Source organism: Xyrauchen texanus, chromosome 4 (genome assembly GCF_025860055.1).
Source record: "Xyrauchen texanus isolate HMW12.3.18 chromosome 4, RBS_HiC_50CHRs, whole genome shotgun sequence".
NCBI lineage: Eukaryota > Metazoa > Chordata > Actinopteri > Cypriniformes > Catostomidae > Xyrauchen > Xyrauchen texanus.
In genome coordinates, this window is record NC_068279.1 from 29,997,117 (window position 1) to 30,064,623 (window position 67,507).

The 67,507-nt window shown below is 36.7% G+C and overlaps 2 protein-coding genes across 6 annotated transcripts; one reads left to right on the forward strand and one right to left on the reverse strand.

Annotated features, from left to right (window-relative positions):
• The first annotated feature begins 7,340 nt into the window (after positions 1 to 7,340).
• On the forward strand, positions 7,341 to 9,934 carry si:dkey-3h3.3 (uncharacterized protein LOC100144568 homolog). Of its 4 annotated transcripts, none has more exons than XM_052121667.1 (5): positions 7,341 to 7,736; positions 8,014 to 8,067; positions 8,167 to 8,997; positions 9,102 to 9,319; positions 9,551 to 9,934. In XM_052121667.1, exons 1-5 carry the CDS (start codon positions 7,713 to 7,715, stop codon positions 9,618 to 9,620), a joined length of 1,197 nt encoding a protein of 398 aa, XP_051977627.1. In that variant the 5' UTR covers positions 7,341 to 7,712; the 3' UTR covers positions 9,621 to 9,934. The 4 variants fall into 4 exon arrangements, with proteins under 4 accessions (XP_051977627.1, XP_051977637.1, XP_051977611.1 ...); XM_052121677.1 differs by having other exon boundaries at positions 7,342 to 7,741; positions 9,551 to 9,931; XM_052121651.1 differs by having other exon boundaries at positions 7,343 to 7,736; positions 8,014 to 8,997; positions 9,551 to 9,931.
• Positions 9,935 to 9,971: 37 nt separating this feature from the next.
• On the reverse strand, positions 9,972 to 59,500 carry LOC127639559 (protein mono-ADP-ribosyltransferase PARP8-like). Of its 2 annotated transcripts, XM_052121641.1 has the most exons (27): positions 59,002 to 59,103; positions 58,474 to 58,529; positions 58,350 to 58,404; positions 44,078 to 44,115; positions 43,031 to 43,120; positions 37,913 to 37,983; positions 37,717 to 37,785; positions 35,692 to 35,786; positions 26,359 to 26,419; positions 26,099 to 26,189; positions 25,124 to 25,190; positions 24,906 to 25,031; positions 23,444 to 24,011; positions 21,622 to 21,675; positions 21,314 to 21,409; positions 20,821 to 20,913; positions 20,565 to 20,690; positions 20,052 to 20,117; positions 19,820 to 19,887; positions 19,490 to 19,538; positions 18,021 to 18,133; positions 17,353 to 17,425; positions 14,904 to 14,973; positions 14,667 to 14,740; positions 13,291 to 13,360; positions 13,118 to 13,202; positions 9,972 to 12,870 (listed from the first exon to the last, which is right to left on the reverse strand). In XM_052121641.1, the coding sequence occupies exons 2-27, from the start codon at positions 58,511 to 58,513 to the stop codon at positions 12,768 to 12,770; spliced, it is 2,511 nt and encodes an 836-aa protein (XP_051977601.1). In that variant the 5' UTR covers positions 58,514 to 58,529; positions 59,002 to 59,103; the 3' UTR covers positions 9,972 to 12,767. The 2 variants fall into 2 exon arrangements, with proteins under 2 accessions (XP_051977601.1, XP_051977593.1); XM_052121633.1 differs by lacking the exon at positions 58,474 to 58,529 and having other exon boundaries at positions 59,002 to 59,500.
• Positions 59,501 to 67,507: the final 8,007 nt, after the last annotated feature.

The window sequence follows — 67,507 nt, forward strand, 5'->3', positions numbered from 1 at the left end:
AATTTTTGATCGTTGGATTCCTCTCCCTGTTGTTTTATGCAGTGGTCTACCTACAAAATTGAAAATACACATAAGCAACATAAAATAAACAACAGCTCATCAGCTAATCATATACTGTATGTAATAGATCAGGTTTAATATACAGATCACTACCAAGTTTGGTTAACAATAAATAACATTTCCTGTTTTTAAAAGGATTATTTTCCTGTATTTAAAATACGTTTATGCCCACCAAGAAAATACAATAAGAAAGTATAATAAGAAAATCATTGCAGTGTAGAGAGCTCCATTGATTATGAGTTTTTGAAAGTGTACTACTTTGCATACCTCAAATTGACCTATAGTAATAAACAGCTTCAATGATTATAATGCCAGCAATCTTTGCTCACTTTTTTAAGGTTGTATTAAGGTTTTTCATGCTACTAACTACAAAATAAAAAGTTTTTGCTTTAATAAACTCATTTAAATGTGCAGCTAAATCCAAGTGACTATGATGACCATAGCAATGGATGAAACAAAACAATCTGATACTGTGTGTCAAATCAAATGATCTGTGCATTAAGTCTTAAGAGTGTAAAAGCTAAATTATAGAAAAAAAAAAGAGTTCTAAATACTTGTTTTTATGATCTGTCATGACAGTAATTTCTTTTTATGAATAAACAGGATAAGCTAATGTTTTGAGCAACCTCCGTTACAAAATGGTTTTGAAATTTATTTTGGAATTACAATTCAAATAACACTGTGTTACATCTGAAATCCTTATGTATCAAGTATTTATTTACCCAATCCCATGTACGCAACCCGCTCAAGCTCTGTTGTAGATGGTCAAATCTCAATATCTGGACCAGAGAGAAGGAAAAGGTGTATTTGCCAGACAGAATTTTCTTGCCTTCCCGGTGGTCCTGGCATACACAAAAATACACAGTTAAATAATATCTTAAACATTGGTAAATCACTGTTAATTATCCAAATGGCTACCATAGCAAAGCCCGACTTAATGTGAAGTCCTTGGACCTGACGCCGGAAAAGGCGTCTAGTTGAAGTAAGGAGGTTGTGTTAGCTGAGAGCTGCTGTCTGGCTCTTGAGATGCTGTTAAAAATTCTGTCAAAGATCGCTGGTGGCATCTCTTGATCTGATTATATGGTAGGCTGAGAGAAACATTGCATTTGGTAGAAAAAGTAAAAAAAATAATTTAACAGAAAATTAAAAAATACGTAATAAATTGCAAGACAGAAAACAATGTGATAATGAACCAAATTAAAATTAAACTTAAATATTACATAGATTTGTGTGGATGAGCATGTACAGAATTGTCAGAAGCTGAAGCCTTGTTAAATTTATTCAAATAATTGTTTTACTATATATACTGGTTTAAAGTGGATTAAATGACTGCAGGTTTGTCTCCTTGGAGTGAGATGTCATAAATACAGATTAAACAATCACTGATTCCACTTGTTTCTAAATCATATTATATTATTTACTACAAATGACATGTACTCGAGCCTTTCAGTAATGGTATTACTCCTGTTTGGTTAAAAGGATCTTGTCCTTTATACACATTGTTCTAAAAAAACATTTTTAATTCGAATCAAGAACTATTAGAATTTGTAACTGGCTTAAAACTTTTAGAAAAAAGAACATACGGTAAACATACGTTTTCTCAAACGCATCTTGGCCAGGAATTCAATATTGCCTAAAATATCAAGATTTAGTTTTTCTGTTTTCATACTTGCTTCTGTCTTGAATCATGTCTGCACAGACCGATCAGCTTATGACATTACAGTAAGCAACAGGAAAACAAAACCTGGATATTTTAGACGTAGAAATGGCCCGTAATGGTCACTCTACAGAACAGATAGCTGCTACTGTAACGTACATTGCAAAGTGGAATTCTTCACTGCCTACACCAGCACATACCTTTGCAGCAATGCCACATTTTTATATTTAAAGATAAGAGAAAATTATACATTACCAGCATCGAACATGACGATGCATGGAGCCAAACAAGATAGCTATTTTATTAGCATTGGTCAAAACGCTACAATAAATAACTTACTCGTTTACGTTCCTACACGAAATCCGAAGACATTTCCACTGACATAATGACTAACGTTACATGGAGCAAATCCGACCATATGTAAACATGGATAAACATTTAAAATCTAAAAAATAGCCTACACCAGATCACTTCTGTCTAATATATCACTTTGATATTACAATTTATCAAACATTACGACAAAATGAACAACATAAACGTATTTATTATGGGGCTAATGAGATGATTCCGACGATATCTCTGACAAATTACCTTAGAAAACGGTTAATTGACAACGCAAAACAATCCCGTGATTTGCAAATAAAGCAGTTACTATTCCAGTGTTAATAACTTACACAGATACTTTTACAGTAATTTTATTACCAGAAAACCAGGTCAGGCCATTGCCGTTCTGACATTTTTTGGCGCGCTCCTCGAAGACAAAATGGTTAGAAAAGGCGGGGCTTAGCAAAGGGGTGGTTTGAGTACACAATTAAGATATCTATAAAATAATTTCGACTAGTCAGAATGTTCATTCAAGATATCTACACTGAAATTCTTCCTACTCACAAAGCTGAATGCAGATATCTCCAAAGAAAGATCCTCCTAGTCAAAAAGCAGACTGAGATATCTATAATTAAATTGAATATATCTTTAAATGAGTTTTGACTAGGACGAGTTCCAATTCAGGATATCTCTAATTAAGTTTTGCCTAGTCAAAAATCCAGTTCAAGATATCTACAACTGTAATCTGACTAGTAATAAATTACTTAAAGATATCTACATATGTATTTTTGGATATCTTTAAAAACGATGAATTAATGATATCTCCAATTTGATTATGACTAGACAAAACCCAGTTAGAGATATCTCTAATTGAATTGCCACTAGTGCAAATTATAATTTGAGATATCTCTAATTAGAAATCCAGCGGAAATAAATTTTTTACAGATATGTTTATTTACAATTTCTACTAGTCAAAACTCATTTGTAGATATCTGAAAATATTTTCCAAATGAAGTCAATGGAAGAATATGACTAGTCATAAAAGCATTGTAGATATCTGTAATGTATATTATGACTAGTCATAAAAGCATTGTAGATATCTGTTATGTATATTATGACTAGTCATAAAAGCATTGTAGATATCTGTAATGTATATTATGACTAGTCACAATCACATTGTAGATATCTTAATTGCAATTACGAAGAGTCAAAATGGCAGAAGAGATATCTGGAACTGGAATTATGACTAGTCAAAACTGATTTATGACTAGTCCGGGAAGGAGTATTTAATGTTAAAACGGCTTGCCATAGAATCAAGCACTTTCAGATAAGCTCCAAGGCCGAAACTTTTAAATAAATGGACGCCATCAGAGGAATACTGTGACTTAAGGTGCGTATCATTTTCTCTTGTTAAAAGTCGACAGCTGAAAATTGCCCAATTGTAGAGTGTCCTGATCATTACCTTTATAGCTAACCTGGCTGACTGTATGAGTCTGCTATTTTAATTTTAACCAAGATTTTTGACTGAAATGTGTCATCAAAATCTTTACTCTTAAAGTTACATGGCAGATCCAAATAGAAACACTACTAGGCACTCAAAAGATCAGTAGTACAGATAGGGCCTTTATAAAACTTGAACTTCGATGATCTTTGGAGCACAAACCATAAATTAATACCCTGTATTACACAGTGTACAAGATCTGCTATGTCAGTAATTTTGTTTCATATTATGTTAATATATAAAAATATATATATTTCAAAGGATTTACATTCTTAGCACTTAGTGTTATGGCAGACCAGTCCAATGTTGCTCACAAGAAATAATTACGTTAACTCTGTAAAACAAAGCATGTTTCGTTTATTTACTCAGGAAGTATGTGGGCTGTGAGATACAGGAGGTCAACTGTAATAACAATAATAATAAAAGAGCTGTGAGGAGACTGGTGAACTCTGCTCCACATCACAAAAAGACGGAAAGAGTTGTGGGGCTTTTGAGCTACTGGTGTTGAGACATCACAAAGCTCCATGGCCCAATCTTGTTTGCATAACATGTTTTTCTCTATACAGTAATGGGATTGCTTTTACCCTGACTAGGAGTATCCCAGACAACTGATACAACTCCATGATGTGGCAATGAGGATGTTCATGTAACCAGGTTGAAATGTATTCATTAATATAAAATATACAACTTTGAATAAATAATTTCATAGTTTAATAAACTATGAACAGTGTACAGGTACTCTTATGTTTTGGCCTGTGTGGTGGAGCTCAGAGGCGTTTCCAGCATTGAAAGACATCCGGGGCTTAGCCCAGACAATTTTATTTTCACACTAGCAACCACTTCTCTGTAGTCCAAAGCTGGTGAGAGGGTATTTTTTGAGTTTTGCTCTGGCTGGGCCTGTTTCTACAGTTCCTAAATCTTCCACTCTAGCACTATCCTTGACTAACTCATCCTCTCTCCACCCCGAATCATCTGTGATGCAAAAGAACAGATACAGCACATAACTTATTGCAATCAGCTTCAAATAACTAATTCATCAAGTGCTACATATTTCAAAGTGTAGACCAATACCATTGAAGAAAATGTATTGGGAAGAGCAGATCAGTGGGATTGCCCTAAGATCTATCATGATTCTTGAATTTTCATGTACATTAACATAAAGTCATCACAAAAGAGTTATATTATAGTGAGTAAAGTGAGGTAAAAAAATATTTAATATAAATAATTTATATTTGTTGACATAAATAGTCAAAATGATGTATAAGATCCTAAGTTAAAGCAATACATGAATGACTTTAGTCTAAGTTCATTGACACACTATGGCTTCGAACTGTATATAATTCTCATCATCTGAGAATAATTCATCTGTCAAAATCCTTTCATTAGGATCATTGGGATAAACAATGTTTCACTTTTAACTTTCTCTAAAGTAAAGTGACTTATTAATTGTTACCAGTTTCCATGCCTGATTCTGGCACAGCTGCTGCTGCTGCTCCTCAGTCTGTAGCTCATCTTTGCTACACTCTACAAAACCATTGAATCAAATCAAAGTGTATATTTACTACAAACTAATATCACAAAACAAGTCACACATACATTTTATGTTAATGCTTATTGGTTATCCTTAGCGAAAACAACACCTGATAAACAAGAAAAGTACACTCCGAACAGGACTCAAACCGCAGTCTCCAGCGTGAGAGGCCAATGCGCTAACAAGGAGCTAACAAGTTGCGTCAATCTCTACAAGGAGGTTAGAGGCTACAACTCTTGAGGTTTAGCCTACTGTGGGTAAAAACCAGCTAGATGATGATCTTCAGATTTTAAGGACAAAAACAAATGTGAATTCTTACCCACTGACTTCTTTCGGAAAAATCCACAAAGCCTCATTTGCTTAATTTTTGCTGTCTTTCCTGCTAACTGCTGTTAACTCGCCACTAAGTAACGTTAGTTGATGTCAACGACTGTGCAAGCTCCTCCCTACCTGCTGCATATTCAACAGAGAGGAAGAAACGGAGTCGCCCATAGGCTACCGACAGCAAAGGCTAGATTATAGGCTAGATTATGCCTATGTCTGTTTTTACAGGCTGTATGCAGTATGTGCAAAGCCAAAACACAATGAAATAAGGCAACTTATGATTTCGGGGGTTTAGATAGGCTTTTGTCCGGTTTCATATTTGTCAGTCAACTTTTCAAAATATATTCGGGGCTACAGTCAAAACATTCAGAGCTGAAGCCCCGGCAAAATCGGCTGCCGCCGCCTCTGGTGGAGCTGCAGCCATTCTGCTGAACATTTGAAGGGTATTTCAGATTAGGGTAGTTTATTGCCTGCTATTTTATTTTCTTGGGCCCTTATGTTCTGAATGTGAATTTAAATGCATTTGTGATCTGAGAAGTGATTTTTGCAAGATACATTTAATTACTAACCTACTTTTTCTAAATAAAACTTTTATATTGTTTTTTATAAAACAGTTGTGGTTAGTGACTATTTTTATATTTTAAGTTAATTAAGAAAAATAGTTTTTTGGTTTAAAAGTGGAAGGGTTTTAAGGATAAAAGTAATTCCTAAATATTTAATTTCATGTTAGAGTGTGAATATTAATGCTTAAATGGTGATTTAAAGGAAAGGAGTATTTCATATAATTAGTAATTATGCACACAACAGTTAAACACTGATAAGTTTATTAGAGAAATCCCACTTATTTGATTAATTGGATAGAGGTTTTAAAGAACTCAGGATAGCCACCTCTCACCATAGTTAAACGCGATAGAGAGGCGCTACATTCATGTACAACAAACTCGAGAAAAATGCAAGCACTCCAGTTATAAGGTTAAATTCCAGTGTGTGTATAAATACATATACTCAAATTTACTCAAACCAAAAAAATCATACCTCTTAGCCAACAGACTTGCTTTAAAGTGTTAAAGAAACAGACATGCTTTAAAACCCATTTACCTCAAAATGCATTGATAGAACTTGAAAAGAAGATTTGTCAACTAAATGACAAAAAATATTTTGTCAAATGAGATGAGTCATCATTTATACTCATATTCATGTTGTTCCAAACCCACATACTTTCTTCTGTGGGAGGAACTCAAAAGGAGATTTCAGAAATTATGATAGGGACCGACAGACTCACTTTCATTTCAGCCTCATTAGCAGCATCTACATTTTACAGTGTATTCACATATCCCACAGAAGAAACTAAATAGCACAGGGTTGTTTTTTTTTTAAAAAACACGAGGATAAGTAAATGACAGAATTTGAATTTTGAAGTAAGTCAACCAAAGACAATGTTATGGTTTATTTACATTTTGTATTGCACTTTCATTTCAAGACATGACATTGAAACTTAAAAGAAATCTGACATGACATATTACACATTTTAAAAAGTGTCCTTAATTGGAGCTGGAACAACTGAATTTTTGAGTCAAGTGCTCAAAGTTGATGGGCAGTACACAGGGGAAACATCTGAAAAAGATGTCAATAACTAAAGAGTCAATTATCACTGCCAGAACATGATGCTGTATTTCAGAAAGGGACCCCATAATAGTACTTCCTAAAACATTCACAAAGTGCTAAAATGCAAAATTCTAATAAATATTACCTTACAACTGCTTTTAATAAAAACATGAACATAATGTGAAACCAAATTATTGGCATAGCAGATCTTGTACACTGTAATATAGGGTATTAATTCATGGTTTGTGCTCCTAAGATCTTGTCATGTTTAGATGTGTTTTTGTTCATGTTTTGATTTCATGTCTTTTGTTTTAATAAGTCTAGTTCCTGTTTCATGACATGTGGTTCCCTAGTCATGTGATGTCAAGTCTTCTAAACCATTCACCTTTCACATAGGCTAAATCAAACATTGTAATAAACACCAACACCTCACAAACACCTAATAAACGCTTTTTTGTTATCCCATCCAGTGAACAGGAATCAGAAAGCAAGTATATTAGTTCCTCCCTAAATTACCGTAAGTATTGCAGTATGTGCGCATATTTTAACATTTTACATTCACATTTTAATCGCGGCTGGCTTTACAGAGTTTATGGCTATTACATAAACAGGAGTGGCATGCCAATGTCAGTGATATTTGAAAGGTAATTGAGACGGCGCGTATATTTGCCTCACAACGAAACTGAAGCACCAACGTTGAAGATTAAGACATGGCGCGCCTACCGTTACCAGAGGTGAAGTAAGCTAACAAAACTGTATTCTTCTTATACTATAAAGAACTATGAAACGTAAACAGTTCGATCATGTACTTTAAAAGTTTCTTTGAACATGTTGCGCATCTAAATGAATTGCAAAGTTCTTATAGCCTACTGTTTTGTATGTTGACATTCTAGATGTGCGAAATAAGTTAGGCAAATATGAGGCCCACTGTATTGCTGAACAGTTATGTATTTTAATTGGTCAAAGCTTTGAATTTTTCTTTGTTTTTACATTCTCTCACATGAATTGAAGATATTTCCAAAAGTGAGCCTTAAGATTGATCAAGCCACCATGGAGCATTCAAATGTAAGCACACTAAAAGGAACGACAGTGAATGTTGAACATAAAGATGACTATTTTGTTGCCACCGGGACATACAAAGAAGTTGAAAACATTTTTATGCAGTGTGCCCCGCATGATAAATATGGAGTTCCTGGTCAAGAGAAGAAGGGTCCTAAAAACCACGCCTCAGGTCTGGGATCAGCTCAAAGTAGCTTCTTTGCACAAGTTGAGGTTGATGAAACTGTCATGCATTACATCAAAGAAAAAAAATCTGAGGAGTTTAACAAAATAAAAATAAATGCCGTCTCCATGGAACTAAAGAAAGGGCATATGACCTTTTCATCCCTGACTGACGAGACCATTCATGCTCAATTTGCTCGAGAACACTTTATAACATTATATCAAAAGACTGCAACAGGCCTGCAAACGAGGACATACAATTTAGATCCAAAAAATATGAAGCATTACAGCGCAGAGTTCCCAGAACTCCTAATCAGCATCTGTAAGGATAAACAAGGACTGACATTGACTGGCAGCTTCATCAGCCTTGAAAGATTTGAGTCATTTTTGTATGGGAGTGCAACAAATTCTTCGCAGCACCAAACCCTGAATAAAACAATGGACTGTGACACACCTTCCAAGCAACCTGTTTCACAAGAGAAAACAATAAACAAGGCCAAAGAGGAGACATGTCCAATTTGTTTAGAGACGATCAAGAAGCTTGAGTGTGAAGTCTTGCCTAAATGCAAGCACTGCTTTTGTAAAGAATGTTTGAAGAGGGCTTTCCAGTTGAAACCAGCTTGTCCGATTTGTGGAGAGATATATGGCGATTTAATGGGGACACAACCAAAAGGAGGGACCATGACTGTCACAAAGGATAACTCTTCTTTACCTGGATACGAGACATATGGAACGATCGTAATAAAGTACTATATACCAGGTGGATTACAGGGGGTGAGTTTGTAAATACAATAAAATGTTAAAGTTTTTTGCTTTAAACTGCATATTATGAGATCAATCTAGATACATTACCCAGTTGAATACCTCGAACTCTGCAGGCTGAGCACCCAAACCCAGGCAAGTCTTACCAGGGTGCATCCCGTACAGCTTACCTCCCTAATTCAACAGAGGGGAGTAAAGTACTGAAGCTTCTGGAGAGGGCGTTTAACCAGCGACTCACTTTCACCATTGGACGCTCATCAACCACTGGAATAAACAACGTGGTGACCTGGAATGATATTCACCATAAGACATCCCGTTTTGGGGGACCAACGCAGTAAGTCAACAATTCAGGCGTTGCTGTGAATACTATTTTGGGATATTTTTTGACCACAGATAAGGCTTTTATTTCCAACACTATAGGTTTAATATAAAATACTGTGTAAGGCTGTTTGTATATATGTATATATATATATATATATATATATATATATATATATATATATATATATATATATATATATATATATATAAAATAAACGGTGTTTTTTATTTTTGTTTTTTCCAGTTATGGATATCCGGATCCAGACTACCTGAAACGAGTACAGGAGGAGCTGAAAGTGAAGGGAATTTACTGATTTATTTATTTAACCTTTTACAGGCTGAACTTTGTAAATGTTAGACATTAAGCTTATTACTATCACAGAAACTGTATATTACCCATGTAATCACCATCATAACCAGAAACCATAAAAATAAAAAACAGATTTAGAACAAAGTAATATGGAAGTCTCATGGTCACCAGTAACGGTATGCTACATTTCAATAGTGGAATGATGTACAGTGACACTTTTGTCACATATATACTACTGAAAACAAAACATTTGTTTCACGTCAAAGTGATGGGACCATATCTACAGAAGTTGTTAAAAATGTTACATAAGTTAGTTGGAATGAAGTGTGTATATGTATATATATATATATATATATATATATATATATATATATATATATATATATATATATATGTTACTGTAAAGACTTATGAGACATTTGTTCCAGCCCACTTAAAATGTGGCCTCAGCTTAAACTGACTGTAAGGCAATACTACTTACAATACGAGTTAGTTTAGGGCAAAAATAAAATGCGCATGAAATTCATTAATGAATGTCATTAAAACAAATGACAGACATGCTAACATAAACCACTTGGGTGGATTACTAATTAATGATGAACAATATTAAAAACAAAAAAGACAATGGAAAAACAGTTAATGTTTACTGGGTATTTATTAATCTTATACAAACAATAACTAACCAATGACCTACCTGTGCAAAACGGTCTTGGTTCTTGGCAGTGGATGACAGGCATGTCCTTGCTCTAACTTGCAGAGATACAGTTAAATTATAAATTAACTTTTTGTGGGGAAAACCATAATAGGACCACAATAATTATTTTTGCATCTCGCAGAACAGAATCTAAAATGGCCTACTGGAAGAATTCAGGTTATAAATTAATTGTGCTAGCATCAGAGATTTTGACAGTTTTGATGCTGAAGGAGAGACGGTGTTATGTTCTGGCCTGGCATTTTATGGTACTAACAAAATAAAACACTCTTGCAATTAGCAACTGTCTGATCAAAGATGGCACAAAGGTTACGGTGTATGAATGATATATCATCTGTGGACTAACATTCAGCTGTATTAAGGTTTAACATCTGATTTCAATTAGAAATAAAAAAGACAAAAGTTTGTGCTTTATAGGCAAATCTGAATTTAATGAATATAAACAGGTACATAAGCTATTATTTTCATAACTTGTAAAAAGCCAAAAAGCTTGATCTGTTTGCAAAATAAGGAAAATGTAAAAATATTTGGCCTCCGTGTTGTTGTGGCCTTATTTACACTATATACAGTATATTTCATATATGACAGTGTTGTCATACAGCAGTCATATATTTGCCATTTTAATCCTTACAGATAAGGCACCATATGCTAAGTAGCATGATATTTTTACCAAATTGTGCAGACAATGTACAAAACTATACAAACACAAGTTTATATGAACAGAAGTCCATCATAATGAGGGTAAAGTAAAAGATAAACATAAATATGTTGCTTTAAGATGTTTTAAGCGGTTTTGCAGTTATAAGTGTGAACATGCATTCTTACAACTATCCCCCAAGCATTTCAATACTTGAAGGAGATGTACATGATGATAATCAACCAGTTAACCTTGGTGCACTCACAAAAACTTGTTATTGTAATATTAAGCTGTCACCACTTTGAGCACTTGAACCTAAAATGGAATAAAGTGGAATATATTGCAAGTGAATGTCATGTTAGTTTACCAGTATTTCAGACACATGGAAAATAAAAAATTGTTTTCTGCACAAAAAATAATCAAACCCACATATTTAATGTTCCTGTAGTTTAATAACCCCCATAATTAAACCAGTAAATGAGAAAACTGTTGTGGTGCTTTATCTTTTTTTTTTTTTGCATTTAAACTGTTTAAAAGAATTTAACCAAATTTGCCACTTTTATGCACAGATACGTAATATAACTATATCAGGTAACTATCACTCATTCTCAAAAAAGATGAGATGATTTTAATGAGTCAACAATTTAATTTATGTTCAGAAAGTGAACAACCACACAGTCATCTAAACATCACTATAAATAATTGCAAAAACTGAATAAACAGAAAACAGAATACTCACAATTGGACCTTCCGTTAATACATTACAATGTATGAATAACAAGCAGCAAACACTTATTCTGCCTTAAAATCACCTTAGAAAATATTTATATTGAAATAATTTTTAAAGACATTGTACATTTGGGTGTGAATTTTTTTCTTTATAAAAAATTCTAACCATACCAAGGAAAACAATTTGTTTAAAATTGTATTTGTTGCTGCCAAGTATACAAAGTCTTTTTAGTTTTTTTTTTCTTTCTTTTTTCTAAACTCTCTTGTTCATAGTTGGTAAATTCACTCCTCAATAAAAACAACAATGTTACAGTAATATATGATCTGATTTAAATGTTTTAATGAAGTGGCAGGTTTGATTAATCTGGGCAAAGTCCTTAACTTAGACCTTTAGAAATTGTAAACTGACGGTTTACTTTTAAGTAACATGTCATATTAAGAGTCGCATTGGGACTTTATTTAAACTACCCTTGTCAAATATCTCCATCAGCTCTAAATGCAGTGTCTTCAACATCAGGAGTTGGTCGCTTATGTTTAGCGCTGTCCGATAAAAATACTTCTGCCTTTTAAAGGCATTTAAGATCATGTGGACGTCTGAAACAATCATACATTAAGAAAAATAAAGTGCATATAGACACCTTTTGTATATACAAATTAATGTACTTAAACAAGTACAACTCTTAGAAAACAAAGTCAGATGGCGCATATCCACACAGGAATATTATATTTTCTCCAGTGAAGTCTCAAAATATTCTTCAAAGTGTTTTCATTTTTTGTATTCTTTACAAAAAAAATAAGTTGTCTATCAGGTGAACTGAGACATACCATGCTCTTTCAAAATGTACCTTTTATTTATAAACTTAGCAAAATGGTAATAGTTTGAATAGCCAGTGTAAATAAACATATAATCCATGGGGAATAGTATTGTATAAATAGTGTTTAATTTTGAAGATTGTGACTATTATTATTTATTTTATTTATTTTTTTCAGTTTTTTGTGTTCTATGGTATTGGCCTCCTACGGTCAATTATCCAGCTTTGAGAAAGGTCAAGGCCGCAGTATCATGTTCCAACTCATCCAGTAGCCGTTTGATTGCCGATGACTCGTAGGATCTCCTTGTGAATACCGGGGTCCTGTGTGTTAATACTGGTGTCGCCTACTTGTCCGTCTTCATAACTAGTAAATAATAAGTTAAAAAACAGAGATGGGAAGAGGGAGGCTTTCAGTTGAATTTCAGCTCATTTGCAGTTGTTCTTTTGTTCAATTAGATCAGATCTATGAGTCTACTTTTTATTTTTTGATAGAATTAATGCTTTCATATCTGTTAGACACAGTCTCAACATTTCAATAGACACATTTGCCCTGTGGCTGTTTAAACAACACATGGATACTGAGATAAAATACTGATCTAAAATGTACTTACACAAAGAAAAAACGTGTACAAACATGATCTGTATTTGGAACTACCCAGATGTCACCATGCTTGTGCAGGTCTGGAGATGTAATAGCTGTATAAAAAAAAGAAGGAAAGATTAGGAGCATAAAAAATTACAAATGTTTATGTAACTCTGTGTTAAGGGCAGTAAGAGTATGAACCTTCGCACAAGGCTATGCATTTCAGGTTGCGACTCTGCAGAAACTGTGGATTCTGGCCTTTCTTCAGTGTCTGCAAGGAAATCCAGATTCTGATCATGTCATACAAGTTGAGGTTGACAAGTGTTTTTTTGCTATACTATGCAAAATGAAGCCCATCAAGAACAAATTCATTGAAATTGACCATTAGTTATGCCCTGCCTTAAAAGCATTTCTAACCAATCTTAGCAATTGTTGCTGTGCACCATTTCTCTAAAAAGCGCTTGCTTTTTTTCCAATGAGAGTCTACAGGAGCAATGATTGTTTGTGCAGTTAAGCAGAATTTTACAGAAAAGATCCACAACAGCAGGTACTGTTTATGTTGTTTAGTGAGTCAGCATGAACACATCAGATTTATAAACGACCTCGTGCAACTTACCTATATCTGTATGATCGTTCACTTAGAGACATTTTTCAAGACCAAGTCATGCGATTTATTTTTATTTAATTAGTCTGCTAAAGGAGTCAAATCTTCTCAAATACTCTGAATGGGCACTCTCAAGTGCCCATTCACTCATGTGCAATCTGCAGTGAAAGGCATTCACACATCAGTCTAAAGTAAGATATGCCCATGATTATTCTTTTGCCTTTGTTCTGAACATTAGCAGTTTTATACATTATCTTTGCAATTGTATCAGTGTCATTATAAATTACAATAACAGTGTAACTGGTGCATATTATGGCCGTGTGTAGTATGCATTAGCATTATGAATTCATAATGAAAACAAGACAAATTAAATATTTTCTATTTTCTACTTTAAATAATCACTTAGTGATTCAAATGACTTCTTTTACTGACTCAAGTGAAGTCTACACATAGAATGAGGCATAAAGTCATTGATAACACATTATTAAGGTTTTACATGTAGCATCCTCATATTTAAATGCACTTCTAAATGCCTCTTACATCGGTGTGGCAGGTGTCTGAATGTTCGGAAACAGTACACAGTTGCTTGGCTGTTTAGAACTTCTTTTTAGCCCAGAACAAAGAACAAAAAGGAACTTCTCCGGAAGTATATCGAGGCCTTTAGACATGTGAGATGTTATGAGCAGTTCTGTTCACTTACACATATTTTTTATTGTTATCAGGTGTGAAATCACTTTTAAATTACTCTTTTTATGACTGTAATTATCGTTTGCCTCAATTCTGATTCAAAGTCTCTACAGTTTTCAATCAAATTACTGTCTAATTGAACTATTTATTATATATATATATATATATATATATATGTCAAAAACGCAAAATTCACAGCTTAACGAAGGGTCAGTTATCAAACTATGTCTGGTGGAAACCCCCGCATAACCCCCCCCCCCCCCATAATTAATACATAAACAAATACCTGCAAATTAATGTTGGATTTGTTAGCAGCAGTTTCATCTTTTGAAGTAACTTTCTGCTGCTTTTTATTCATCCCTATAGGGTGAAAAGCCACAGTATTTCAAACAATTACATGTGTGTTTTTTTTGTCATTACATTTTAGTCTTTCTGCTTTTTCTCTACATATATTCATGAAGCAAGTGAAGGAAACATCAGGATTAAATATATTAACAGTGTTTGCTCATAAAAGAATTAAGACCTGAGTAGCCAAAGGATATGCTTGATAATGGACTGAGATAGATTCCACTCCCATAGATTGCGCCATGGAGCTGCAAAGAAATCATTGTTTTAGTATGGCATGGAATTATTGAACTTATTAAAAATAATCTTCTCAAACAGGGAAATGTGTCTGCTGAAATACCCTGTAAGCTCATACAGTTTTGTTGCATACATAACGGGTTTAAAGACATTGCAACACTACATGTTTCATATTTTTGTAAACAGATCTTGTAAATAAGCCTCAAGAAAAGGCTACCCAATTGTAAAAACTTTCACATATATTTAGTTTCCACTAGAGATATGATGTCAATTGGCCTATTTACACTTGGTCACTTCATGTGTTTTTACTGATTGGATAGCTATCTGATTGAATAAGCAATCTTTACACTTGGCTATATCAATGTGTCTCCCCAAAACGGATATAAATACGATCTTCAATTCCCAAGCTATGTGCAAATAACACAGAATTCACTTCTGTGATTATGCTAACGCAGGGCAGAAAATATAATAGATATGATTTATAATTTGATTACAACTGACTTTGAACAGTGCGCAAGTGTTTTTCTTTGGCTGTGCGCACAGTAAGGCTGCACGATTATAGCAAAAATAAAATAATGGTTGATTATTGCCCTTGATATTGTAATCACGATTATTACTGTCGATTCAAATATTAAATTATCGTGATGTCACAAAGTAAGCATGGTTCTTCAGAGTAGCAGATTTTAATGGTGTATATGAGCATATCTAAGCATCTTTTAATCATTAAATATTGTATGGGACACCGGGGATGGTTATAACACAGCTCAGTTGTAACACTTCCAATTTCTCCAATAAGGAACAAGATACAAATCACCTGATTCACTTCACACATGCTCACATGTGAGAAAATAGAGCCCTGTGGCAGTCACAGCAGATTTTAGAGGGGAAAAACTAAATTTGAGGTAAGAAAGTAACTTTTTTGTTATGGCAATGCCTGCTCTGTAGTTAAACTCATCAAAGTTAAATGATGTGTCTGTGTAGATATTTTTCATGCAAGTTGTTAGTGCTAATATTTTGGCTGTCAGCTGTAAGGTGAGCTAAGTTCATAGCTACAAGACTCTGGGTTAGTTTTAACATCAATGAAATATGTTACAACCTACCCTAAGCAAATTTGTTGTTGTATTTATATGTTTTCTTTGAATTTCAGTATACCTAAGTCTTGGAAGAGAAAGACAAACCGGCATTTTGTAAAAATACTCTAAAAGTTTGAATAATGAACTGATTTTGCTGTTTTGGAAGGAAATTGGTTTAATTCACAAAAGTGGCATTCAACTGATCACAAAGTATACTCAGGACATTACTGATGTAAAAAAAACAGCACCATCACTATTTGAAAAAAAATATTTTATCCTTGAATAATCATGTTAAATTGCTAATTTAGTATTAGAAAATCACTTGCCATCATTTCAAACACAGTTGAAAGCTATTTGATTCATTAAATGAAGCTTAACATAGTCTTTGTGTTTGTTTTTGAGTTGCCACAGTATGCAATAGACTGGCATGTCTTAAGGTCAATATTAGGACAAAAATGCAGCTTTCACTAGAAACTCATCAGTCAATCATTGTTTTGAGGATTGAAGGCTATACAATGTTTGAAATTGCCAAAAAACTGAAGATTTAATACAAATGTCTACACTGCATTCTTCAAAGACAAAGGTCAACTGGCTCTAACAAAGACAGAAAGAGATGTTGAAGGCCAGACGTTCAACTAAACAAGAGGATAAGAACAGCTTCATTGAATTCTACCCGCTCAACTCCAGTTTCATGTACAACAATAAAGAGAAGACTCAGGAGTACAGGCCATATGGGAAGAATTACAAAGAAATAGAAACAGAAAAATAAAAGGTTAGAGTGAACAAAGAAACACAGACAATGGACAACAGATACGTGGAAAAGAGTGTTATGGATCTTAACCCCATTGAGCTTTTGTGGGATCAGCTAGACTGTAAGATGTGTGAGAAGTGCCCGACAAGACAGTCACATCTATGGCAAGTGTTACAGGAAGTGTGGAGTGAAATGTCACCTGAGTATCTGGACAAACTGACAGCTAGAATGCCAAGGATCTGCAAAGCTGTCATTGCGGCACATGGAGGATTTTCTGATGAGAACTCTTTGAAGTTATTTTTTTCAAATTGTAATAGTAATTTTTCACGTTATTAACGTCCTGACTATATATTTTGATCAGTTGAATGCCACTTTAGTGAATAAAAGTACCAATTTCCTTCCATAAGAGCAAAATCTGTACATTATTCCAAACATTTTTGCCACCAGCGTATTATTGCATTATATTATTGTCTTATGTTTTTTAAGTTAAACCATTGTTTCATGGATAAAAAAAACATGGGCTAAAGCATCATGGGTAATCTGAACTTATCCAAGCAGGTTGCTACCTGAAGCCTTGTGTTTGATGCCACAACCAAACCATTCCTCAAAATTGAGTGCCAGTTTTCTATGTGTGATCCACTGAAAGATAAAGAGAATAAGCAAGTAAGATTTATTTGAAATGTATGAATTAATCAGTCATCAACGTTCTTAAGTAAGCAACAGGCTTTACTGTACATTTAAACAGCTTTGTGTGCAAAAACATATTTGAAATCAATCCTATGGGGTAGTTTACCCAAAAATGAAAATTCTGTCATCATTTACTCACCCTTATGTTGTTCCAAACCAACATGACTTTCTTCATTGGAACACAAAAGCAAATGTTCACTTCAGTCACCATTCACTTTAATTAAATGAAAAAAATAAAAAGATGCAATGGAAGCAAATAGAGGCTATTGGTCCCAATATTTCTGCCTCAAGCTTCATAGAAGAAAGGAATTCAATCAGGTTTGGAACAACATGGCCCTAAACATCACAGACGGCCCTGTGGTGGGCGGTTCTTAGCCAAGCAGGAAAGTGGTCCAGATTTTATGCCAGAAATCAAAACTCTGTGTCTGTGAGACTACCATGAGTTCTACCATGTCTCATTCCTTTTGTTTTACAGGTGGATAAGTGAGACTTTCCATAGCTTTTAAATAATCTTTCATCTGTACTGAATGTTTAAAATGGAACCTACTGGAAAGCAAAGGTGCTTCCAAAGTGGCCTTTGGCAGCTCTAAAATTGGATTCTTTGGCAGGCGGACTGCTGAGCAGGAGGAACTGGTGGGGCGTGTGCATGAACTTCAGTTGCTGTTATGATAGAAACAAGATATAAGAGCATGTACTTCAGATATTAGCCTTAAGGTGCACTCAGTGAATTTTTGTTGGACTGAAACTGACACCTAGGGGCATTCAAACACAATATAATTAAGTTACTGTACCCTTTGTAGAAATTCACTGTTCACGATTAGCCATGATTAATTGAATCCACTATTGAAAGTATCCAATAACAGGGCAGTTACTGAGATAAAGCGAGTAGTATTCAGCTGGTCACGTGATCCTAACATGACAGCCCCAATGAAGGGGCCCTCTCCATGAAAAATAAAACAGCTTTTATAAGGTTACTAATATGACTGGAGTCTTCATCTATTACGAGTGCTCATGATTTTATACATATGTTCCAATAATGCAATTAATTTATTTAGCAATAAAAGTTATTTAATGAGGAATAAATGACCGAGTACACCTTTAATAATTTTTTCCACTTGATACTGAGCCTTAGAGAAGTTTCGCACTGCATGTGAATATAAATTTGTCTTCAAAAATGCAGAAGAACTGGAAGATATTTTCTCTTTTTAAGAGGTAATGCACAGTAATGGCCAATAATTCTATGAAAGATCAATCACTGTCAATCACATGTCTAACTCTGATCATTTTAATTTAAACTGGCAGTTTAGACTAGATCTCAGAAATATTAACATTCTCCACAAGTTTGTGGTTTGCAACTGTTTGATACACTTTATAATAATCTTGTATATGTCCGAATATTAATGTTTTAAATGCATTAGGAATCATGAACAATAACTTAACAGCATTTATTAATCTTGGATAATTTAAATTTCTACATATAATTTTTAACTAAAAAGTTGAATATGTTTTATATTGAAGTATTATATTAGTTCACGCATTGAAATAACAATGAACAACAGTATATTTACAAATGAACATTAAAAGAATGTTCTGGGTTCAATACAAGTTAAGCTCAATTGACAGCATTTGTGAAATAATGTTGATGACCACATAAATACATTTTGACTCATCCCTCCTTTTCTTAAAAAAAAAAAAAAAAAAAGCTTATTTAAAAAAAAAACGAGTCAAAATACATTTTTGTTGTAATCAATATTATACCACAAATGCTGTCAATGGAGCTTAACTTGTATTGAACACGGGACATTCCATTAAGATTAAGATTTATTTATTTAAATGCTGTAAAAAACGTATGTTCATTGTTAGTTCATGATACCTGATGCATCAATTAATGTTTGTATAGTATACTGTAGTATAGTATAGCAACTAAAGTATAGAACTTTATTATAAAGTGTTAAAAAAGATTCTAATGCTAAATAATATTGTTAAGATAAAAGTCAATATAAAAGAAAGACTTACTCTAGTAACAGGAAGCTTCACTATGTGTGATCTGTTACTGGATATTACCCTGTAGAATCAAGATTAAAAATGTATTTATCAACCTTGTCATATTCCCTATTAAGTTTTAAAACCTTCAACTACAGATCTGTAGATGTATTTTTTAATATGATTAATTGTTCTTCACATGATCAAACTGAATGTCCAAGTTACTACAAAGTTAGATGTACACAATGTAGGTGCACACTATCTTTGACCAGTATTTAATTAGAGCTGTTAAAAGAGCAGACGGTTACATAAACAGATCTTTAAACTTCAGGAGCAGAAAAGATAATGACTGAGGTGTCATACCACTGTAGTAGTGGGTGAGCCAGTGGATCGTGCTTGTCCATTTGTCTCTTTATCTCCAGGTATGGAGCCTGTGTGGCAGAAATGTTAAAGTTCAAAGTATTATAACATTATGACAAGATTCATCCATTAAAATACAAATATAATCTTATTTCTCTGATGTATTCTATGCAAGATATACTGTAGGGTTTATGATTAAAAACAACTTAAAACTAATTGAAACACTTAAACATACCTGAGTCATTTCTCTGATAGATGTGATACTGTCAAGTGCTCTCATCACTCGATCATAGTCCTTTTTCTGAAAGAGGACGCAAACAATGTAATATTAGTTTCTAAATAGCAGCAATAAACTTAAAGAGTAAGTTATAGAAATAGTTCATCCAAAAATGAACATTTTGTCATCAATTACTCACCCGTTTGCATGGAATGAAAAAGGAGATATTTAGCAGAATTTTAAAGATGCTCTTTTCTACATAAATGAAAATGGATGGGAGCCTGGGTTTGTCAAGTTCCAAAAAGAACAAAAAGCATCATAAAAATTGTCATTTTATGTAAAAGAGCAGTGTGAACATTCTGCCAAAAAGAAAGTTGGCAAAACGAAAGTCATATGAGTTTAGAATGACATGAGGGTGACTAATTGATGACAGAATTTTCATTTTTGGGTAAACTACCTCTTGAAGTTACTGCTATATGCTAGTGTTTAAGATAGATGTGAGGATGTATGAAGATGTTTTACAGCAAATACCCTGGGGTTGAAGGCAAGTGCTTGTGAGTCATTGGGATCCACTACAGAGGGATATGGCTCAAAAATAACAACTTTCCTTGGAGACTCCAGCGCAGATCGGCACATGGAGACCAGCAGGTCTACCACCTGTGGTCACAAACAGACATTGTTGAGACATTTGGGTAGAAGAACCACATTTTTGGTATCATAATGACTGAATGAATTGTGCACACGTGTGTGTGTGTGTGTGTGTGTGTGTGTGTGTGTGTTTGTGTACCTGAGCACCAGTGGCAATCTCATCAGCTGCCTCATTCATGACCCCTAACGTTTGGAAGGCAAACACACATAACTCTCTCTCACACACGGTGGGCTGTAAAAACACACATATACACAACAAGTTCATGTGTATTGGAATTATAGCAATAAATCCTGCAATAAAGTGTCATATGAACATGTACTCATTTAACAAACTCACTTTTAATTCACCAAAAATATGTAATTGTCTTTAATCTGGTAAAATGTTCCATTAAAATATGAAGAAAAATATTTTGCCAACTAAAAAACAAAATCTAAATGTAACCAAAGCAGTTTCATGTGGAAAGAGTGAAGTAACAACGAGACCCTGTTTAAAATATATGTATATCTACTGTATATGCGAGTCTATAATGTTATTTAGACTTTGGACTGGAGAATAAGCGGACTCACTTTTTCACATAGAATATTCACATAGTTTAATATTCAGAGGTTGCTAGTAGTGCAAACTGACTCACTCTGAGCATTGGTCCATTTTGGAAAACGTGAGGTTCATCACAGACTACACAGAATTCGTTCAGTACAGGGATACGCTGTTCTGCGTACTCCATGGTCTGCAATTACATAGTACATAGTAAACATAACATGCATTGAGTGAAAATAAATTACTCAGTCTATAACATTGGCTTGAGAAAGACTGCATCAAGGGCCTGCACGAATACCTCTAGCATAAATGTAGTTGCATGTAAAACACTTACATAAACCTTGATTAATTAGACTTGATTAATGAGGTAAGGGGAAGGGGGAAGTTTAGGATATTTGTTACCTGCACAAGGAAGCCTCTGTCTCTGAATGGAATGGATTTGGCTCCAAAGTTTGGCTAATCAAGAAGAAAAAACAAAATAAAAAAAGTCTGAACTCTCTCAAAACTTTGCTATACAAAACAGTTTTCTATGCCTCAATCAAAAAATAAGCTTGTGGGACAAAATATTAACATGATGAATCACTCTGTCCACAACTTTTAAAGTCTCCCAACTGCGTATGCCAGGTCAGAGCAATTAACAGTTGAAGTTGATCAAGCTTATTTTTGCCTTAAATAAATGTTGTTATAATAAAGCTAGATAATTGTGAATTAGGGTAATCAAGAACATTGTTGGAAATATCATTAACATATTCGTGATGGGCTGTCATGTGACAATAACAGTAAATTGCAGCTAAAGTGGAAAAACAAAATGTCCCTGATTACCAAAATTCACCCTATAAAACACCATCACTTTGACCTCAGTAAAGTATGTTCGGTGGCACTTTATTTTACAGTACTGTTCTACATTTACTGGAACACACTATATAATTACAATAACATGTCCTACATACAAAATTCCACTTTATATTAAAAATCAAGAAATGTATAATAATATAAATACTGTAGAAGTTCAATCTAAAGGAAATGTGTATCCTCAGGATATTTATTATTATTTAATATTTTTTATAATTTCATTTAATTTCTTTCATCAAAGTTGTGTCCTCACTTTGTGCAAACTCTGTCAGATTCTTTTTTTTAATCATGAATAAATCAGACAATGTAATGGTCAGCTACTCTGAGTACCAATTTCACACTTCCTGCCCATAGTAGGACACGGTCCAGTAAAATGTATATTTTTTTTATATTTTTAAACAAACAACGTTGAAGTCTCTGCAGTCACAGCTTCAAAATGTCAACTCCGTCATGATCGGGTTGAGCCTGGCCAGTACCTGGATGGGAGACCTACTGGGGAAAAAACCAAGGTTGCTGCTGGAAGTGGTATTAGGGAGGCCAGCAGGGGGTGCCCACCCTACGGTCTGTGTGGGTCCTAATGCCCCAGGATAGTGACGGAGACACTATACTGTAAAAAGGCACCGTCCTTCGGATGAGACGTTAAACCGAGGTCCTGACTCTCTGTGGTCATTAAAAATCCCAGGATGCTTCTTGTAAAGAGTAGGGGTGTTACCCCGGTGTCCTGGCCAAATTCCCCCCATTGGCCCCCATTTATCATGGCCTTGAATTAATCTCCATCCCTGAATTGGCTACATCAATCTACCATCTCCTCTCTGCCAGTAGCTAGTGTGTGGTGGGCGTTCTGGCGCACTATGGCTGCCGTTGCATCATCCAGGTGGATGCTGCACACTGGTGGCGGTTGAGGAGATTCCCCCTATACTATGTAAAGCGCTTTGAGTGCCTAGAAAAGCGCTATATAAATATAATGAATTTATTATTATTATTATTATTCCCATTGTGATCATTTCTGTGAAATTACCAGTGAACATTGTGAAAACCTGTTCCCTTGCATTGATCATTAGCTGAGACATTTGTTACAAATGTATCTTTTTTTTTTTTTATTAATTTAGTATTAAAAAATAAAAACTCAGTTTTAAAACATGTTTTGTCCCTTATCTCAAGTATCAGTGAACTACAGTACTTACTAGGTACTAACCCTAAACCTAACCCCAATCCTAACCTTAACCCATGCATGTAGTTACCTAATATTACTTAGTTCTTTCTTGGATAAGTACACTGGAAGTATACTAAAAGTACACATACTGTAAAATAAAGTACAACCATATGTTCATTTGACAGCGATCCTCAAGTAGCCTCGTGAAAATAGCCTTACCTGAGGTGTGGAAGCAAGTGATGGGGCCAGGATGCCGATCAGCCCTGAGGTAAGGGAGAGGCGTCTGCTCTCAGTGACAGGCTCTTTGAAGATGTCGGCTTTGCCCATCTTGGTGCTGCTGGAGTAGGACCTGCTGAGCAGATGGTGGTGGTGCTTCAGGCCATCCAGCTCTTCAGACCGCACGCTGCCCGAGCAGGAACGGCTCAAGAGCCGGTGAGGCTTCAAAGCACCACCATCGCTACTGCTGCCAGGAGCGTGTTCGCAGCGGGGCTCCGCCATGCTCGGCCGCGTTGACAGTTTATGAGGCCGCAGCGGTGGGCAGTCCTCTGGTTTCACGGCAGTCGAGCAAGGCCGCTGCTTGAGGGGCTGATGTTGCTCCATTTGCGGGTCGCTGGAGATGGAGTGGCCTAGCAGCTTGTGCGACTTGCCGACGCAGCCATCCATTTCTGGCTTTACTGTGCTGGAACATGTTCGCCTTAACAGATGGTGGGATTTTGACACACCATCCTGCTCGGGTTTGAGCTTCTTTTTGCTTTTCACACAGCCTGGAGGAGGGTAGCTGGGGGATCTGAGTTTGCAAAAGCACAGACCATTAATCAAACAATGTGAATTATGCAAAACAAGATGACGTTATGCAATGATGCTAGTGCAAATCCTGCACATTTCAGAATGCTTCATTGGCTGTTTTACATGATTTCATTTGTCATCTTCAGGTCTGCATAGTTTGCAGTGGGAATGTATGTTTCTTGCACCAATTAGCTATAGTAGGCTGCGCCCAAGCTGATGTGATACACAGCATTAATCATTGTTGGCAATGCTATATATTTTTTTATTATTATTGTTATGATCAAACATTATACAAAGGCATTCAGTTAAGATTTCCTCTTCCTAGCATTTTGAATTATGATTCAAAATTAGGGGTGCAATCAGTTATTAAGGTTTTAGACAAAGAAATGAAAAGTACTCATGGAAAAAATTATTGAAATGATGTACACTCACATGAGATAATGACTCCAGTCTATTCAGTAGCCTAATAAAAGCAGTCTTTGTTTTTTGGGTTTTTTAAGGAGCAGGTTGCTTCATTGAGACCAACATGTTGAAATCATGTGACCAGCTGAATAATTATTGGACACTTTCGCTTGTGGAATTAATTAATCATGGCTGCGAATGGTACATTTTTACAATGGCATTGGTAATTGAAAGGGTTTGCATTTGCATGATGCTACATCAAAACTGCAAGGAGTCAGTACCAATCCAGGATGACAATACAACATAAAAAATGGCTGAGCTGTTTTTGCATAATGTTGCATTTATGCTGCTATATGTCAGTGCAACATAAACACACACTTTACTTCTTTTAAGATTATCTTTAAGGGTTTGATTAAACTCAGGACTGGAATTTGTCTGTATCAAATTAGCTGTGTCCAGTCCAGTTCTGTAGCTGTGTGACCATTTTTCTTACCTACGTAGAGTTGAAAAAATGCGCAGGGGAGACTTCACCTTCTTCTCGGATTGCTTTTTGCTGTGTGGGCTGAGTTTATCTTTGCTCTGACACTTCCATTGCTGTGTGACAAAGGTTTGCATTATCCTGCCGACAAAAAACACACTCATAAAGATCAACAATATACAATGCAACCTTGTGGTATTAAAGCAACAAAATATTTGCTCCTATTTTCTTACTTTTTCAACTGATGTCCAAGTCCAAATCTGTCTTTTGAAGACACTTGAAACACATCAACAGTGGGAACTGGAAAATGGACGTCAATGTGAATTTCTTCATGTGAAAATTTAAGCAACATCACACAAGCACGTGAACAGTTGTACTGAATATTAAAAGGTTAATAGTACTAGTAACTTACATTTTACACACAATACGGTCAGTTAAAAATAATTCCAAGCAAAGCAAAACATTGAATGTCACCAATTAACACAAATGGCCGCTAGCGAACATGAACAAGCAGAGTGATGCAAAAAGTAAAATGTTCCAGTATCATTATATATTAAATATCAGCACTCTTGGAATGCTGCCTTTCAAAGATTAGAGGAGCGGAACCAATTTATAAAATAAAAATATTGTGACAATGTACTACATAATGTAACTTTGGAATACTGAGAATCATTTTAAAAACTGTTTGCTACAGACATTGATACAGCTATCAAGGCATTTCAGAGGTTTTTAAAACAGTGAAACGGGGTCACTCCAAAATGAGCCACAGGTGAAGAACAATATCTTGACAGCAGAACAAGAGTGGGCATTATAACTATGTCAAAGTGATTTCACTTTTTCCTTTGCAATCTGAACTGAAGTGGTCCTGTTCTTGAGGTATGTGATTTTGAACAAATCTACAATCAACAAAGAGATCTCGAAGAGAGTTGTTAAGAGTGCAGAGACAATGACTTAAACATATAAGAACCAGTCAGATTGTATTTATGGAAAAGAAGGCCAGCAAATATGTAAAGTGCCATCTAACAAGCCAAGTAGTCCAAATGATTCGAATGACATTTGCAGCAAAATGATTTGCGTGCTTTTCTAAGAGAGTTGGTAACTGTATTTATGTTTTTTATTATATATTGCTTGGGTAAATAAAATTCATCTCATGTTATAGATGAACGTAGTATTACTGCAAGTCTATCCTTGATTATGTGGGATCTAACCTGGTCCATTCAGATACTGTGTAAGGGAGCAGTGAAGTCGCACAATAACAGGTTCGCTCCTGATCACATCCCAGGCAAGTGCAATCTCCTCCTGTTAACAAACACTTTAATTTAGTTTCTTATCCGCATTTACATCTATAAACATAATTCAACTAACTGACTGTTCCATGCATATGATGTGTTATGATATACTGTTAGAAGACAAAATAAAAAAGTTATTTGTCATCATCATTTATAAGACACTGAACAGTAACACTTACATCTAGGAAACTGACATCAACGTGTAGGTCGATGTCCACATCATCAATTGCGCCATATTCCCTAAATTTTAATACAACATTATTTAGACTTGAATAAAGGGATCGTGTTCAACCAAAAATGAAAATTCTCTCATCAATTACTCACCCTCATGCCATCCCAAATGTGTATGACATTCTTTCTTCTGCTGAACACAAAGAATTTTAGAAGAATATTTCAGCTCTGTAGGTCCATACAATGCAAGTGAAAGGTGACCAGGACTCTGAAGTTCCAAAAGGCAGGATAAAAGTAATCCATTAGACTCCTGTGGTTAAATCCATGTCTTCTGAAAGGTGTGGGTGAGGAAAAGATCAATATTTAAGTCAATTTTTACTATCAATCTCCACCTTTGACCACCACCAACCAGTAGGTAGCTGAATGTGAAAGTCACTTCCACACCAGAATGTGTAGATTTACAGTTAAAAAAGGACTTAAATATTGATCAGTTTCTCACTGACACCTATCATATCATTTCAGAAGACATGTATTTAACCACAGGAGTCTTATGAATTACCTTTATCCTGCCTTTTGGACCTTCAGAGTTCTGGTCGCCATTCACTGAAGTACTCTTTTAAAAATCTTTGTTTGTGTTTTGCAGAAGAAAGAATGTCACATACATCTGGGATGGCATGAGGGTGAGTAAATAATGAGAGAATTTAAATTTTTGGGGTTAAATATTTCTTTAAGACATTTCATTCAGCACAATGTAAATCCAGCTAGTGTGATTATACTTTTATTCATAGCATCTAACAGATCTCAATAAGACAGCTCAACCTGAATATTACTTTCTCATTACACTGTGCTTTGCAAAATATATTGTTGATCTCAATATTCGTAGATATTTGTGCATAACATTTATACATACATTTTTGTACGTTTGGAAGACATTGAAACGAACAATATCAAAAGTATTCACAACATCTAAAACGTAAGCACTTTTAAGGATGTATAGCTTTAGTGATGTACATTATGAAAACGCTACTGACAAATTGGAGCTGAAATTAAAAAATGAAATAAATAATAATTTCCAAATTTTATTTGGCTGAATTATCATCAAATCTCAACAGATGTGAAACATAAGTGCATTATTACAGTGTAACATTAATAATGCACGTTTCACTCATCTTTTAAGTTGTTCACAAGTAACAGCCTTTACGTTTAGATGCTGCCAATAGTTCTATATTGTACATTTCTGTGTCAATGCAAATGAATAAAAAAATTCATCCATGTATGAATATCTATGAATACTAATGATAACACACTGGACAGTCAAGCACAAAGCTTTTATGTATTCGAAGAAGATTCACAAAAAATCTTTACATGATTAACACATTCTATTTTCTTATGCAAGCGTCTTATGAATACCATTGCTTAACCAGAAAGATTTCAGAGTATATTATCTGATTAATATTCTATTCATTTTAGGAAGTTATTTTCAGGGTAAAATGCTGGTAAATGTAAATACTGTTAGGGTTCTGTCCACAATCTTAATGCTTAAAGATGAAGTCTGATGCTCCAGCTCTGTTGCTTCTCTCAATGCATTTATTTCTCATAAAATCACTGTGATGAATTTGTTGCATTGCTCTGGGCTAGGTGTTACCATGGTAACACTTCACTCATGAATGCCTAACAACCACTGTATCTCGAGAAAATAATAATCAACTTTGATCTGTCAATGGGAAACAGCTCACATACACACAGATGAACACAATCATGTTGAGACACATGTAAACACACAACATTTGAAATTGACTAAGGTAAAAGAAAATCAGTCAGGAGGAACTTGAAGGAATCATTTAAGGTGTAATATATTCCTTACCAAATAAGTTGTGCCTTGACCTAAAAACACTTTTGCATTTCCATTTAAATTGTACTTCCACGAATTGGCAAAAGCTGGCAAATCAAAGTCTTTAATGGGACGTGTCCTGGAATTAATTAAAGGGGCCTCTGTGAACTCTCTCAAGCTAGTCATATCGACTGCGGCAAAAAACAGCCCAGGTCATGTTTTAAACAGAACTCAAATAATACTCAAATTATTTTTAAGTCCATGACTCAAGGCCAAATGTATCTCAAATATCACACACTAGGCCAAATATGACAGACTTCTGCTTTTGTGATCTTTTAAGATGTTCTCTTATTTGACTGTCTGCTGTTGTCAAAAGCAGCTTGACAAAAGCTAAGCTTTGAATAGCTATTTTTTTGCATGAAATACCATTCAGACAGACATATTTTGCAAGGTGAATCACATTCTTGTTGCTAATTTGTCACGAGTTACTAACCTCACTCTCACTACCTGGACATTTTTACCAAGTACAGTTTAAGTCATAAATTTACATACACTTTGGTTGAAGTCATTAACATTTTTAACCAATACACAGATTTAATATTAGCAAACTATAGTTCTCCCTTCGTCACTCACTTGGCATTGTGTCGCTATAGTGACACTAGGGGTCTCTCTTGAGAGCCTCGGTTACCTCTTATCTTTGAGAAAAGGCCAATGAGAATTGGCGAACAGAATTTGCATGTCCCTCCCTTGGACATACGTGTATAAAAGGAGTGAACTGTGCGTCTGTTCAGACAGATTTTTTATTCGGCGCCGAGCGGTTGTGTTTCAGCGAGCTGAGTTGTACCCACTGCTGTTCCACTCACCCCTAAAGAGCAAACACTGTTGGAAATACAGCGCATTTCAGCGGCTTTTCTCTTCTTCTGCACGCCAGTGCAGACTACGCCTCTGAGTGTTTTGACAGCCCTCTAAAAGAGTATATATTTCTCTAAAAGAGTAAACACATTGACGTTGAACGTCTTTTTAAAGACGCGTCTTTTTCAAGATGCCCTTCCATCTTTGTGTCATTCCTGGATGCGGTCGTTACCTCTCCGCTTCTGACGGCCACAGGCGCTGCCTCTCGTGTCTCGGCAGAGATCACACAGAAGCAGCGTTTGAAGACGGCTCATGTTCTTAATGTGAGAACATGACCATGGCAACGTGGCAGTCACGGCTCTCCTTCCTCCGAGGCAAAGCCACTCTAGCCACTCCCCGCGTTGCGCCTTCTACCCACGGGTACAGGGCCGGCGTGGCTGGCACTGTGGGCGATTTTGGGAATTTAATGCCCGTGGTATCGGCGGGTAAATCCCTGCGGACCACCCATTACCCAGCATGCTCGTTTGCCTCAGTCCGGTTCCGAGATGAGACCGGCACGCCTTACGACCAGTCTGATGTCTCCCTCGAAGCCCCCGAGCTGGATGAGAGTTTCGCCACTGCATTGGAGAGTATCTTGGTGGACTCCGACGCTGAGGACTCGACTGAGCTAGCGCCTATAGGTGTGCTAGCCCAGTCTGAGGCCAACACCGAGCTGTTTGCTATGCTTGCCCGGGCCGCCGCGAGTGTCGGGCTGGACTAGAACCCTCCATTTCCCCCCTCACGGGTAGACGATTGGGTCTTGGGATTGGGGCGACCAATCTTCCCGGATGTGCATGATGAGCTGACCAAGTCATGGAGGGCACTACCCGAAACGGACTCCCTTGCTACACTACACTTGATGGCAGGGCGGTCCACGGGTACACAGAACTCCCCCAGCTGGATAAGGCAGTTAAAACGCCGCCACCTGGCGGGATCAACCGTCACTCCCCTCCAAGGTCTGTAGGTTGATGTTTTCTCTGGTGACCAAGGCCTACAACACCGCTGGACAGGCCAACTCCACCCTGCACGCTACGACCCTCCGGCAAGTCCACCAGGCCAAAGCGCTAAGAAATCTGTACTTTGGTAGTCCTGGTCTTAATGTGCTGCAGGAACTGTGCTCGGCAACAGACCTTGCCATCCGGGCCATGAAGGTCACAGTGTATGCACTCAGATAGTGTTGTCATGGTACCAAAATTTCAGCAATATCGTCCCCAAGGCAGAGTCTCTCTCAGCCGGGTGCAGTTTCAATCTCTCCCCCTTAGATCGGGACATTCGCGCAACTCATAGAAGAGGCACCGACCACACAGAGAAATGCCAGTTTCTCCGAATGCATTTTCGTTTAAGCGAACGCACAGTGACTGCCAGATTTCAAATGGAAAAGCAAAGTCCGTTTGCAACTGTGTTTCCCATATCTTACGAGTTTTGGCCCTGTCATATTTAAATAGCAATTTCATTTACCACGTCTGCTTTTTCACTTTCTCAGCATCGCGTATGTAGCCAGCCAAAACTCAAATGGAATACTATTTTTTTTTTATTGCAATATTAACAAACAGAACAAGACCATACATACAAGAAATATAAACAATCTTTCAAAACAAAAGAGAAATTATGGTTCAGAATACATTAAGAGAGGAAATGTGAAAGAAATTTAAATATATTCAACAATAGTCTAAAAAGAAAAGAGAGTAAGAAGAAAGAAAAAAGAAAAAAAAGAAGAAGAGGGCACAAAAGAAAAAACATTAAGAGAGAATATTAAACATGGCACTAATTCTGGATGTTTTCATTGCTTTCTTGTTAACAGAAGTTGAAATTGTATTTAAATACATCTTCAATTCTTCTTTGAAAAAGCTAAAGTGGGGTTTACTTTTTATATATTTACATTTATGGATATGAAACTTTCCAATATATAAAAGAAGTTTTAGACAAAAACATGCATTAATTAGATTCTTGTCTTTAACATAAAATCCAAAAAGAATGTGTCTATATGATAAAGAAAAGTTACATAAAACCTTTTGGACAATCAGAGCATCAATATTGTTCCAGAAAGACCGAGTAAAAAGACATTCCCAAAACAAATGATCAACAGTTTCAGAGGAGACTTCACAAAAAGAGCAGGAAGTATCAATATCATTTCTAAATTTCTTTAAAAAAGTATTTAACTGGATAAAATCTATGAATCATTTTATAGGATATTTCTTTAACTTTATTAGTTAGAAAGAATTTCTGAGGATGTGACCAAACATATGACCGTTTAATATCATCAAAAAGGTTATTCCAATAAGAAATGGAGGAAGGAATTGAAGTAACAGGGTCCAAAAATAATGACCTAATTTTATAATTGGATTTATGTATTGAAAATCAAATAGAACCAACCACAGTAGATTCAGGGCTAGGGGAGAAACAGAAGTCACTGTAGCACTATTATTGTTTCTAAACAGCATACAGATTTCCAAAGAGATGGCCTTGAAAACTATATTAAATTCTTTACTAGATACTGGGAATTGGTATCCTGAAACAAAATCGGAATAATGAAATAAATTACCTTCACTATCAAATAGCTGGTTTACTAATATCACCCCATTATTGAACCAGTTTTCAAGAAATAAAGATTTCCTTTTGTGAAGAATATTACAGTTGTTCCAAATTAAAAAATTGTGTGGCGAGAAATTATGCTTGTAAATAAGTTTCCAAGCCATAAGCATCTGCTGATGATAATTGGAAAGTTTGACAGGAAGTTTACTAATTGAATAATTGCACATTAAAAGAAAATGTATACCTCCTAATTGAGAAAAAATATATCTTGGGATTATACTCCAAATAGAAGATTGATGGTGAAGGAAACGTTTAAGCCAATTAATTTTTAAGGTATTGTTAAGAGAATCAAAATCAATTAAATTTAAGCCACCTTTATTATAAGAATTCAAAATAACTGATTTTCTAATACTCAAATGGAATACTAATTCCCTTAGTATTTCCATTTCCGATGCCTTACACAGAAACCTGTCAATCAGGGTCAAGGGTGGGATTATGCTATGGGGCGTGTTTGTCTTGGGAAGTGACATCACTCACAGTCAACGGTCAAGAGGTGATGCCCTGAACAGATGCCAGTTTATCAAATCAAATCAAATCAAATCACTTTATTGTCACACTACCATGTACACAAGTGCAACAGTAGGTGAAATTCTTGTGTGCAGTTCCGAGCAACATAGCAGTCATGACAGTGACGAGACATATACCAATTACAATAAACAACATACTTACACAACACAATTTACATATCAAATGTACACATACTTACACAACACGATAATTATATACAATACACACAATATAGAATACACAATATACAATACAATAAGTAGGAGTATATGAAATATATATATATCTATGAAGTAGTATATTGAGGAGAATATGTTGACAGTCCAGTGTGAGATTATAAATGAATAAAGTGCAGTGCTAATTATTGATCCTGATAGACTGTGAGTGATGTCACTTCCCAAGACAAACACGCCCCATAGCATAATCCCACCCTTGACCCTGATTGACAGGTTTCCGTGTAAGGCATCGGAAATGGAAATACTAAGGGAATTAGTATTCCACTTGAGTTTTGGCTAGCTACATACGCGACGCTGAGAAAGTGAAAAAGCAGACGTGGTAAATGAAATTGCTATTTAAATATGACAGGGCCAAAACTCGTAAGATATGGGAAACACAGTTGCAAACGGACTTTGCTTTTCCATTTGAAATCTGGCAGTCACTCTGCGTTCGCTTAAACGAAAATGCAAACGGTAATGCGCGATTTGCAATTGCGTTTGGATTATGTCACCTTTTATGCGTCCACAAATTGAAAACGCAATTGCAAATACAATTTGCAATTCCTTTTGAATAATGCCCGGAATATCATTCCATAGTGGATTCTAAATTCTTACGTTATGTTAAATTAAGCATGATATTTTTAATTGTGGTTAATACTAAAACCATATAAATCACGTCATCCCTAATTCAATGCATACTCTTAAATATTTATGCACTGTATCATATCAAACATTAAGAAAAAGCATTAGTTAATGTTTCATGTAACAATTTACCCTTACCTGTTCATATGAAATCCCTGTCTGCTTTCCTCACCATGAAAAACAACTGATCATTTCTATGGATGCCTTTAACATCTCCACTGACTCCTCATATGACTCATGTGATGAGTTTCATGTTTTCTAAATTCATACAAAAGTTGTGTGGGTAACATACCAACCGACGAAATAGCACATTGTCAACCACAGACTTGTGTGTTTTATTCCTGCAGGGGGGTGCTTGACCCTTCCAAACAAAATCCTCCATTTATCCGCATTTAAATCCAAGAATGCTTTATATCAATTTGGAGACATTTTACACTCGATAGCTATTTTTAACAAAAACTGATAATTGCAAGGATTCATAACTGTGAATGAAATTCGTCTCAGCATTATCTATAAAAGCATTTTTTTTCAATCCTAATCCAGTGATAATAAACTACTGTGAGTTCATGCATCCTGGCCAGCACTGAGAAAAGTAACAGGTACCACGTGACACCACCGACTATGTCACGATCCCCTGTTGTCTGCCCTGTGTTTCACCTGTCACCTGTCATAAACCTCATTTCCCAGAGTTCCCTGCCCTCATCACTGCCAGCAGTCATTCATTGTTCTCACCTGTTTGTCATTTGATCATCACTCTCCCTGTGTATTTAAACCCTGTTTGTTCTCCAGTCCTTGTCGATCGTTACTTGTTTGTAGATGCCTGGATGCCCATGTCTTGCCCTGCTCCACTCATTTCGTGTACCCTTATATGTTTTCATGTTTTGGTTTCATTTTCCCACTGTGGACGTTTCCTTTGTTCCTGTCTTTTTTGTTTTCACTGTTGTTTAATAAATCCCGCGTTTAGATCCTCACTCCTCGTCTGCCTCCTCCTGCAACCATTACAGACTAGTTGGGCAATACCAACTCCAACCACAATAAAGGGGGGACTTCAGGTTTTTGTCTTAATATGTCAGAGGGGAGGGTGGTCACCACCTTCCTAGAATAGTGGGGGATGTGTGGGCACCGTCTCCCCCAATGCAATGTCATGGTGTGTGCATGCCATGTCAGAATTATCATAATAATAAGATTCCAACATGTAAAAAGCGTTCACTTATTTGTAGAACTGGTAATAACAAGTTATAACCTCTGAATTCTATGAAAGATCTGACTTGACAGTGGTGACGCTGAAATAAAGTGAACCCATATTCCTGTGTGATATGCCATCGTTGATGTCTGGAGCATATACAAGTGAATTAATGTAGTATTAAATATTTTTGCTTTTATCAACAACAAAGCCGTTTTTTTTACGTTATAAGTGTTCCCATAGAAACAAATAACTTACGAGATCTGAGGATGTGAATAGCTCAGCGCAGAATGTCCGAGTTGACATCTCGTAGTAATTACAGTAGTTCTAGCATGACATGAGAATGCACCATCAGACTAACTGACCAAGATCATGTGATGTAGCATGGCTTTGTACCGTATGTCTACACACTAACTAGACTACAATTGGCCTCAGCGTTCTGCGCATAATCCAAAAGATAATATGACACCCGACCAAGTGTATTTTCCCCAGACGTCAAAGATAACACAAACAAGGTAGAGGTATATAATTTCATAAACGCATTGTGCCATGTACACTTGGATAGACAGATGAAGGCTGTTGCTTGATTATGCAAAAACCCGCTGTAGCTTGACAGTGCATGCAAACGTACTGATCATGGCGCTATCAGAAGATTGCTCCGTTAATATGAGCATCTCAAAGCAACAAAGCATCATAGCAACATTGGCTCAAGAGTTTGGGTCAGGACTACTCTTTCTGTCTGAAGACGAGGGGAATGTTTAGGAAACCAGATACATTTTTTACATTTAAAAGCACTGGTTTAAAATATGATACATCATGCTAAAACAATAGCTCCCACACTGATTGTAGAGCAGATTAGTAAAAGGAACCCCTCTCTTTAAGCCTATCAGGGTAAACAACACAGCAATCAGCAGATCATTACATCACTGTAGCTTAGACTCTCACAGACCGTCCTTCAGTTGATCACTGAGCTTTTCTCCAAATGACAGATTGGAGAAAAGGCCACCTGTGTGTTATGGGATCTGGCTCAGGCAGAGAATGTCCTTGAGTGGGTTCAATGTGCCAGAACACTAAAGAACAATTGCTCAAGGTGTCGTTTCCCCATAAAACATTTCACGAATGACGGAGAAATAGCAATGTGAAGAAAGTTCACAGTTTCAATACTTTCCTGTGCTGATGAAATGTCTTTCACTGACATCATGGTACTTCTTATAGCATATTTTTCATTTAAAGTGACTTACAGCGGCACTATCTACAAGCACAATCCCCCTTGAGCTACCTGGAGGTTAAGAGTCTTGCGCAAGTTCACAATGATGACAGAACAAAATTGTCTCTGTAACTCTGTAGTTCTTGGTTCAGATTTCATTACACAGATCCCAACTAGATTCCTTAGCATTATTGTATCAGCATGTGAGAAAAGTTTCATCAAGTGTAATGTTCTCATGTCAATATGAAGGAAGGTGAAAGAATGGTCAGGTACCTGAGAGATACTGCATGATGGCCATGTAAGTCCCTCACGGCTGCCAGATCAGCCTCCAGCTGGGGGTGTTTGTGAAGCTCCCCATCATAATTTATCTGCCCACACAAACACACAGGTCAAAGAGTTGATACACAGAGCCCAAGGTTACAGACAGGAGCAGCAGTGCATTCATTCAGATTAAACAAAGATGGGGTCTTTAGTGGATGTAAATGACAATTAACTTCATGCTGTCTGGGAATAGGAAAATATTATAGGGCTGCCAATCGATTAAAACACTTAATCATGATACATTTTCTTAACTCATTTAGGCAGTCAGTTCCAAGAAACTTGTGTAATTATTAGGTTCTGCATTTTGTGTAAATGACGCTCATAATGTAGATAAGAAACAGCACTCTTTGCTCGTCTCACTCACACAAAATAGTCTAAAGATTCTATATTTCTCAAAACACACAAAATGCAAGCAGAGAACTCAAACGTGCTATGCTGCAATAATAAAAAAAAGAATTCTACACTATATGGATGCAAGATCAAGACACTTGAGCTGCTCCCATCAGTTCCAATCAGCTATGGATCTGATCAGTTTTTAGAAATCACACAGAACAAAATCAAACATTTCTAATGTCATACTGAATAAATGTGATAAATATTATATTTAATTGCATGTAATAATTCGTTAATTTTTCCAACTCTATGATTAACTATAGTAATACGAAATACTGGTAGTCCTAAGATTATGCAAATTCATAAACTTTTTTCTAGTGCAGGGTGAATCTGCCTGCATGTTGAATGGAAGCTTCTTCTTCTGCTCAAGGTCTATAACATTCTTCTATAATCAAATGTTCCCAGAGCAGCAAAGTATGTGGAAATTGCAATTGGTCACATTAGAGTGAGCAAGTGCCAGTGAGCATTCACAGCCCAGCTTGAACATTAGGGCATGCATCTTCATCTCCACTGGACAGGTCCTCACAGGCCACAAAGCGCTTACTTTCTCTAGCCTAATGGATTTGCTCCAGTGGATGGTCACATGATTAATTTAAGAACAAGCCAAGTGTGCAGACACTCATTCTTATGATGGAAACCTCCTCAGAAGAGTAAGGGACTATGTATTAAAAGTTAAGAAAGTTATAAAATCCTTTTATATGAGCTGAAACTACTTCAGGTAAATTTACCATGAAATGAAAAATCTCAAGCCCCAGGTGCTGTGGATTTAAGGCCGGTTTTATACCTGTAAGACCATAGGTGGTTAAGTCGACGTGACCATGTGAGAAACAGTTCATATGGTAAACAGGAACGTGTTTAGCAAATTCCAACTCTAAAACTTTCACCGGTATGATCGTTTTGACACTTTTAGCTAAAGATTACGTTTACTCATGCTTCTGCGATTTCAGCCATTTTGATACTTCAACCACATGCCCTCTCTCCAAAACCCACCCTCAAAGATGTGTCAGCAAACCTGAACCCACAAAATGATTCACATTGTAGCAGGGTTCCATCGATGTATTTGTATACAAATTTTGGAATATCACATAAAAACGCAGGATGAAAACACAAAAATGCGAATAGAATTTCCAAAATGCACAAAAAAATATATACTTGCTTGTCTTGTCTACATTGTTTTTTTTTTTTTTCAGTAAGACATGCATGTACTACGATGGAAACACATTTACCAAATAAATTCCTAGATGCACATTAAAAAGTAATTTGCCACAAAATACAAACTTACTAACGGGACAATATTCTTTTCCATTTCATTTCCATTTAAAATTTGCAGCAGTTTCCCTGGAAGTGAAGGTTTTGTAAGCTTCGGATGGAAATGCTGCTTTATTTAAAACACTTTTTGAAATTATGATTTTTATGGAAATCTGACAACAGTTTGTTTCTGATTGGCTAGTTTTCTAATTGAGTATAAAAGGTAAAGGCTATGATCCTGAATCTTTATTTGCTGTTTATAGAGCCTAGGGGTGCCACAGAGACAGATTTTATTTCCCAGGCAATGTTATGTACAAAAATGGAATTTGCACATACCTGCCCAACATAGTAGAACTCCTCAGAATCGTTGTCACCCTCTGAATCCTCTTCTATAGCATAATGGCACTAGAGAAGTTTCAAAAGCATGTCAGGGCATTAGTCATAATAGATATTGTTTGACAAGTGATTCATTGTCCAGCTGATATTTGAAAGTAAAACATGCTTCATAATTAAAATAAAAGACTGTTCTTACTGAGTTTTTGTCGATTTGAAGTTTTGATTTAATGGACAGACTGCTGGAGGCATCATTATTTATTCTGATTTCTAAAGACACAGTGAAAACATATCGAGAATGACATAAAATTTATTTCAGTTTAAACATAAAACACTTTATGATAAAGACCATATTTTGATAATCTCTGTGTCAGGCCTAATCATGTCCTGAATAAGTATCCTTCCGCATGCTTACCAAACTAGCTCACCATTGCTCTGCAGAACATATATTTTGTGCAAATCTTATGACGTATAGTGACAGAAATTGCAATTTGCTATTTTCCTGAGAAATAGGTAATTGCACTAAGACATCTGAGAACCATATCTATTCTCGTTGCATAGTCTACACTGCATTTGCATTTTATGGATTCCACCAGCAGATGATATCAAAAAGCTATAGATCACTTACTACTTGCCATGATTTGGTGAGTAAATAGATTAATATGATTAAATAAACGTAAATTATTTATAATTGAATGCAGCCTGCATCCAATTAGTCCTGACAAGCACCATATTTTCTATGCGTATTTAAAGAGCATTTAACTGTCACAGAAATATGCCTGACATTGAACAAGGATATAGTTAATGCACAAAGAATGTAAGACACAAATGGTACATATTTGTTTTCTTCAAATGGATCACAGCTGATTAACACTACCAAATTTGTATAAATGGGTTGTCTTCACAATCATTGTTGCTTGGAGGACACAGACAGCGCAGCACGCTATTTCACCAACCCACTAGCACCTAAGACTTGGCGCAAGCTTGTATGAATATACCAAAACTTCATGGCCATTCCCAATGACTTGTATGACATATTGCATGGTCCTCTACTTTAGATGTAGCGGTTAAAATAGGTCCCCTTATTGCAAGACCAATTTATTTACTTACCTGGTAATTTCCTGCTGAAAAAAAAAAAGATCTAAAGCCCTATTAAATGGCAACCGTTTCTCAGGGTGACGTCTGTAAAAGTGGCTCCTCTGTGATTAAACTCATGCATTCTGATGGCAATTAAATCAAAGGTGACAAGCAAGACTATTTGACATACACATGATTCCAGTTGCGCTTGTTATATGGAAAATTCCTCAATCCACAAACATTGACCTGACCACTTTTATGGGACTAGTCAACTCATAGTACACATTTCTATGTTAAAATTTTATATAACAAGTTGCTGCCATAATAATGGCCAATTTCAAATAGTTTTTGTGATCTGACTATTGTTTTTCTTTCTCTTCAACTTAAAGAGTTCCCACTCACTGTGGTGAAGCGACAATGTCATTTTATTAATGTGAATTATTTCAAAAAGTTTCTGTTACACAATCCTCCATTGTTCACAACTGTACATTATTGCCAGAGTTGTTACCGTAAGCAGTGCAACAGTATGGCACTTAGCAGTGGTCTATAATGGATTTTGGATTATAAACTCATAGATATGGATTCAGAAAGTAATTAAATTACTACACAACCTTGTTATTTGTCAATGTCCTCAAAAAGGTAATTCGGCCTTGAATTTTCTCACAGGAAATGGGAGAAAAACGCAGATATTTCGTATGGCAATAAAATCACCGGCTACCCACTGTAAATGTTAGAATTAACTCATGTCCCCAAGTAAAATCATTGCTGTTCGAATAGAGCCTAAGTTGGTTTGCTATTCTTACAGCTAGACCAGAATAAGACCATTTTAAACCAGCAAAGAAGCCCAGACTGGTTTAGACTGGTTTTATTTTTAGCAAGATTAAAGTTGTTCTACTCCAGTTCTGAACCACACAAACATACTAATTGTTTAAGAAGCACAAAAGAACTCAGATCTGGCTGAAGAACAAACATGGCTTCATAGCCTTATCTAACAAATAGGATTTGATCAGCTTTTCTTTGAAAAAAACAAAAAACAACAACATTCATTTTAACATTTTAGGGCTATTGTTTACAAACTATGAAAACTAAAGTGAGGAACATTTACGTAGATAATCTTTGACAATATCAATCTACGTAAGAAAACCACAGAACAAACTTGATGATGTTTGGGACTGAAAACGGTGACTCACAAATACGAAAAGAACAAAACAGTCAGGATATCTGCATGTATGCAGGGTTAGTTACTCTTCATGTTATCACATTTTATGAGCACTACAGACCCTGAACAGATGAGGCATGCTTGTTTAACATTTGAAAATAAAAGAAACTTTTTTTGTGCATTTTCTTTAAAGTGTCTCTTTTCAACATTAAATTTTTTTTGTTTGTTTAATAAGAGAGTATATGGACTGACAACACTTCTGTAACACATATGATTATACATTTTTACGTCTGTAGATTTGACTATGCTCCGCCCTGCAGCTAAGCAATACATACAGTGCATCCGGAAAGTATTGACAGCGCTTCACTTTTTCCACATTTTGTTATGTTACAGCTAGAGATGCACCGATCGACCGGCCAGGGACCGGAATCAGCTGATTTTCCGCATGCTCGGCCCGGACCGGTGACCGGCCGGTCAGCCTCACGTCTTTCCGATTCCAAGCCGGTCCGTTTTGTTGCCAGCGGCGCAGGCAATAACGTCACAGCCGCATGTAAACATCATTGGCGTGGAAGCTCATCACTGTGAAGAATACATAAAGTTTGCAATTTGTAATGATTGTAAGGCTAAAGTAAACTACGTAGGGAACCACCAAAATAACATTCAGAAAAACAAACCTACTTTAGACACTTAAAACACCATCACCCAGCTGAAAATGCTCATTTAAAAAAGAAGCTAAAAAAGGGAAAGCGGCTAAATCTAGCCAGAACTCAGAGCCAGCCACAAGTCAGCAGCCTCTTCTATCTGTCCGATATTAAAATCAGTGCGACACACATTGCAAAAGGTATTGTTGATATGGATTCGGGATATGAAATTAAATTCTTCCATCCAGCTGTTGTTAAATTTACATGTGTGTGTGTGTGTGTGTGTGTAATATATATATATATATATATATATATAAAATATATGAGTCTTCTCCTCCCATCTACCAGTGATGCTTGATTCAACTTCCCGCGTCTACTGCCTGCGAAGATACCAACAGAGCAGCTGAGTTTTGGTTGCCAGGTTGCAAATTATTAGAAATTTCTATGTGTCGATTGTGTGAGTAGGATGCGTTTCATACAAGATCTGACAATTGGACAACCTTGGAATAATATACTGATGTGATTATTTATATAACGAGGTTTGAGCCATACAAATTACGGGAGTTTCCCGGGAGAAATACGGGAGACTCCTGGGATAACCGGGAGTGTTGACAGGTATGGTTACAAGCCGATCCCGAAGCAGCAATCAGTTTTACAACATATATTTGGACATCTAACGTAAGCGTAATGGCAATCTTGAGCGTATTGGACACGTCAGTTTTGTTCATAGGCTTGTAATCTTTGGAATTGTTTTGTTAGACGAATAATAAAGAGAAAAGGGTCCATTTATAAAAATAGTGGAAAATGACATTGTTATATAAAGCAACTCATTTGCAGTTAATTGTTATTTCTACCTCTTTCCAGTCACAGAGCACTCTATTTTGAGAGTTATTTAAGTGAGAGAAGTTCCTGTAAACTTAGTGCAGTTTGGGGGACATTGTAATGTTTAATCATTTATTTTATTATGAATATAAAATTTAGCATTGAAGAAAGGTAGATTTTGTTTGTATATGCAGTCAATAATAGTTCTTAGTAAGAAAATCGTAATCGGAAAAAAATCGGTATCGGCAGGTCACACAAGAAAATTGCAATCGGTGCATCTGGATTGCTTTCCGGATGCACTGTACGTTTGATTGAATAAGAAGCGATCAAACATGTTTACCTTAACTGTGAAATTTCATGTTCTGGAAAGCAGTATGACTGAACTATGGCTAGAAAAACGTAAACATGCGCACTCCGCATGTTTCTGCGATCTGTGCGCTAACTGATAAACACTGATTCTGAATGCTGTTGCACGTGCTGTTGAGTGTTGTCAAACTCACCACTGAGTGAGGTGATTTTATTAAAAACAGACAGAGGGCCAGATACGAATTTCCCACAGGCTGCAAACTGAATAGCCCTGGTGTAACTTGGATCTTACAGGCACCAATTGAAATCACTCACCTGGGCCGTTTTGTTTTTTTTAAAAATCCGGACAGCTATAATTCTCGCGATAAAACTAGCCTTGGGCTAGTATAACACACTGCCACATTACAGTGAGGTCTGCACCATGAGGTTTACCTTTAATTTTTCAACACCTAATAATGGAGCACTGTTTATGCTGAGTCAGAAAACATTTCAAACTGACAAGCTGTGCACATCCAAGACCCATCAGCAGCTGTGAACACATACTCATTAGTTATAATGCACTGTACCGTGCATGTACCATGTGTGGACTAGAAAAATATTATGTGTGATAAGCATCTAATGCGTGTTTAACTAACTGCTGGAGTAAATTAGTCAAGGCTGTTGCTATTCTGCCACATAGTTTTGGCACATATGATTTGGTCTATCCTAAAAATAGGAGAAGAAATGCACTACAATTTATTTCAAATATATCCAGTGTAATTCAAGAGCTCCAAAACAAAGAATGACTTGCATAAGGTCTTACAGGCTAAAATACAGAAAAACTGCAATAATGAAACCTCAAATGTTTTCATTGTTTCATTGTTCCAATGTGAATAGTGTAAATTGATACTGTCTATAGTGTGGATAATGTGAACCTAAGAGTATTTAGGGTTTCTATTGTGTAAATTTCAGTTGTATGAATGCACAGTGGTCCGCGAGAAACAGTATCTCGCTTGTATTGCATCTGCATAAGGTTAAATGACAACAAAGCTCAAACTAAGTAATTAACTAAAATTGTATTCATGACATTCTAGTTTAATGTACTGGTAAGTGTTGAAATCAGTGGTGCTGGGGTTCAGGGTTGGAGCAAAAATACTCCACCAGAGCTTGACCAGAGGTGAAAATGGAAATTTTACTGTCAAGTAATTGAAACGTTCATGGTTTTTTTACCCTTTACGCATGACTTTAAAATATAAGATTATTCAGATGGTTCACTAGTTTTCTGTATCTGCATTCCTTGTATGATTTACAATTAGAGGACAAAGGTTCTTACCTGTCGAAATTCTGTGGAAAATCACTGGTATTGGATCCCTAGTGACTAACACTTCATCATCGTTTTCAGAGTTAGACACATAAGTGTTATCTGAAATGACAATGATAAACAGGAGCTATGAACAAAGGGAATATTCTAGAACAGCAACCTTAAAAAGAACAAAGTTTAGTCATTTATCCGTCTCATATTCTAAGTGGCATCCAAAATCCTGAGAATCCAGTTTATGTATAAATGATAAATAGAAATTCTTGAGCAAAATACGATATGTTCTATTTCTATGGTTTCTGGGCAATCCACTATTTTCAGGATAACATAGCCCATGGCAATCTTTGGCAATGATGTCTAAATCTTTGCCAAGCAAATTTCAAATTTTTATGCATTTTGCCCCTCCCAAAGTGAAGGCTGTTCAGAAAGTTACTGTAGGCAACATAATGCTGCCCCCAAAGATACAACATTTTGGCCAAATTCTAGAGCAGCATCGCATTTATCCTTCACAGAAAAGGCAGTTAACGCATACACTGAGCTGGGCTTTTTACCTAGTGTAATGTTTTTCATGCTTACTAGTTTTAAATAGTTTCTCTTGCATTGCCTTTATTTAAATAAATTTAGAGTCAAGTCTACTGTGAAGAAAGCTATTTGTATGGCCCACAGGGTTGCTGGCAATGTAGAGCGTTCCAAATCAGCTGCTTTGAGTATAAAGCTACAGTGGTACAGCACTTCCTGCACTGAATCAGAGTAATGCAGTTCAGGTGTATTAGTATCATCTTAGTACAAGTAGTATCAGCTGCCATTTTACATGGCACACCCTGTATCATCGGTCCAATAAGGCCAGTTAGTTCACAGATCAAATTACATTCTTAAAACAAAACAATGGGTCTTTATTGTACATGGAATGTCACTCTTTATATCCCTGAGCAATGTAGATGGTTCAGTTATGAGGAGTGGTGAGATATTGGTGGCATCCATATGCCTTATCCATCCATTCCATCCCATCCCATCCCATCCCATCCCTCAAACTCCATTCCATTCCATTCGTTTGTGCAATACCTGGATAATCATCGGAGACGTGAACAGAATAGGACACTCTGAAAGAAAAAATAAACACAAATATTAACATTAGACTGGATACATATACAATAGATTATCCTGTCTCTCTACAGTATAGCATAGTACCTGACAAAAAACAATGGAGGATAACACAAATCACTCCTAATTAATGTGTGCAACAACAGTTTGATCAGGAATTTCATATTGTGACTGACCATTACTGGATTTATTCTTTGCACCTGTTTCAATCTGTGTAATGGAATTTTGTTTATTGTACCTGACTCAGCAGTATTGTCATCAATGCTGTAATTAACTGAAATCAATGATGTGTGACCTAACACTTTTTCATTAAATATTTGCCTGTCCATCGCTCACAGCGGTCTCCACATCTACAATAGATTACATTTTAAATTGTTCTAATAATTTCATATGAATAAACGAATACAACTGATCAGCTTTAAAACATAATGTTTTGCTGCAGTACAATGGCATGAACACAGAAAACGAAACTGTCTAGTATTGACATAGCAGCAAGCCCATGAAAAATAAAAGGCCCTATTAAATGAAAATCCTCTCACAGTTACACAATGTACCTGACAGAAATGCGTGGATGGAATATACAAATGCTGAGTAGCAAAAGGGATTTTGTGCACAAGCTTTACAGAGGAGTAGGAGACTTTCAGGGTGCTGCCCAAATGTCCTGAAAACAGCTAGTCAAAACACTCATGTGGTAATTAAGGAACATGTGGTCTCCATTTAATGCAATCAAGTAAATAAGGGTGGCAAAAAAAAAAAAAGTGTGCAAAACAGGACACCATCTACTGCAAAGTAACTTGAATTATTGTGGAGATTGTTTGGCTTGCTAAAAAGCCTTATAGTTATTAACCTGAAACAGCCAAAGTAATTTTAATTACCACAGTACCATAGGCTCAACTGGCTACAGTGAAAAGCACAAGAGCATCTAGGAGACCTCCATGTGGTTGTTTTTTGCTCCATTGTGCAATGTGAGATTATACAGTATATTCAGGAATGACCTAATAATTACCATATAAAAACAAAGCAAATAATCTACAAATTGGTTTTAAAATTGATTTTATCTAGTATTTTCTTTATCATTTATATGTAATATTGACATATTGAATATTGAATATTCAATTGACATTGCGTATGAAATGTGCTATATAAACTTGCCTACTGAGAAAAAAAAATGGTAATCTAAATATGTATATGGTATTCTAAATTCACTGGATTTATGCAAGTTAAAATATTATTTAACATTTGATATGTTTTTGTACAACAAAAACAATTTTATACGGGTTAGGTCATATAGGCTCCTTAAAGCTAAACTGTAGCTGTGTCCGAAATTGTTTTATCATTCACTATTTCCTATGGCAGTGAGTGCACTATATCTCAGCAGTGAGAGAACGAAATGAGTGAGTGAATTCAGACGCTGAATGTGACAAGGCGGAGGTCGGGCCCGGGTCGTGATTCCGCACACCCGGCCCCTAATCAGGCTAATCAAGCCTCAGAGGGATAAAGTCAGACTGGAAGCTGCAGTGCAAGAGAGAGAGAGAGAGAGAGAGAGAGAGAGAGATTTACAGACAGATGTCCGACACGTTTGTGTGTTTTTCTTTTTGTTTAAGTTTATAATTAAAATATTATTTATATCATCAAGCCGGTTCTCACCTCCTCCTTTCCATTAATCCCTTTACACTGGTGGCGAAACCCGGGAAGGAGGAGGGATGCACCGTAGAAGAGTTCTCACTACTATCCACCCCAACGGAGCAGCCGCGGCCATCTGCCGGAGCATGGGGGAGCCCGGCCGCCTGGAAGCGGAGGAACGGCCGCCAACCGCGAGGGGAGGAGGGGCTCCCAACCAACCGCCTGGAGCGGTTACCGCTGCCAGGGGCAGGGGAGACCCCTACCATCCATAAAAAATGTGGTGGGCATTCCATCTACCAGGGGCCGGAGGTCTGCCTCCAATCCGTCAGGGGAGGCGTGGCTGTCATCCATTAGAGGGTGGAGGAGTGGCCGAAGACCAAGCTACGGCGTATCTGAGAACCGGTGTTTTTTTTCTCTCTCTTCCATAGCCGCTCCATGTTGGCCTTTCCCTCTCTTTTTAAAATGTTTTGTTAATTTGGCCATTACGGAGTTTAGGTGCCACATTTTTTTTTTGTTTCCCTCCACTTGTTCCCTCCCTCATCCAGGTAGACGGGAATGACCTGCCGGCAGATGGCACCTCCCCAGGGAAAGGGGGGGGCGGGTGTACATCATGCCGGGGGCTACCCAGCCTGAGAGAACGAGGGAGGAATGTGACAGGGTGAAGTGTGGGGCCGGGTCGTGATTCCGCACACCCGGCCCCTAATCAGGCTAATCAAGCCTCAGAGAGGGATAAAGGCCGACTGGAAGCTGCAGTGCGAGAGAGAGAGATTTGCGGACAGCTGTCCGACACATTTGTGCGTTTGTCTTTTTGTTTAGTTCTTCATTAAACTATTATTTATATCGTCAAGCCTGTTATCACCTCCTCCTATCCATTAATCCCTATACACAGAACGAAGCCAAAACAATGTCACATATGATCTTTTAAAATACTTGGGCCTTACTTGTTATTCTTATTAATTGATATATTAATACAATAAATGTCATTCTGTTTGTCATTTTTAATATACATGTTAATATAAAGAGTAAACAAATTTTATCAAAATGTACATTATTGTATTTATTTGTTATACTTTCATATCTTTAAACTCCAATACAAGCTGAGTAGCATTTCTCATCCGACCATAAACAGCACCAAAGTTATCATAACCTACATGTTATAACCAAATATTTTAATCATCTACAGAATTATAATTTCCACTGTGTGCAGTCTCCTGAGTTAAAATAATATCACCTCAGTGAATTATTTAGTAAATAAAGTATTCTTCATCTTAATGCCAAAATTCTGTATAAAATATACATAAAGAAGTACATTATAAAATGTATCTGTATTATGTAATGATCTGTCAAAAAGTTATTTAATACATTCTGCATGAAATAAAAAATTGCAGTGAATGAAGAGCGAAAGAAGCAGTAAACTGGCATCTCTCTCTCCTGCAGGCGCTCCCTCTTCCAGCTTGTATGTCTTTTTATGGGCAAATAACAGTCGTCGAGTGTACATAAAGAAAAAAAAAACTTAGAATAACCTAACTGCATAAGTGTGCACATCCCTAAACTAATACTTAGTAGAAGCACCCTTTTATTTTATTAAAGCACTCAGTCTGTTTGGATAAGAGTCTATTAGCTTGGCACATCTTGACTTGGGAATATTTTCCCTCTCTTCTTTGCAAAAATGTTTCAGATCCGTCATATTGCTAGGGCAACTCCTGTGTACAGCCCTCCTCAGGTCCCCCCACAGTTTTCTACAGTATTCAGGTCTGGGCTCTGGCTGGGCCATTCCAAAACATTAATCTTTTTTTGCTGAAGCCATTCTTTTGTTGATTTGGATGTGTGCTTTGGATCATTTTCATGCTGAAAAGTGAAAGATCTCTTCACTTTCAGCTGTCTAGCAGATGCCAGAAGGTTCTGTGCCAAAACTGATTGGTACATGGTGCGATACATGATTCTCTCCACCTTCACTAAAGCTCCAGTTCCAGCTGAAGAAAAACAGCCCCAAAGCATGATGCTACCAACACCATGCTTCATCGTGGGTATGGTGTTCTTTTGCTGATGTGCTGTGTTGATTTTGCGCCAAACATAACTTTTACAATTTTGGGCAAAAGGTTCAATCTTGGTCTCGTCAGACCATAACACATTTTTCCACATGGTTTAAGGAGACTGGAAATAGGTTTTTGCCACATGTCACATGTAGGGAGCAACCAGTACTTGCCAGAAAGTGATGCATCTCCTTGTTGCTATAGGCCTCTTGACAGCCTCCATGACCAGTTTTCTTTTGTCATCTCATCAATTTTGAAGAAACGTCCTGTTCTTGATAATGTCACTGTTGTGCCATGCTTTCACCACTTGTCGATGACTGTCTTCACTGTGTTCCATGGTATATCTAATGCCTTGGAAATTTTGTTGTAGCCCTCACCTGAGCGATACCTTTCAACAATGAGATCCCGATGATGCTTTGTAAGCTCTTTGTGGCCCATGGCTCTTGTAGTAGCATGCAACCAATAAGATGTCAGAAAATTCCTACAAGAACAGCTTAGATTTATTTGGAGTTAATCAGAGTCACTTCAGGTGAAGACAGGTGTGTACTATTTCACATGAGCTTGATGATTGGTTGATTCTGAACACAGCCACATACCCAATTATGAAAGGGTATGCACACTTATGCGGTTAAGTTATTCTAAGGTTTTTATTTGAAATGTGTCACTTTGGTTTTCAGTGGCATTACATAGGTTCTTTTGCACATTAAAGGTGCAAAAATTCTGATACGATTTAGCTTAGTTTCATTTTTTACATCACAAAAACCTGCTGTTTTAACAGGTGTAGACTATTTATATCCACTGTACATTCACAAAAATATTTAACCAGTCATATGGATTACTTTTATGTTTCCTTTATATGATTTTTGGAGCTACAAAGGTCTGATCACATTCACTTGCATTGTTTGGACCAACAGAAAAAACATTTTCAGTAACAATGCACATATCCAGTGAACAGATCATATCATTTTGTAATTATTGAAACTTTAGGATGTTTCAGCGGTACAAGTTTGTGTGTAAACCCCCTTCCCATTTTCAGTAATTAATTTTTGGCCCTGCCAATCCGATGTTTCATGTTTTATTACGAGCTCTATCACTTTTCCTTTTTGCTTGAAGACTCTTCTCTGTTCGAGGTTTCTGAATTTCAAAACGGGTGATTCCCCTGAGGGTTGCCTGTTTGAATGATCCATTCAAATGGTTCTTTTGTTGTGGCTACAAGCTTTCTGCTTCAAACTACTATCATCACACACATACACGAGCTGTAGTAGCTCCAGACCTTCTTTTCTTTATTTACAGACATGATGTAAACATGCACGGACGACTGACGGAAGTATGCAATTTCCCAACAAATCCATCCTGGCAGCTCTAAAATATAAATAATTATTATAGGCTTACCATAGTGAATTGGAGTAAGGCAAATACTGTATATGGTTTAGAAGACAGATTGTTGGTGTACTTAATCATTAATTACATTTTGTTCATTTCTAACAAAGAAATCTTACATAGTGTAGCTTTAAGGTAACAATTGCAGGTTACCACTTTTTACAATGTACTGAATGTAGACTGTGACTACAACTGACACAGAGTGATGTAAACACTGTATGTGATGACTACACACACAATAGAGATTCATTTAGTGGAAGTGAAACCCCTCCTGAGATCTCACACAGGATGGCTGCACTAAGAGAGAGCATTATTTACAATGACACCTGGTTATGTCTAAAAATGACTTGTGGTATGAAACTACTTTTTTCCGGTTACTTCAACATGTTTCTCTTAAGGTTTCCAAACACCTGCTATATAACAATGACTCTTCAAAAATATGTTAAAGCTGTAATATGTAATTTCTCCATCACCGACAGAATTTCAAAAAGAAAACAATGTTTTCAAACAGGTTTCCGAACACTACCCAGTCTTCTATTGGTCAAACAAACTTTTTAACAACACTTCAACTTTAGGTTGATGTGTTTATGGCTCAGGTTAGTACATGCGCATCATACGCTATCATACAAATTTATTCAGTATCACAAAAATGCATCTGTGCAAAACAATTCTAATTCGCATTTTCTGCCCAGCATCCAGTTCTAGTGCCAAAATTGTATACGCTACTATGGCGTATACAATTGAAAACTAAAATATGTGTTTCTTGTGGTAACATCTAAATTAACTGGTTTCTGGTTCGAGTCAAAAATATTATTTAACATCACCAAATCAACCTGAATACATTAGTTTACACAAATGAAAGTCAATTTTAAGGACCAGATCAGGTAGAAATATCCCCTAAAAGGTAAGAAATTAAGAATTTCTCACAGACACCAGAAAGTCAGCTTTACAGATTTTCAAGTAACAATCAAAAATGTCTCCAAGTCATTAATGACAAGTTAATTATACATGTATCTGATATTTAATGTCCAGGTTGATTTTATGCTGGGATAATCATTGAAAGCAGAGCATTACAAATTGCTGACAAACAGGGTTACATGCCAAGACAAAAGTGTGTGCACCTGGAACATGTAATCCAAAGACTGAAACAAAACAACATTTGCCATGAGCTATCCATGGACTTACATCAGCTAAAGACAATCACTGCAAGTGGATGACTCAAGATAGGAGAGGAAACCCCTCCAGGCAGGTCTATTCAGTGAATCTATAGTTGCTTTTCAATTTCCTGCCACACAGAGAAAGCTTTTCCTTGTGGTTTGCATGGAGGTCATAACAGTCATTCTGTACTGTGAGCTAACTGGACATACAATGTGATGAAATCAGGGCTCAGCATGATATTAAATACACTTCAAAAATGGAGATGCATTAAGAAAGATAACAAAAAAAACATTGAAGAGTGGCCTGTTAGCTTCTCGTTGGTTGCATAAAGAGGTGACCTCATTTATGCATTTTGTTTTAATACAATTGTACTATTATCTTGGAAAACTGAATGATTTTCCTTATTTTTATACATACATACATACATACATACACACACACACCGATCAGCCACAACATTAAAACAGCCTGCCTAATATTGTGTAGGTCCCCCTCATGCTTCCAATCAGCACCAACCCACATCTCAAGAATAGTATTCTGAGATCAGATTCTTCTCACCGCAATTGTACAGAGCAGTTATCCGAGTTACTGTAGACTTTTTCAGTTCGAACCAGTCTGCCAATTTTCTGTTGACCACGCTCGTCAACAAAGCGTTTCCATCCACAGAGCTGCCGCTCACTGTATGTTTTGATTATGTTTCTGGCACCAACAATCATGCCACAGTCCAAAGTTCGCAGTCAGCATTTATCCCTCTCGGAAGCATTTATGTTGGGAAATATATATTTTTTAAATACCTTGCTTGCATAAGTATTCAACCCCTGTACTGTGGAAGCTGTCAAAATAAATCGATGAAAGAAATTCCCCTAACGAGGACACAATTACTTTTGCCATCCACATGTGAATCATTAAAGTTGCAATCAAATTTTCTGGATGAAAAAACCCATTGTTGAATGATCATTGGTAGGCTGTGAATCTGAAGGAAAATTAAGGCCAAAGAGCATTCCACAGAAGTTAGATATAAAGTAATAAAAATGCTATCAGAATAATATGAAAATGTTTGGATATCCTAGTGAGCACAGTTGGATCAATAATCAGGAAGTGGTAGCTGCACCACACAACCCAGGCTTCCCTCAGAACTCAGCACTCTAACAAAAAGGAGACTTGTCACAGAAGCCACAGAGAGGCCAAAAATCACTTTGAAGAGCTACAGAGTTCAGTGGCTGGGGGAGGAGTAATGGTGCACCAGTCAACCATATCAAGAGCACTGCATAACTCTGGCCTGTATGGGAGGGTGGCAAGAAAGAAGCTGTTACTCAAAAATTGTCATCTGAAAGCATGTCTGGAGTTTGCCAGAAAGCATGTGAGTGACCCAGCTGCGATGTGGGAGAAGGTTTTGTGGTTAGATGAAACCGAGCTTGAGCTTTTTGGCCAAAACTCAAAGCGCTATGTGTGGCGCAAACCTAACACTTCATATGCCTCAAGACATACCGTCCCTATAGTGAAGTATGGTGATGGCAGCATCATGTTGTGGGGATGCTTCTCATCAGCAGGGAACGGGCATCTTGTTAGAATTGAATACTGTAAGGGAACCTGCTTCAGTCTGCTAAAAAACTGAAGTTTGGGAGGAAATTCACCTTTCAGCATGACAATAATCCCAAGCACAAGGCCAAAGCAACATTGGAGTGGCTCAAGAACAAAAAGATAAATGTCTTGCAGTTGCCCAGTCCTGATCTCAATCCTATTGAGAATCTGTGGCACTATTTGAAAATTGCATTCAACAAGGGTCACCCAACCAACCTGAACAACCTGGAAAAAATCTGCCGAGAAGAATGGGCCAAAATCACTTCATCACTGTGCAAAGCTGGTACATATGTACCCCAAAAGACTTAAAGCAAACATTAATGTGTGGGGGTTGAATACTTATGGAAGCAAGATATTTAAGTTTTTTATTTTTCATAAAAATATTTCCCAACAAACAAACAATGTCACCTTACAATAAATTATTTTGAGTTTCAGTGTTTTAAAATAAAATATCAATCAGAATGACATTTTAGTGTACCATTTTTAGGTAATATGAGAGAATAGGTTCATGGGTCTGAATACTTTTGCAAGGCACTGTATACATATACACACAAAGAAAATAATTTATTTCAACTCATTGCATTTTCACTACTAAACTACAGGCTCTACACAACATCTGATTTCAATGTTCTGCATGGCCCTACTAAAGTTTACATATGGCTTAGTTCATAACGGTGCACTCTACACACTGACAGATGCTGTGGTTTATGTAGCATTTAAAACTGGTAGAAAAACCCTCCAAAAAGTCCAATGCAGCAGGAGCCTGCCAAACTAGATCTGATTTTGATGCTTTCACTTTCTAGCACATACAAATTAGGGTTGTGCCGATGGACGATAGCATCGTCCATCGTGATGGCTGACCAACATCACGATGTAGAGCCACCATCGTGATGCCACGCCCCCTTTTGCGAGTCTTGCTAGTATGACTCACTAATCCTAGTCTCTTCTATAGTTAACCTAAAAACTTTGCAGGGATTGCTCTGTAAATTAAATTGAGAATATAACTAATGCATATATGCTATTTTAAATACTGTGGTATATGCCAGAGACGTGACGTGTTAGTCTGTGAAAATACCGTGTCAGGCAGGCTGCACAAATATTGATCTTGACATTGTTAGCTTCTTGTCTTTTTTTTTACATGTCTTACACTGTACATTTAGATTAAAATATTTTATGTTGTAGGCTACAAGAAAATAGCCTTTATTAATTAATTATTAGTAGTTGTAGTGTCTCAGAAAATCTTGCTCATTGTCACATACTCTTGTATACACTGAAGCGGCAGTTTAAGATAAACCCAGACCAGCGAACGTCAAATAACTTTTGTCTGGTTAGTACTTTTAAAGAAAAATTTCCTTGGCCATAAATCCATAATGTCAAATCAAATGAAAGAAACAAGGTGAATATGAATAACACACATTTATTAAAACATAGAAGAACAACAAATAAAGAACAAGAAAATGGGAACAACACTCAGACCGAAACTCGGCATTAACATTTCACTTATAATTAGCAGCACAATTAACTTCAGCACAGGCTACAAAATAAATTATGTTATTGAAATATTGTAAAGTGGTCATATGAACTACACAAATGAACGTTTAAAAAATAATATGCAAAATTGAAGCTCCGCAACGGATGGCGAAAAATGCGTAAAGAAGTCTAATATCTTTCACCATAGACCATGTTTAAATTTCGATGTTTCTGGCCAGAAATACCAACATATTCACTTTGTCTGGTTTTAATAAGCTGCGGATTGGAGTAACTACACTACACGCTGTGCTGAAGACCCGCTCTGATGGAGTACTGGTAGCACATATGCGCAGATATTTCCGTGCTAATCTTGCCATGAACGGAAACCTTTTGTCGTTCGTTTTCACCAAGTCAGCGGGTCTTCTTCCCCATCAATGGCCATTTCCTGCAGGTACATGGTCATTTCTGCCTCGACCTTTTGCTCATCAATGAGTAAAATAACGAAATTATAGTTTTTAAGTGGAAAATAGTATTTATGTAAAGACATATATTAAAATAAATAGTGCATAACTCTTCTTAAGTGAAAGCTAAAAAAAAATAAATAAAAATGCTTCACGTGTCGTGCAACCTACTGATAAAGCGCCGACGAGTCATTAGTTGGGTTAGTAAAATAACGAAATTATAATTTTTCATATAATTTTTGAAAATTATATGAAATTATATACCCCCACCCCCCAACGATATCATCATCCATCGCGATGTTTTACTGTCAACATCGTCAACTGCCAATTTAGGGGACATCGCCCAACCCTAATACAAATTCTACCCCATTAATCTGATGTCAAGAAATAACGGCATTTCCTCGTCTATTTCCTGAATTAATAGCTTGCAGTGTTTTGATGCAGTATGCCAAACAACTAAAAGTTTTCTATTCCCAGCAGTCTGCCAGCATCCACATCTAATGCAACAACATTTGTTTGAATTAGAGCTTGTCACAATTTAGCACACATGGTAATTATGCTAATTCAGTTATACCAACATGATGAAATTCAAAAATAATTTGTGTTGATCTCAGGCATGATGGATTATTTATGAGAAACTACTGCATCTCCGGGATTATGTGTTTGTCTATTCTTTTCGGTGCTTATAATATCCTACACCTAGTTTGGTAACTTAACAAAAGTGATCTCCATGTGAATAACCGTCTTTGAATAGTTAGTTATATCAAATATCTGGGTAATCTCCTTTTCTGTGAAAAAAGATAAACATAAGAAAATGTAGTTTAAAAAAAGAAGTCCTTGTCTACATGAATCCAAGGAAACCCTCAGTAAACAACTAAATAAACAGATGTCGCAGATTTGCAACTCTACAAATAGGAAATGTGCTACTTCCTCAAGGTTCAATGACTTTTCATAGAAGACCATCTTATTTCCTGGTTGTAATGCAAACCACCTCCTCTAAAACAAGAGTGGCGTTTGCTGGCCAGTTTAAACAAGGTTTAAGGGTGACAAGGAAGTCACAATTTTTCATTCAGAACACCTAATATGTATCAGGTTCTGCAGCTGGAGAAAACAAATTAATATATTAAGCTCTACTGTACTATAATACAATTGAATGTGCATAAAAAATTATAAATATAAAAAACAATGATATATATAATATATATATAAAAAACAATTATTATTATAAAAAACACATCCAAATGACCACAAGCTAAAATTTCGGTTTTGTATCTCATCCAACTTCATGGGTAACTGAGGTTGCAAGGCCTATTTTACCAAAGAAAATGTTATGTTTGTCACAAGCTCAATCTGGTAGAGAGGTCTAAATAATCTGTTTGCATTGTGAATTGTTTGTGGTAAATACGTGGCCAGAATGGAAAGACTGCCCTTTCAAGAACAAGAGCAATGGTGTTCTTCTCATGTTACCTTTCAATAGACAATATTGTGTGTGTGTGAGAGACACAAGACCGGGTAAGACGAAACTTTCCACTTGATATCAAGCCTTCACCTAAACAAAAACTACTACTAACTGTACCTTATGCATGCAATTTGCAGTACTATTGCCTTCTGCTAGCAGATTCTTGATTACAAGTAGTTAAGAATGACAAATTTATTTTTTTATAAAGTTAAGCTTTTTTTCATTAATGTAGTTTTACTTGTAGTACATTATCACTTCATTAAGACTGAATAAGTATTATAAATGACATTCTACAACACAAACTACAGTACATCTCAAAAATCAGTTGCTTTGTGAACATTATACTACATCTGAAAACATCAAGGACTTGCTTGTCAAAACATCACCTCTTCCAGGTAAAGCACTGCACAACAATGCCTCAAAATGGTGGCCTTGGAGAGTGACATGTAAATAAAATGACTGCATTGTAACCCAGTGGCATATGGCCTTTAATAGTCTTTATGATGTATGAAATATAATGGAGTGAGAAATGTATGGTGTTCAGCTTCCAACAGCTAGCTGAGGTGCAATCCAGATTCACAGCGTTTTCATTTTTGGCAAAGTGAAACTGTAAAGCCTCTCACTTGTTCTTTTCCAAAAGAAAGTATCTTGGTGCTCCAAGCTGAAACCTCATGTGTCTAGTTTGCAATGTTTATTCTTGCTATGTGAAAAACAAAGCAACTGACAAACTAAATGTTGCCTGCTTAATCACAAAAGTTATTAAAAACATACATTAATAGCTGGGTTTCCATGATCCATGTATTTTTATGCACATTTTGGGATATCGCATTAAAAACTGTTGGATGGAAACACCAAGATGCGAAAAAAAAAATGTATACGCTCGCTTGAGGTGGATACATTTTTTATTTAAAAAGAAGAATTGCACATAAACTATGATGGAAACACATTTACTGAATAAACTCCTATTGAATTTATTAGGGATACAAGATTGACTGAATAACTTCATAACTGGACTAACCAGTGGACCAATCATCACATCTGAAATGTTGCTCTGGTCATCCTGAAATAACAGTCTCTACAAAGAGTTTATATAGTAAATAAGTCAAATACAAACTTGAACTGGGTATTTTAATAATAAAAGACTCATAGTGGCCACAATTTATCCGGAAGTGACAATTTTGTTCTTTTGAACATCCGTGCATTGTTTTTGCGATTTCAAGGATTTTTGCATACATTAAAATTCGCAACTTGGATGTAAACATAGCTAATGTATATTATAGTAACGCTAGAGTAAATAATGAAATGCAAATACAACCTACTGATCATTTCAGTAAGGCTCAGGCTGTAGTAATTGTATTAATAAAGATGATAAAATGTGCACAGAACTTCAAAAGCATGGCTAAATAATTGAGAAGTGTGCAGACACAACAGAGATGTAAAATTGTACGCTGTACAAAGTGATCACCTGAGATTGTTACCTTTAAAGGACAGTTTACCCAAAAATAAAATGTTCTGTCATCATTTACTCACCCTCACATTGTTCTAAACCTATATGAATTTCTTGTTTCCATGGGAAATGTCAAAGATTTTAGGAAGAATGTTAGCCTCAGTCACCATTCACTTTCATTGCATCTTTTTTCTGTACAATGACATTGAATAGTGACAATCCTTCAGTCCAACATCTTTTGTGTTCCACAGAATGGAAGAATTTTCATTTCTGGGTGAACTATCCCTTTAAGGATCTATTTTTATCCAATCAAACCCTTAAAAATAATTGTTGTGTTTGGCAGGTAGTGATTTTATTTTTTTTTAGTTTCAGTGTAGTCATTGCAAGTCGTCCTGCATTAATGAGGTATAAAGTGAAAACCCATTAATCTAAACCTACAACCTCTTCAATCCAAATCAGCTCATCATCAATCTAAAATGCATTAAGTATGCTTAATTGTATAGATTACTTAAGTAATACTTAAAGGGATAGTTCATCCAAAAATGAAAATTCTCTCATCATTTCTCATGATATACCAGATGTGTATGACTTTCTTTCTTCACCAGAACACATTTGAAGAAAAACTGAAAAATATCTCAGCTCAGTAAGTCCTTAAAATGCAAGTGGATGGTGATCAGATATTTGAAGCTCCAAAAATCACAGAGAGTCAACAGCGGTTAAATTAACATCTTCTAATGTGATACGGTCACTTTTGGTGTGGAAAAGTTCAATATTTAAGTACTTTTTAACTATAAACCATCGCTTCCGGTCAACAGCAGTTTATGCGTTCACATCAAGAGAGCGCAAAGTTCTGAATTTACTTGATGAATTTGAGTTGACATATTACATATGTAATATTACATTCTTCTTTCAGTTGAGACATCCAGCATAAGCACACAAATGTACCATTGTGGGTAAACAAACAGATACATATAAAGATCTAAACCAAAACCTACAAAGCTTATGTACATAGTTCCTTCTACTCAGTAGAGCTACTCTTCCGGGTGTGTCGCACATGCGTCAGTTCTCACGTGAACATGCTAACGTGATGAAGTCACACACGCATACAGCTGCTGACCGAAAGCGATTGTTTCCAGTTAAAAATACTTAAAACATTTAGCTTTTTCAGCCAAAAGCAACTGTTTCGCTTTAGAAGACATAAATTTAACCATAGTAGTCGTTTGGATGACGTTTATGTTGACTGTCTGTAATTTTTGGAGCTTCAAAGGTCTGATTACCATACACTTTCATTTTAAGGACCTACTGAGCTGAGATTATTTTTCAATGTATTTATTTTTTCAAATGTGTTCTGCAGAAAAATTAAGTCATACACGTCACATGACGGTGAGTAAATGATGAGAGAATTTTCATTTTTGGGTGAACTAACCCTTTAATTGTATACTTGTAAATACTGTTAAAAACACTTTTTACTCTGCTTCACTATAAAACCACACAAGGCTACTGTGTAATGTATAGCAAGAGCGTTGTGTACGAAATAGTTTAGCCATCTTGTTGATCAGCAGTATTGTTTTCTCTATGTCAGAAATAAAGTAAAAGTAGAGTCCATCAAATGCTTATTTACCTCTTAGGTCCCTTTGAATAGGTGAAGGTGAAGGTGGAGTCAGCGAATCTAAAGTCTGAAACAAAAAAAAACAATCAATATTGAACTGCAAGACACTCAAACTTGCGGTTTGTCAACAACTGACCTGAAAAGTCCCCCTCAGCAAGTAGTTTCCATGGCAACATCCACAGGGGATGTCCACTGACAATGGATATTCAAGAAATAAACAGATAGCTGATAAATATGTACACAAACTGTGTGAGGAGAACAGAGCCGGTCATTTGTATGCTTAACACAAATGCTAGGGCTTATTAGAAAATCATTCACATCATAAAACGCCCAAACCAGCACTTGAGCGGCATGTTAATATCTGTATTATAATGTATTAATTCAAAGAGCAGTATGTGTAGTAATAATGGCAGATCACGTTTTTGGTAGGCCCTCGGTTGTGGTTGATTATTGCATAATTTGTAAGTACACCTATGTCAAGGAAACATTAAAATTTCGTACGCTGACCCACGTAGGCTACAGCTTTCAAACATAACGGGGTATGAACGAGGACATAAATCAATCAGCAGTGAGACAGTCAGCCTATGTTTGGTATATTTGGAGTGTATCTATGGATATTGTTTAAGGAGGACGGTACTCTTTATAAGAGACAATGGAAACTCACCAGAAAACAGGCAGTCTTTCTCTGCCTTACACCTTTGAATTACGATGTCGACGTCTTTTTGAATCCTCTCTTGCCGTGAACACATCCCCATGAAATAACAAACACTAGAATGGCTCCTCTAACTAATTCAGCAAAAAGAAAACGAAAATTCTCCTCTTGCAGGCACGGTGATGTACGTGAGGAACAAATACGGTCTTTTCTGAAACAATCCCAGGTGTGTCACACCAACCGACACCGTTGCATCTCGTTTAACAATAGCCTCGATCGCATCGACACAGTGCAGGAGAGCTCTTCCTCGCGACAGCTTTCATAAAGATATCACTTTTACACCGGAAGCATCTCTCTATAGACCTCATAACTCTGCTGAACCCGACGATGGCGATGGCGAAAGCTACAGAGAGTGAAACGCTATCGCAAGTTTTAAAGTGAAACCAGCGCAGGCTACCGTTACGGAAGCAGTTGAAGTTGCACACGGGGAAAACGAGAGTGGGAATCCTGCGATTGCATCCACGAAATGCAGTCGGTGGGAACGAGAATCACAACAAGGCGGATGATTATGGCGTCCCTTTGGGGTCAAAATTATGACTTTGCATCGCACTCTTCTCACTGAATGTGACTTCTGAGTCTCTTTAACACGGAACACCGGCGCCAGACACAAATTCACCGACGGGCATTACATTTTTTTCAGGGGGGCACAACTGAGATAAACCTAATTCCCTAATTGCATAATAACATTAAATGATATGACCGATTATGAATTGAATATGTATGATACAATGATAATGATCGATAGTAGCCTGTTACATAATGTACTGACGCTATTCAAATTCATAACTGACGCTAAAGATTTGTGCTGTTTAGGCTCGCGCAGCCTCTCGATGAAACAAATAGGCCTCACTGCAGCTCACACAAAGAAACTCGGTTAGCATACTGCCTTAAAAAATTTAAAATGTGTAAGTTAGTTTTTATATTTATAACATGAAGCAACACCATACAACCAAGTGCTGAATACCATCACGATTGAAAATGTAACACTGATTTCGACAGTTCAATAAACAAGTAATTCATATTAAGTCACTTACATTTTAGATGCAATATTGACTTTTTGTTCTATTTTAAAACAAAGATCCCAGCAGAAACAGAACGCATCTCACAGTCAACCATGTTTTCATTACTAAATGATTCAGTGCTTTAAACGAATCGGTTGAGTCAAAGATTCAATGACCCATTCATGAACGACTACTTTATTCTTGATGAATCAGCTGTTTGAACGAATCGTTTGAACAAATGACTCAATGACTCGCTTAACACCGCAGCCGCTTGTCCCTTACCGTCATCTACTGGCGGTTTAGTTTCATGTTTAAAAGTGTCATTCTTTCAACTTTTCTTATTTGTATATTTTAAAAAAAGATTTAAAACAATCTCATAACATTATTTAATTTATATTATTTAATTTAAATGATTTAATTTGATCTTATTTAATTTATCCTATAGTATCTTATTCTAATTTAATTTATTGATCAAATAAAGAATTTAAAATGAAAGAGGAATCATTAAGATATATAATCATATATTTAATAAGATTAGGGGAAATGTCCTTTATAAAAGGTAAAAATATCACAAATATGCAGATATAAATATGTCAAAGCTGATTGAACTCTGATGTGAATACTGATTCATAATAAATTATATACAACACAATTGTCACAATGTCAAGCCCTGACACGTTTTATTTATTTATGAATTAATTGTTCATTAGTCAATATCTTTTTGTTACATTTTGTTTTTTAAAAGGCAAAGACTTAATAAAAAAATGCAACTCACCACGCCAATAAGTTTAAATACAAAAACTAATATAAAACTAGGTCTACTCAAAGAGCTATTTTATGTTGTACATAACCATATGTTTTATTTTAAGGGTTTATGACATTTTTCACAATGTCTAGAAAAGGACCTGCGTAAAATAAAATAGGCTTACTCATCACCATTATTAGAGCGGTAGGCGACGTTGTACGACACAGTGGAATCTTCTTAAAACACTCTCCTTCCACACCATCCTGAACTTTTTCGTTAGGTCCTTTTCAAATGCCAACTTAATTAAACGCCGTATATCCATGGTAACTGTCACACGAAATATCTCAGCATAGTTGTTTAAAAAAAAATAACAGCTATCGTTAATAAGCACTACTATGCTTAGGACACAAACAAACATTCCCGCGCTCACTATCGACAAACCAATCAAATCCATTTAAAAATATTATTTTTTAAATCAGACCAAACACATTTTTATTTTTATTCAGGAGTTTATTCATCATGTATATACAAAACAACAACTTACCAACTTGTAACGAAAGTTACAGTAGCCTATTGATAAAAAAATATAAATAAAAGTGCAAACAAGCAAGGACTGGTGGTTGGTCGACTCCCGCGGGACTACTAACATTTACGACTAGATTTGATGGTCGAGTGCGGGCGCAGGCGGTAATGGGTTGTGGGAGAATAAAACGATTCGTGGGACACCCTATCTAAATAAAACATCCTAAAACAAATACATTGTTATTCATCTATTGCACAAAAGCAATAAGAACATCTAAACAAAATAACGATTTACAGTCGCAAGCATAAGTAGATGTTCTCATTATAACGTGTTTTTGCAGCGTTGTGCAATGTAGCCAATCACAGACATATGTGTTGATTTCTAAAACGCAATGGCCAATCAGATGCATTTCAGATAAAATCCATTTTTGTTCAGTGTTGAATTCTGCATGCTGCATAATAAAAGAGCTTTGTGAGATCGCTATGAAATGAGATGTGATATGTGACGTAGAGTTGATGAAGGGAGACAGGATCGTCCAGGGCGGGCACTAGTGACTCACAGGGCGGGCCAGGCCCCCCAATGCCCGCATGGCGCCGGGACTGCTTTAACACGACATGTGTGTGCCTTCATATCGCATCACCTGCTCGTCTGTATGAACACGATGTCTGCGTCTGCCGCTTCAATCACTCCTATGTATGAACGCGACATCTGCGTCTGCCGCTTCACTCGCTCCTCTGTATGAACTCGACGTCTGCGTCTGCCGCTTCACTTGCTCCTCTGTATGAACGCGACGTCTGCAGCTTCACTCGCTCCTCTGTATGAACTCGACGTCTGCGTCTGCCGCTTCACTCGCTCCTCTGTATGAACTCGATGTCTGCGTCTGCCGCTTCACTCGCTCCTCTGTATGAACGCGACGTCTGCGTCTGCCGCTTCACTCGCTCCTCTGTATGAACGCGACGTCTGCGTCTGCCGCTTCACTCGCTCCTCTGTATGAACGCAACGTCTGCGTCTGCCGCTTCACTTGCTCCTCTGTATGAATGCGACGTCTGCCACTTTACTCGCTCCTCTGTATGAACTCGATGTCTGCGTCTGCTGCTTCACTCGCTCCTCTGTATGAACGTGACGTCTGTGCCTGCCGCATCACTCGCTCCTCTGTATGAACGCGACATCTGCCGCTTCACTCGCTCCTGATCTTTTTTTTTATATATATTTAGTGTAAGTTATAACATTATGCTTTGTGTTATATTACCCTGGAATTAGTTTTAAAAATTCATTACCACAGCTGCGAGGGGGTTTCTATTACAGCTGCGGAAAGAGTGACAGTAAATTCTTAATCCACCACTCTCTATTTTTTTCTCTTCTGGTAAGTAGGGGACTTTTGCTTTTGTTCTTGGAGCAAATGGGTAAGTGAAAATAATATATGATGTGGTCTCACATTCACCGCTTTCGAAGTTTACCATGCAATCGTTTACTTCCACATTCCAAAACCTGGAGTGTGAAAAAGGTCTATTGTTTTTAATTAATCTACGGCAGGTCCAATGATTCAGAACAGCTTATACATCTTATGTACCATGGGTAATGCAGTTGTTTACCATGTATTCCACTATCAAACTCGATTTTTAAACAATGAAGTTAAGATAATACAGATGGATAGATTCAACGTAAGCATATATCATCGATGAACAACCTTGTAGCTCACGGTAAGATTTATAAGTTATTGTTGAAAATCTTAATGAGTCTAAATCTTAATCTATGAGATAAATAAATGGGATTTTCACTTCCAGAACCAGACTGGTGTGCTCTATCCGGTTGTTAAGACTGATGTCACAGTCTGTCACAGTTGTAAGTTAATATCTGCAATTTTAAATACCCTGCATTCTTGATCTGTACTAAAGTCCTTTGAATTCATTGTGACACTTAAAATAAATGAAGCTTTACGGGCCTGGGTAGCTCAGCAATTAAAGATGCTGACTACCACACCTGGAGTTCAAGAGTTGGAATCCCAGGGTGTGCTGAGTGACTCCAGTCAGGTCTCCTATGCAACCAATTTGGCCTGGTTGCTATGGAGGGTAGATTCAAATGGGTAACCTCCTCGTGGTCGCTATAATGTGGTTTGCTCTCGGTGGGAAGTTGTGCGTGGATGCCGCGGTGGATGGCGTGAAGCCTCCACAAGCGCTATGTCAACTAGCCACGTGATAAAATGTGCGGATTGGCAGTCTCAGACGTGGAGGCAACTGAGATTCGTCCTCTGCCACCCGGATTGAGGCGAGTCACTACGTTAACAACAAAAAATTATTCTGGAAATGAAAAAAAAAAAGAGTAACACATTTTTTAATTTAAAATAAAAGTTTTCTGCAACACAAACAGAAAATCAGTCAGAAGATGGGAAGATGCCCATGTGACAGCCGCCAAAGGAAGGGACGGAAACAGGTGTCAGCTTAAAGGGTAAGCTTTTTATTTCTCTCGTTCATACAATAACAGTGTTGTGGGGTTTTCCTTGGACGGGTTCTCCCCTCCCATGCTCTGTCACTGCTGCCGTTTTATGCCGCTCTCCTCATGTTACTGAAATTAGACACAGGTGTTAGTCATCATTTTAGCTCAGGTGTGAGCGCCCTTACCGCTTTTCTCTCCCGGACGGGCGCTTGACCACGCCCCCGCTGCCACAGCCCACAAGGAGGAAAAGCACACCTGTCTCTCCCTTAACAAGCATGAATTAGTGTTAATCAACAATGTTCAACACACATTGACAATCAGTTAATTAATTAAATTTAGCGGAGAATGGGAGTTTGTACAATTGTACGACAAACACACATACTTTCAGTATCTTGTTGATGTTCTTTCTGGACTGTCATGGGATGTGGTCCAAAATGCAAAACAATTTCAACCTCTGAATGCAACGCTTCAAATGTATCCTAGCACTGGAGATTAGTCTGTTAGTGTTCACTTCCTCCTGTGTGAACTGTCCATTGACAAGGAAAGACAGGATGGTCAGTAAAGCTCCCTCTAGCAAAATGTCCCGAATTGTGAAGCCCTTGTCTATCATAACCATATCACCTGGTTGTAGATGTTGGAGAAGTCCACAGTCGGCTGTTATTGCCTTGTCTGAGGCACTCCCACCGTAGAGGTCACTGGCAAAGGTAAATCTTCCCCTCGTTCCATGCGAATTGTTATGGTCCAGCAGCTTTGCCATTGGGGAAATGCCAACTGCACACCCACAAGTTGCAGTTTGGGATGAATTTTTCACACCTGTAAAAAAATAAAGATTTTATTTTATTATATATATATATATATATATATATATATATATATATATATATATATATATATATATATATATAAAAAATTAGCAATTTAGCATGATACTCAAGGATAAGGTGTTGGAGTGATGTCTGCTGGAAATGGGGCCTGTCTAGATTTTATCAAAAATTACATTTTTAAAATAGCGATGGTGCTGTTTTTTACTTCAGTAATGTCCTGATTATACTTTGTGATCAGTTGAATGTCACTTTGGTGAATCTGTACATTATTCCAAACTTTTGGCCGCCAGTGTATATCATCATTACTTAAGTTGTTTATTAATCATGTGCACAACAATTACAGTGAAGCAGTCATTGGCAATGAAAATCTTAAATCACAGGCTCCCTCCAACAGTGCTCAAACCATATGTACACTCACCTAAAGGATTATTAGGAACACCTGTTCAATTTCTCATTAATGCAATTATCTAATCAACCAATCACATGGCAGTTGCTTCAATGCATTTAGGGGTGTGGTCCTGGTCAAGACAATCTCCTGAACTCCAAACTGAATGTCAGAATGGGAAAGAAAGGTGATTTAAGCAATTTTGAGCGTGGCATGGTTGTTGGTGCCAGACGGGCCGGTCTGAGTATTTCACAATCTGCTCAGTTACTGGGATTTTCACGCACAACCATTTCTAGGGTTTACAAAGAATGGTGTGAAAAGGGAAAAACATCCAGTATGCAGCAGAATGGGCCGACTGATTCAAGCTGATAGAAGAGCAACTTTGCCTGAAATAACCACTTGTTACAACCGAGGTATGCAGCAAAGCATTTGTGAAGCCACAACACGCACAACCTTGAGGCGGATGGGCTACAACAGCAGAAGACCCCACCGGGTACCACTACAAATAGGAAAAAGAGGCTACAATTTGCAAGAGCTCACCAAAATTGGACAGTTGAAGACTGGAAAAATGTTGCCTGGTCTGATGAGTCTCGATTTCTGTTGAGACATTCAGATGGTAGAGTCAGAATTTGGTGTAAACAGAATGAGAACATGAATCCATCATGCCATGTTACCACTGTGCAGGCTGGTGCTGGTGGTGTAATGGTGTGGGGGATGTTTTCTTGGCACACTTTAGGCCCCTTAGTGCCAATTGGGCATCGTTTAAATGCCACGGCCTACCTGAGCATTGTTTCTGACCATGTCCATTCCTTTATGGCCACCATGTACCCATCCACTGATGGCTACTTCCAGCAGGATAATGCACCATGTCACAAAGCTCGAATCATTTCAAATTGGTTTCTTGAACATGACAATGAGTTCACTGTCCTAAAATGGCCCCCACAGTCACCAGATCTCAACCCAATAGAGCATCTTTGGGATGTGGTGGAATGGGAGCTTCGTGCCCTGGATGTGCATCCCACAAATCTCCATCAACTGCAAGATCCTATCCTATCAATATGGGCCAACATTTCTAAAGAATGCTTTCAGCACCTTGTTGAATCAATGCCACGTAGAATTAAGGCAGTTCTGAAGGCGAAAGGGGGTCAAACACAGTATTAGTATGGTGTTCCTAATAATCCTTTAGGTGAGTGTATAGAAAAAGAAACACGCAATTAAAAGTACGAATCTAAGTCAATAAATAGTGCAGCAATTAAAATATAGTAATAAAATAGAATATAATACAGTGGTAAGATTATATGGTAGCAGGTGTACAGTAATGATAAACAACTGAATTGTTTTTTTGGACTCAGATCTTTTCAAACAACAAGGGACACAGCGCAGCTGCATGTCGAAAAGAGGAGAGCCTCAGCCAATGGCAGAAGAGGCTTGGACCCAGAAACATTATTGGAAGGTCGATACATCGCGTGATAATAAACGGATTGCGCTGTTCCTAGAATAGAAAGCGATGCACCTTGTGGTCTACTGGCAATGTGTCACCAAGCACATGAGTGAAACCGTAAAACATCGATTTGTTTGCAAACGGGTGGAAAGAGTACTGAAAAATAATACTCAAGTAAATGTATCATCTTAAAAATCTTAGTATGGATAGAGTAAAAGTATCTGTCCTAAAAACTACTCAAGTAAGAGTAAAAAGAGTAGCTCATTTAAAAGTCCTCATGTGATTATTAATAAAATGTTATTTTATTAATAAATTATTTAATTATTTAATATTTGAAAGTTTTTTTTAAACTATGCAAGGAATGCAAAAAAGAATAGAAAAAAAATATGAAAACCTAAAAAAAGGGTCACTTGGTGTGTTATGTCCTGCACAATAGAGGGAGTAGAGCAGTTGTTTGGTACAGGGGCCACATCAGGCTTCAAAGGAATAATTCACACAAAAATGAAAATTCTCTCATCATTTACTCAAACTCATGCCATCTCATGATGTGTATGACCTTCTTCAGCAGAACACAAATTAAGATTTTTAGAAGAATATAGATTTTTATCATCTATATCGCAGACATCGCTCTTTTTTTAAGATAAACATCAAGATTGTTTTATCGCCCAGCCCTATTGATAACATTGCCTTAATCTCTCATATCAACCCAATAATCTAAGTGATAGATAGTTACAGACAACGTTATAGATACACAGAATCTAGTAAGAAGAAAAATTAAAATACCTCGATATGTTTCTTCATATTAGAGGCAGGATTAATGCTGATATCTGGCTTGAGCAAGTTAAACTCACGACACAGTCAGGCAATTTGCCGTTTTCAATGCGAAAAGCCCTTTTAGGTGCTGCCATGATGTTCAGGTAAACTGTGCTTGAACAGATGGTGCCAAATCTGCAGCTGCTTGTTCAAGTGTGTGATTTGATTTGAATGCCTCTTTCCTCATTCTAGTTATGCATTATACTGACAATATAACAATTTATTCTTGCTATGCAGTACATAAACGAAAGAGTGTGATATAATAAATTCTTAGATTTTTTTATTTTTTATAA

What these genes read in the sequence shown, in the direction of transcription:
- si:dkey-3h3.3 (XM_052121651.1), top strand. Translation starts at nt 7,713, where the DNA reads ATGGCGCGCCTACCGTTACCAGAG. An exon ending in TACCAGGTGGATTACAGGGG is followed by an intron (nt 8,998 to 9,101) that starts GTGAGTTTGTAA and finishes CGAACTCTGCAG; the next exon opens with GCTGAGCACCCAAACCCAGG. An exon ending in CGTTTTGGGGGACCAACGCA is followed by an intron (nt 9,320 to 9,550) that starts GTAAGTCAACAA and finishes TGTTTTTTCCAG; the next exon opens with TTATGGATATCCGGATCCAG.
- LOC127639559 (XM_052121633.1), bottom strand. Translation starts at nt 59,092, where the DNA reads ATGGGGATGTGTTCACGGCAAGAGAGGATTCAAAAAGACGTCGACATC. An exon ending in GCTCACCCACTACTACAGTG is followed by an intron (nt 19,539 to 19,819) that starts GTATGACACCTC and finishes TTGATTCTACAG; the next exon opens with GGTAATATCCAGTAACAGAT. An exon ending in GGAAGCACCTTTGCTTTCCA is followed by an intron (nt 17,426 to 18,020) that starts GTAGGTTCCATT and finishes TTTATCTTTCAG; the next exon opens with TGGATCACACATAGAAAACT.